The 72,089-nt window shown below is 38.1% G+C and overlaps 3 protein-coding genes across 16 annotated transcripts in view; all 3 read left to right on the forward strand.

The window, feature by feature from the left end:
• The window catches only part of LOC122361855 (gephyrin), a 76,251-nt gene extending 73,071 nt beyond the window's left edge, over positions 1-3,180 (forward strand). For 5 of the 14 annotated variants that reach the window (XM_043262919.1, XM_043262920.1, XM_043262924.1 and 2 more), the window contains 3 exons: positions 1,464-1,567; positions 2,575-2,671; positions 2,769-3,179. In XM_043262919.1, coding sequence (XP_043118854.1) covers positions 1,464-1,567; positions 2,575-2,671; positions 2,769-2,902 — 335 coding nt within the window. In that variant the 3' untranslated portion in view covers positions 2,903-3,179. Of the gene's footprint in view, positions 1,439-1,463; positions 1,568-2,574; positions 2,672-2,768 lie in introns of those variants that run through there. The other 9 variants (XM_043262929.1, XM_043262928.1, XM_043262925.1 and 6 more) reach the window with 4 other exon arrangements.
• A 1,799-nt stretch (positions 3,181-4,979) lies between these two features.
• On the forward strand, positions 4,980-27,288 carry pals1a (protein associated with LIN7 1, MAGUK family member a). Its single transcript, XM_043262935.1, has 15 exons — positions 4,980-5,119; positions 12,942-13,065; positions 15,819-16,344; positions 17,749-17,957; positions 20,703-20,780; positions 21,003-21,152; positions 21,249-21,410; positions 21,509-21,586; positions 21,682-21,865; positions 21,954-22,025; positions 22,107-22,178; positions 23,435-23,602; positions 23,683-23,885; positions 24,121-24,231; positions 25,203-27,288. Exons 3-15 carry the CDS (start codon positions 15,885-15,887, stop codon positions 25,377-25,379), a joined length of 2,124 nt encoding a protein of 707 aa, XP_043118870.1. The 5' UTR covers positions 4,980-5,119; positions 12,942-13,065; positions 15,819-15,884; the 3' UTR covers positions 25,380-27,288.
• A 1,471-nt stretch (positions 27,289-28,759) lies between these two features.
• Positions 28,760-31,935, forward strand: eif2s1a (eukaryotic translation initiation factor 2, subunit 1 alpha a). Its single transcript, XM_043262949.1, has 7 exons — positions 28,760-28,920; positions 29,072-29,352; positions 29,439-29,518; positions 30,039-30,190; positions 30,276-30,480; positions 31,236-31,379; positions 31,492-31,935. The coding sequence occupies exons 2-7, from the start codon at positions 29,112-29,114 to the stop codon at positions 31,615-31,617; spliced, it is 948 nt and encodes a 315-aa protein (XP_043118884.1). The 5' UTR covers positions 28,760-28,920; positions 29,072-29,111; the 3' UTR covers positions 31,618-31,935.
• The last annotated feature ends 40,154 nt before the right edge of the window (positions 31,936-72,089 follow it).

Here is a 72,089-nt window from a genome sequence, read left to right on the forward strand (position 1 = left end):
AAAACCTGAAAAGGCCTTATCTAATCTTCAGTAACAACCACAATGAAATGAAACATAGGAATAATATTTTTGTTCTGATTTTCCAATGTGACGCTTTCTGTTCTGTTTTCTGAGAGAAGCCTTGTGTTTTTGCTTTTTTGCGTCTGTGGCGCTCCTTGTAGCTATTAGTTCTGTTGCAACCCCCCGAAGCCCTTCCGTTTTGTGTACCGTGATGTGGCTTAGTGTCTTGAAACCGCTATTTGTCTGATGTAGTGCTGTCCTCCTTTTGCTTTCAATGCCCTTCTTCCCTTCCCGTTGATGTGGTGGAGGGCACCTCTGCATTTGAAACACTTTTCGTCCTTAGCTGGTTTCAGTAGTTGGTACACATCTGTCTTATCAGAGAGTATTGGGTTATTTTCACACTTGATTGATTTCGTTTGGTACGGACCAGAGTTCAATTCCATCCCTAGTATCATTGGGCTTCGAAATGTACATGGACACAGATGTACATTTGCACTCACGCCAACCAGACAAACTGAACTCTTGATGTCAAAAAGATTCCTTAAAGGGGCAGTTGACCCGGAAATAAACACTTTGACTTTATTGAATCACCCTTGTGTTGCTGCAAACCTCATGTGACTTTTCTTTTTCTGTAGAACGCAAAAGAAGAAGCTGAGCAAAATGTTAATGCTGCAGTTTTTAATTTAATGATAATAAGGTGTACAGAAGAAAAGTAATCGGTAGCTTAATTCAAGGACACATTACATGGCCATAGAGACATTTATAACGTTGCAGAAAATATCTATTTTGAACGTTCTATTCACCGAACAATAAATGAATCACGGTTTCTGCAAAATGCATTATATAGCACAACCATTGTCAGCACCGATAACAAGAAATGCTACTTGAATGTTACAGATCAGCATATTGGAGTTATTTCTGAAGGATCACGTGACACTGGATGCATTTTAGATTATAATAATTTTTCACACTATTACTATTTTTACTGTGTTTTTGATCAAATAAATGCAGCTTTTGTGAGCTTAAAAACAAACTTTTGAACAGTAATGTACAATAATAAGGTTTAAGATCTGTGAAAGATTTTCAACAAGTAATGGTTAAAATGGTTGTCAGCTGCTTGATTTCGAGTCTTGTGGTACTTTCATGGTGTTTCGTTGGTTTTTGTAGTTGGATGGCCATTGATCACTGTGTACTTGAATTGTATGTAAAAGAGCAGCGTAAACATTCTGCTAAATGTCTTCTTTTGTGTTCTCTGAAATAAGATCTGACAATTTTGGAACAACACAAGGGCGACAAATTACAGAATTCACATTTGGAAGTGAACTGTTGTGTTAGAGACATCAGGAAACAAACTGAGCTCCTATCTACTACAGATGATCCACAGTTCAGAGATTTTCTGCCCCAGACCCCAAACCATAAGACATAGTCTTCACCTCAACACTCGTCTCTTCTCTCTGTCTCAGGTAACCCAGTGTCAGCTGTTGTAACCTGTAACCTCTTTGTTATCCCTGCATTAAGAAAGATGCAGGGGATTTTGGACCCACGGCCCACCATCATCAAAGCCAGGGTGAGTTTGGCCAATAAAGCTCATGTTCTTGCAGTGGTAGATAATAACTAAGTATCTTTCACAGTTAAATCACAAATTAGATCTGTCTCGAGTGAACAACTCAGACTGAGTCTTCATGTCTAACTTAAAATCAGAGCTTGAGTGTCTTCACAGCTGATACCACATTTTATTATCCATGAGTGCAAAGCCTAATGTTAAAGCATATAATGATATTCTAGGGAATTGTGTGCTTCTTATTTTATAGCAACAGTTTGGATAGGACCCTTTTCTACTCTAACATGATAATGCCTCTTGGTATTTCACATACATATATATAATATAAACAAAAACTTATTTTGGATGCGATTAATCATTTGACAGCACTATATATATATATATATATATATATATATATATATATATATATATATATATATATATATATATATATATATATATATATATATATATATATATATATATATATATACATACATACATACATACATACATACATACATATATATATATATATATATATATATATATATATATATATATATATATATATATATATATATATATAATAACAAATTTTGCCTGTTTTTATGCATTTTCTTTTAACACTCTTACTTTTAACACTGTATGCATTTTATTTTCACTTACTTGCACATTTGAATTCGGTAACTAAAATGATGCATTGTTATATTCAGCGTTTGATGCTGCATGACGAGTTTTGTAAATGATATTTAAGATTTTTTTTTTCTTATAAATCAGTGCATACATCATATAGAGTGGAGCATATAAAAATACAAAATAAACATTTATCAATTAAGCAAATAAGTGCATTAAAAAACAAATACTTGTGCACTTTTACTTGAGGAAAATCAAAAATGAATATACTTTTACTGGAGTAATGTGTTGTTGTGGTTGTAGTGAGGTGTACTTCATCCACCACTGCTTTCTTGAGACTTTCATTGTATCTCTGCTGTGATGATGATGATAAGTATGTGTCCTTTTCTTGGCAGCTGTCCTGTGATGTAAAATTGGATCCACGTCCAGAATATCATCGCTGTATACTGACATGGCACCACCAGGAACCACTTCCCTGGGCACAAAGCACAGGTATACACGTTTAGATATGTATATGTATATATGTAGCTTGCCGATGACTAACTTATTTGTATGTAAATAGCAAGTAACACCCGTCTCTGCTTGACAGGAAACCAAATGAGTAGTCGGCTGATGAGCATGCGCAGTGCCAACGGCCTTCTGATGTTGCCTCCGAAAACAGAGCAATACGTGGAGTTGCACAAGGGTGAAGTCGTGGACGTCATGGTCATAGGACGGCTATGATGTCATCTTAAGGGGACAGACCAAGTACAGAGCGAGAAAGTGGTGCATGTCCACATATCATTACTATTCTGTAATATGCAACGGCACAGCTAGTTTTTATTGATTTGGGAGAAGTTGATCCAGTATAATCAACATTTCGAACAAAGATGAATATGTGAAATTTATGAAAATACGACTTCGAAGACATAGTATTTCAAAGACAGAAAATATTATACCTTTTAAAGTGAGAATATATATATATATATATATATATATATATATATATATATATATATATATATATATATATATATATATAAAATATATTGTATGAAATATAAGAGATTTATTCTGTAATATATTGTTATAATTATTATGATTATTAATATAATGATGAATATTATCATATTAAGCAACTCTGTTCTCTTTCATTGCAATTGCTTTGTGTGTTCAATGCTAGAACTTATAGATAGCCGTAGCATTTTAATAGACAGCTGTTGGCGCCTGTCACACATACATCAGAAAGCTTATTTTCTCATCGGTAGAAAATGTGTCACTGAGGAATGAAAAGCTCTTCAAAACGACAGGAGCTGGATCTTTTCATCTCTCCTTACAGTGCACCAAGGTGACCCAGCTATCTTTCCCTTTAGTATTATATGCTCCATAAAGACTTCATTATGCTTCATAAAGGGTTTACAAAACCGCTTTGCTTGTCGTTTATCTTGTGAGTCGTGTTTATGTGCGCAGTGCCAAAAGCCAGGGCTGTGGGGGAAGGTCTTGCGGCCGGGTGGCACAGACTTTGTGCGGTGGTGGGGGGGTCTGTGTAAATTCTGTGCTACTTCAGCGAGCCCCGAGGCATGTCCTGTGCTACAGGCTATACCTCAGTCTGGAACATATTTCATAGTAAACTGGCCCTCATAGCTCTGCCCTTATTACTCTCTATTTTACCCACTACCCTTACATTTAAACTCGCCCGGCCCGATCCTAGAGGCCGAGCACCCCGGAAACTTTTATTTGTTTAACTTCGAAGATGAAGACACAGCTTATTTAAGTGCTGACAGCCTTTTTAAACGAATTACATAAAATGTACAGTCAAAAAAACGCAAGAGTGATATTGTACAGACAAGTGACCAGCACTCCTGAGAAATATACTATGGTAATGAAAAGATATTGAAAAACTCTGTACTATAATATCATTTTCTGTAATACTGATCTAATGCGAGAATTAAAATTCTTGATCATTATGTAAAGACGTGGTTCAGTTTCATTTTTTTAAATAAACACTGAAAGCTGATTGACTTGAGTTCTCCAAATCTGGTTATTTCCATGCTGATATTATCAATGTTTATTTTTCTGACAATAATCAGTATCCACATTTTTATTAAATAAAAAATAATAATAATTACATAATAATTAAGTAATAATAAGAAACATTATATACACTTTTAAATTTGTCTCCAAAAACTATTTAAGATGCACAATGCCTGATCATTTATTTATTTTACGGTTTAATAGTTTTTGGAAGTGTAATTTCAGGGAACAGACAGTATTTGTTTATTTACTTTTTTTCTGCACCTGATCGGAAATTTAGGATCTTATGGACGTTCAAACCTTATTTATTTATTTATTGGTAAGAGATACCTTGAAATATAAGCTGTTTCTCGAAACGTTTCTAGTCTTGAAATATAAGCTGTTTCCTCTAGACATAATTAAAGCTATCTAATGTATAAATAAAAATGTCTGCATTGTTTGTGTAATTTAACATTCAGAAAGCAGTTTGTCAAATTAGTTTAATGTCTAAACGTATGTTATTCAAAGTTGAAAATTAGCTAACCCATACGGCCCGTGTTTTATTATTTATTTGTTTATTAATTTTTATTAATGTTTTACAATTGCAACGCTGAAAGTGGCTATCATTTTAAAACTGGACGATCCTCGAGAAGCCCAAGCCGAAACTGACCGGCTTGTCGTCCGCTCGGCATCCTCAAGGAAAACCGCACCTGATTGGAGGACGGAGTTTAATCGCGCTGGATCCGTCCAATCAGAAGCGTCGTCTCATGCGGTTGCCGGAGGCGCTGTTGAGCCGCTCTCCGTCAGTCAGTCCCGAGACTCCGGATCCGAGGAGACCCGTCACACAACATGACAACAACCTCATGCGCTATTCTGTGAACAAAGCCGCTTGTTTGGGAGTATTTACGCGCTAACGGGACTAAAGGGACGGCACTTCTGGCCGAAGAGGTAAGATAAGCGACTCTATAAAGTTGTTTGGCCGTTTAAACGCGGCGCGAGCGTTGTTTGCAACAGGTTGCCTGGGAAAGAAAGCAGCGCTGCACTTCGGGAAGTGGCCAGCTAGCAGCGTTAGCAATGCAAATATATTTAGCAAAACACAGGCAAACTCTCATTCCACTGAAATAAAGCCCTATAAACAGACGGTAAAGAGACGATTTGTAGTATTTATACCTTCTCTGTTTCGCTATTTTAGAGTTTTTAGGGCGTACCGACCAAGCTCGTGCAACGGTTGTCTCTCGAAACCCAATGAGCTGCCTATCTAACGTTAGGCAGCGTTTTTTTAGGCATCATAGACGCGTTCATTGCTCAAAAAGTGGCAGCTCGCTAGGTCGTGAGACAGTTACCCCCCTGCTTTAGTCTAAGTTACAGCGAATGTGAAGATACGGGCTGAAAAAGGCAGAACTGAGGCTCCTCAAAACAACCTGTTGAAACTGCGTGGAAGTTTCTTTGATCGATACACGGACTGGCATTGTTCATCTGCCTTCATTACAGCCATTAGGACACAAATGTAGCATTGTTCCCTTCGGGAGCGTTCAGAAATCCGATATCACACTAAATTTTGTCTTTGGAGTGATTACTGGGATGCTGTGGATCAAAGCTGATATGGAAAGGGCGTTATCGTCTCATGTATGAAATACCTCGGGGAAGTAGAGAACAGTGTGTATCTACCGTTTAAAAGTTGATCATTTTTGCAATTATTAGTCAATTTAAGAGAGTGTAATTCTTTAAACTGCTCTTGGGTTTCATACACACTAGCATGTGTTTACTAGGCATGTTAAAAGTGTTTATGTGCTTATAAAATTGAGTGTTAGTATTCTGGTTTATTTTATTAACCCCCTTTTTCAATATTTAAAGGACTTTGACAGTTTGATGTGCTTGTAAAAGAGAAGAAAATAATTATAATATATATATATATATATATATATATATATATATATATATATATATATATATATATATATATATATATATATATTCTTCTGTTACTGGTTCACACTACATATAGGTTTCCAGAACTTTAAGATGTTAATATTTTAAGTCATTTTATTTAAGAGTAAATTCTTGATTAAATACAGTCTAAGCGATGGACAGTATTATGCTGTTAATTATGCAGTAAATTTTGACGACAAAATATTCAGTCAGTTTCAGGCGTCCAGAGATATCCCTTTTTTTGACGTTGTTTAACATGAAATGTTTAATGTTTCTTTTAGTTATGCTCAATCTGAAGTATTTCTTTGCATAGAAAAATTCATATAATAATGCTATAAACAATAAATGACTGGAGAAGCCCTAGAAGATCCCGCGGGAGCCTGATGGTATTTAAAAAGCAAACAAATTAAAATGTTGACGGATATACCCTACGTGAAAATCTGTGAGAGCGCTGCAGTTGACCCATACACTTACGTTTTAAGTGCTTCGCTTATCGACATTTTTGTCTTGTTTTTGTTTGTCTTATGATGCTTCTTTTTACATGTCACCAAGTCACCAAAAAGTCCTTTCCCAGCAGGGTCTGGCTGTGATCCATGTCTTGGGTCTATTATTAGGAGCACAATTGACAATCTTATCATTTCCTCAGATCACAAGCTGCGAGTCAGCTGGCTGGTCTGTGTTGTTTAAAGATAAGTCTTCGCTGCATGCTGTGATATAATTCAGCTTCGGAGGTGGCCAAAGGTAACCTGTCACGGAGACGGCCTTCCCCGTTCTTTATGTTTCTGCCGAAGTCAAAGATAAGTCTTTAAAATGATTCGGCTTTTGATGGAGATTACGATGATGGTAATGGCTTATTTATGGCAGTTTTGTTTGTTTGCTGCAGGTGTGGAGTTACAGCGCAAATAAATGACGCTATAACGGATGATAGAGGCTTTTGGCTTTGAATCAGATGGGCTTTCTTTCAAGGAGACGTATCTGTTTTCAGAGTAGAGCGAGAGGTGTTAATGCCAGCACGTTCTCGAATCATATTACCACACTGCCACGTTCCTTCAGTTAGTCTGGCCTGTCACACCGATGAAATCTGATGGCCTGGTGGATATATTGTAGGATATAGCATACAGGGAGACTCCCTTCATCATCAGTGGATTGAAATAATAATAAATAATAATATTTTTTAGTAATAATAATATTTAATATTAGTAATTTTAGTGATTGTGTAATTAATGGAGTTGTTAATTTTTTGTGTGTGTGTTTAATTTTTTTGGTCGTATTTAGACTATGAAATAAAAAATGCTGAAAATTAGTGGTTTTTTTTCTATTATTATAGTTTAAACTAATTTTAATATATTTTAAAATGAAATTTATTATGTTATAATAGAGGTGAATTTTGTGATCACTGATCTATTAGGGAAAATTATTATATTTTTATGTTGTGCTTATGAAACATTCATTAAATAGCTTAGCATTTTTACGTATATAAAGTAAAAAAAAAATATCTATTTGAAAATGTATATTGTATATACATTGTAAATGATTAAACTGTCACATTATCAATTTAAAGCATCCTTGCTATTAAAAAACATAACTTCAAACATAACTGGTAGTTTATATTTAGCCACTTGTTCTTTAGATGTAGTTTTGTTACTTTGCATTAATTATTCAATTACCTTTATTTGTCAAGCGCTAATTCGTATTCACTACAGTGACAAACAACATTAAATGTTGGCACTAGTAAGTAGGATGATAGTCTCGAGTGTTCCATGCTCCTTTTTAGATGTGTGTGATGCATTAATGTGGGAAGAGGGTTATGAAGGTGCAGACAGGACTTTTTATCACATGGTTGGTGGTGCGAGAAGGGACCGGGACCAGTGCCAGCAATGTACAGAACCGCTGTGACCCGTCCGTGTCCCCTGAGGAATTCTCAATATGCACCGGCTCTGCTCTGTACAGCTAAGAATTAACAAGCCACAAACTCTCCTAGAGAGCCCATCCGAAATGCCAGGGGGCTACTATTCTGTCTAGACCTGGATTTTCCCACTAGTTTTTTTTTTTTAGGAGGCCCGCGTAGGACAATAACAACACGGCCCCTGAGCGTTCAAACTAAGGATAGCTCTTGAATCGCCGATTTGAAGAACGTTCTCATCCGTTGTATGAAATGTTTCTCATCGCCGTTTGTCTCTTGGCTAATACTAGCTGTGAGGAATCCTTATTAATCTCTTGATTCCATTTGGGATCTGTCGCATCTCTCAGTCGTCGCAGGCTGGTCCAGGTGCAGCAACCAGTCAGGAGTGGATGAGCCACAGATCACCAGTGCCGTTTCTAATTGGCTTCCCGTGCTACAAATTGCAACACATCAGCACACTTTAAAACATGCAGATATTTTTTGCGCTGCTTTTTTGTAACAATTACATATTCTTATCACCGTTGTTAAAATTAACAACATTTCAGTGCATGGTGGTAGTCTTATGTTTTAAAGTTGCAATGCCACGACCTTACAAAGTCTGAAAAACACTGTGGTTACTTCTTCCTCAGAAGTGCTCATTGTTTCATTTTGGGAACTTGGTTTTAAAAAACAAAAAGTCACATGCATCCAGCTTTAAAGGTATATTTACCCCCATAAAATAACTTTGAATCATTTTCTCATCCTATTGCTATTCCAAACCTGTATGACTTTAGTTCTTCTGCGGTACAAAACGAGGTGTTTTTTAAGAAAGTTAGTTAATAATGACACTGTTTTGGTTCTACTTGACATCTGTTGTATAGACAAAAAAAACAGTGGAAGGCAGGGGAAAATGAAACTTTGGTTATCAGCATTCTTGAAAATGTTGTTTCACAGAGGAAAGTAAGTCAAGCAGGTTTGTTTGGAATGGCATGGTGGGGAATAAATGATGACAGAATTACATTTTTTGGGGTGGACTATCCCTGTGAGACCCGTTCACAAGGTAAATTTTTGGGGTAAATTTTCATTTACATTTAAAAATTTGAATCTAATGAACACCTGTTAATTCATCTTTTCATAATGACGCAAACAGGTGATACAGAATATTTATTGGCACTTTTGGTCACATGCTCAGAGAAACCGCTTTTAATTAAAGCTATAGCTGTTATGAACATTTTGTTAGTATTTTGCTCAGCACCACCAATTCTATTTGAACAAAGTGGTCTGCGAATACATGTAATTGCTCTTTAGGGTTGATAGGTGGAGCCTCACAGTGTTGTCTCTAGGGTCATTTATTTTCCAAATATATTTGCATGCATATGATTTTCTGAATGTCTTCTGTGGAGGTTGTAAGTCGAGTAAAAGTGCTTACTTATTAATAGCTTTAAGGTCATGCGCTGGTTCTGCTCAGCAAAGGCCAAACGTGATTCATCTCTGCATGCTAGTGTTGTCTATACTATGCTCTTGCCACATGTTTTCCCTCCGTTTGTCTCTTTCCCTTTCTTTTCCGCTCTCTCTTCAGCACTGCTCTCCCTCCTGGTACTAAGTGGTACGTGCCCGATTCTTAGGAATCTGGAATCTGGAATTTTTTTGTGGTACGCAAACACTGGGTGTTGGAATGTTGAGCTGGAGCTTTGGGGAAGATAACGATCCTGGTCTGTTTCTGCTCTACGGTGACAGCCATGGAAGTGTCGGCCTGTCCAGGTTACCTCTATCCTTTCACGATGTCTTTCCAGACATTGCTTTTTTTCCTTTTTGTGTGCTTCCCAGTTCTCTGTTGAGAGAGATTTTTATCTGTGAGGTGTTGATGCTTAGTGTCTGTAAAGGCGTGGTAGACCCCAGAGCTTTGATATATTGTCGTATAGTTACAAAACCTATTGAAGTCTAATGATGGGAAAAGAGCTTCGTTCCCACCCTGTCGCAGCATTCAGGTACTGGTTTTCATACTAGCCACTCCTCAGGACGAGCCGTTTCATGTCTGTCAGCGTAACAGGTTCATCCTGTGCAGGGCTGACAGGCCAAGGAAGAAAACATCCTTCCTTTGAATAATGCGTGTTATTCAATGTGTTAAGTGGAGATCTTTGTCATTGTAAGGTAACAGGCCATAAAAGCTTTGGTATTGTTACGAATGTCGATTATTGGTTGACTGATTTATGTACGCGTGTTTATTTTTGCAACGTGGAATATGAATATGTTTGAACCCGATCAGTTTCACTCTCGATCCTGTTTATTTTCTCGTTTCATCTGCATTAGCGAAACTGCTCTTTTGCAAAAGCTTGCCAGGAATGTGACCAGAGAGTGTCCGCTCTGCGTGTTGCGTAGTGTGTGTTCAAGTATCTGTATCAGTATCTGTAAAGACCGTTTCCCAGGTGGAATGAAAAACAACAGGGTTGTTGACACAGAGCCCATTATTGCTCACGTCCTATTGGCTGGCGCGGAGAGGACACACCCACAGCCTCTGGCCCAGCCGTGCTGCACCTGCTCTAGCTAGAAACACCTGCATGTACTATGAACGTGCTCTTCTTTATCTACCTCGCCTCTTCTCTCCCTGGTCTAACAGACTGGGAAATATTAGCCTTCCCTTTGGCATTTATCAAAGATCAGCCTAATTATTTATCTAGTAAAGGCTAAGATTCGGATTTGATAGAGCTGATCCTACACCAGTGTAAAGAGACCATTCTATTAGTAATCACCCAGATGTCCCCATTCCTTGTGTAAGAGGCCAGAGGCTTAGTGTGCCGGGCCGAGCTGCAGTTGAGTTGTGGCCAGCCCGCCTCTGAAGGTTTGAAGTAGGCTACTTAAGCTCTTGAGCAGCAGATGGTTCGAGGCTCTATTTATGTTTTTCGATCTTGGGGCTCTACGCTGTGTGTTGTATCATCCGAGGGGGTGGGGGGGGGAATATCCTGAACACGGTCCATGTTGATGTGAACATGTTTGTGTTTGTACGCGTGCACGATCTGTGAAATGACATTAACTCAAGCCTCGCTGCACAGCAGCAGGGTATAGAATGACCTTATTGGCTCACCTGTAATTGCATGGAAAAAGTATAAAATTTTCATATCCTGAACTTAAACAGGTTTAGGGAAACAAACCATAAACTTGTTATGGTGTTTTAAACCTCTTTAAATAAAAATATTTCTAATATAATACTATTAAATTAATATGTGAGATGTGTGGTTTGGACCAGGGCTGGAATATGTGTGTTGTTGACTGGTGCTGATCCGCTTGTGATATTTGTTGTTATATGTTAATATAAATAATTGTATTTTTATGAGAGCTGTAATAGTAATATAGTCAGTTTATATGAGTGAATGTGTTCCTCTGACCTCATCCCAGTTTTTCTTCTTCTTCTTTATTTAAAATGTTAATTTATTTATTTTTTGTTAAAAGTAATTTTTGTGGTTTAGAATGTAATGTATATTTTAACTAGCTCATAGATGATGCAATTTGCACATTTTTGAAAGGGCAAATGAGCATTGGGTAGGATGTGGCTCGAATAACTTTTTTTTAATAAAATAGAATATAAAAAATGGCCTTTTTTTCTAATTAATCATTGATTTAAACAGCTTAAACTGAAGCATGAAGAGCTGTCTTTGTAAAGCCATCCCAAATAGGCTGTTTTCCCTGTTAAAAATATTTCCCTTTTTTTCCTGTCTAGATTCTAATGGAAATTCTTCTCATGTAAAACTTGTTGGGGGACAAATGTCAGATGTAGAACATCTCTGATATGACCAGACCTAATTTGCTCACGTCACTGATGCCAGATTAAATAGCAAAGGTCTTTATACGTGTTGCTGTTAAAAACCATGTTGCATTTTCTAAACAAAAATGATGTCCATCTTTCCAGTAACTGCAAACGTTTGCTTGCCGGAGACAATTTTGTTGAGTGTTAATTTTGGACTGTGGACCACTATAACTCAGTCATCCATCTGAGCTGCTCTCATGAAAGATATATAGCGGTTATGTAAATGCGAGGGGCTTTTTTGGCATTGTGAGTCACGGGATTGGTTGATTTAGCTCGGTATTGCATATTGTTTCTGTTGCGTTGTAGTGGGTGGCCATAAAATTGTCGTTATCTGCTGCCAACAGGGTGGAAACTACCTTAACAATGACATCAGCATGAGTACCTGAATAATGTAGGGAGTGTGTGGAGCTCACGTGGATGTTGGCTACGCTCAAGCTACATCTGTGTGTAGGTGTAAGGCTACAATCCTCTTACCTTTTTATAGGAAAGATTAATTGGATTTTGTCCTGTCGATATCAGCACAGCTGCATCCTAAGAAACAACAGTGGCTTAGAGGTCTTAATGAAATAAATCTCTGTTTACCGCAGGCCTGATTTTTTTTTTTCCAGCACTTGTTCTTTTGTCTTAATGTAACCTTGACTTTGATTACACTAGTAATCAGGTATTGAGGTTGCATGAGAAAGCGTACGCATGTAAGCGCTCACAATAGAGGCTTTATGTTGGCCTGGTCTGCTGAGGAATGTCGTTCCCAGGCTATTTTGCATTCCTGCCTTGTGCATTATGGGATTGTTGCTCTGTCACTGCACAATGATGACCTAAGAGACAGCTGTGTAATGTAGGAAAACGACTTTAGTATGTATACAGTTTACATAAAACTGCAAAAAAAAAAATTATTATAATATATATATATATATATATATATATATATATATATATATATATATATAATAGAGAGAGAGGAGAATACTATTATTTTATATATTATCCTTTAATTAGTTATTTATTGTGTATGGGACAAATCAGGACAAATTAGTGTTTACTCTAATGCAGTGTGTGTGTGTGTGTTCACCTGCATTTGGTGTCATCTGCTAGTGATCTGATGAGGTGTAATAAGGTCATGTCGTCACCTGCACTCACAATTTCTCTGTTTATTTCAGGAGGAGTCGAGGGAGAACTTTTTAGCATTTAGGGGAAGAGTGGAAGCAGGCGGGTCAGCACTGACGAGAGAGGAGATCCTGCTACAGCCTGGAGGGCTTATCCTGGGCTGACTGGCAATCTCGGGTGAGGACCCCCGTATAAGCTGTGTGTGTGTGTGTGTGTCTTTGTGTTTTCCCCCTCCTTTGGTTCTCAGGCATTGGGACCTCCCACCCACAGACAAAGCTGTTGTCACAGCAACGCGTTAGGCAGTCGTGCGGCACAGTAATCTCAGAGCAGTCTTAAGGGAGGAGGGGAAACTGATGGAGGGCATGACAGAAGTGAGGGGAGCAGTGCATTAGAGAGGAGTGAAGCTAGACTAAATGAGGGATAGTGTTAAAGATAAGAGAGGTTTTGTATCAGACAGAAGGCTCCGCTGAGGTCAGACGGAGAGGCAGAGAGAATCAAGAGTTTCCAGGAAACTGCAATGATTTTCATCTCACTCATCACTTGTGCTGCAACAACTTCTGTAATCAGCAGACTCCAACAATAATGAGAGCTTAGATGATGCATTTGGGCAGGCTGGGCTTTGAAAGGTTATTACATTTTCCCTTTAACCGCTTTTTTCAGGGTCATGTGAGGCGTGTGGGTCTTTAAGTGATAGTTACTATATGGTTTTGTTTAGGGAGTAGACAAGAATAAATATAGATTTATTTTATTTTCACACCAACAAGACAAATGCACTTTCAAAAATAATTTAAAAAGTAGCGTCTGAAATCATGTGATGGAAAAATTTATATTTAATTTTTTTTAATGGTATTTAATAATTTATTTTCAAAATATGTTAAAATGTTAAAAATGTGTATAAAAATTTTGATGCACATCCTGCATAATGGGAATTCATTATTCATTGAGTGGTATCCATATGGGTCATGTCAGATCTGAGATTTTCATATCCCCATAGACCTGTACATTACTTTTTTTATATTTATGGTCACAGCTTGGACAGGTTGTGCCCATAGTAGTAGTTAGAGAAGTGAAGAATAAGGAAAGTGGAATGGAGGAGGGGTAGATGGAGGGACAAGGGTTATCCATTATCCTCATTGTGTAGTCACATGTCTTTTCTTTATCCTATGGGATTGGTTTTCCTGGAAGGAGACACCCATTTGACGTGTCTAATGCATTATTCAGTGGTAGACCGTTGGCATCCCAAGTCAACAGCAAACACTTCTTCAATCTTAAATCCTTTTTCTCATTACAAGAGCTTCCTCCAGCAACTCCCTCAAATGCACGCTTCATCACCTGACTCACCAGTGTCAGAGCTGTGGCTCAGGGCTGTTTGTTACCAAAAACTGTCTGAGAAGATTTAAGGAGAGGCCTGTGAGGTCAAGGGTCAGGGCTGCTCACATCTGCAAGGTCTTTTTGGGGGGGGTGAGAAAGCGAGTTGGGTTTTTTAAAAGTGTCAGCTGTCAGAAATGGGGATGATAAAGGGGCAGATAACGGTGATCTGGCCTGTCTCTGACAGCTGACACAGCTCACGCTCACAGCCACAAGGCCGCTGCAGTGGAGAAGAGCACTGTGTGGCTGTTTGTTTGTCTCTCTGAGCCTTTAGCATGCCCATGGCTTGTTTGTTTTATCTTCATATTGGGCAGTTTTTGACACGGCTCTTTAAATAACTGTACACTCATACAAGAATGGATGCCATAAATAGCACTGTAATTAATCAGCAGTGCAGCCTGAGGGTAAAGTGGTAAAACAAGACAGCTTCCTGTTGTGGCCATATAAAGGTTTTTGTGTTTTTACGTATTCATTTTGTTTTAATGGATGACGTCAGGTATTCTGATCATCATGACAACGACAGCTGTTTTACTCCGGGGACTTAAATCTTGCCTCAATCTCATTTCTTCACTCTCTCACTCTTTCCCTCAATAGTCAAAGCTGCACTGCCCTATAAGAAGGATATAGAAACGTTGTCAAAACAACTGGATATGTGATGGATGGATGTGCTACCTAGAAAGTCAACTTCACCAATGAACTAGATTAAGAAAAAAAAAAAAACAAAACTGCATTTTTTCGAAATAAATAATTGGTGCTTACCTAGGATAAACCTGTTGCCACGATGCAACTGTGTTGTGAGTATTAAGCAGGGCATTTTTATGTGGTTTCTAAGTGCATTATAACATGATACTATGAGGTTTTTAAGTATGTTTTGGATGGGTACTGTCCCAAGTCTAAAGAATGTAACTAGGTCTGCATAAAAAGGGGGCAATGTTTCAGATTTTTCAGAAAAACTTTGATGGCAGGGTTTAAATGCTTTTTATTGCAAATCTGGCTATGCACGTTCTATTCTCAAATGCACCTACAAGCAACACAAACCCAGAGCAGATGCAGAAATTGGGTTTGTATAAAGCAGCATTTACTGTGAACTGTTTGTGACACACACTAGACATTTATTGTGATGATTGCATTCGAATTCGAACCGACAAATTTTGGTTTATTTAAATTAGCTCTATTTCTCTGTGCTCCTTCAAGTGTGTGGAATTCTTTGCCTGTTTCAATGCCAAAAGAAAGTCTGGTCCTTTAGTAAGTGTCCTCGAGTCACATGATTTGAGTTGTGATTCATGTCTGTGGCATAAGCAGTGGTAAAAAAAAAAAAAAAAGTATAAATCTAGAACTTGAGGCTGCAAAAGAAATCTAAATACTGAGAAAACTGTCCAGAAAATAAAGAAATAAGGTCTAAATTAAGTTCTTAGGAATGCATTTTACTAATAGGAAATTTACTCATCTAATCTATAATTTATATTTAATATCTATACTATATAACTAATATAATAATTTTTTGTCTAAAATAAAAATCGGTAATTTTGACTGATAAATTGTATTTTTGTCTGTTTTTCCAGGTGTGGCTCTCTGTCTGGAGCTGCTACTGACCTCAGCCCTGCTGTCATGGCCTCAGTCCTCACACCATGCAGAAAGCACCCCTCCTAACCCTCATACCTCACACATACTCACACCACATATCACCACACACACGCACAGCCATGATGACCACCTCCCACATGAACGGATATGTGACCGAGTCGGATGGTGGGGGAGGGAGTGTCGGAGGCACTGACTTTCTGGAGGAGGTGGTGCAGCGACACAGGGAGATGGCGGTGGATTGCCCCAGTGAACTGGGTGCCCGCACCCTGCCCGTCAGACGCAGCGCTCAGCTGGAAAGGATCCGCCAGCAGCAGGAGGACCGCAGGAGACGGGAGGAAGAAGGCCGCAACAGACAGGAACTCGATCTCAACTCGTCCATGCGCCTCAAAAAACTCTCACAGAATCCCAAAGTGGGCATCGATAACCCCACCTTTGAGCAAATGGAAGGTCCGGGAGGCTCCGTTGGTGGTCTGCAAATTCTCACTGCACCACCAACTCTACTAGGTGGGTGTCATAAACTGCTAATAGGTATTGTGTCTAAAGAGGGCTGCTATAAACCCGCCCCTGACATGTGCAGAGAGAGCGTCAGTATTGTGGGTGTCAAACCCATGGTGTTTAGTGTCTTGAAATACCAATGCGTGGTATGATGTTCAGACTTACAAAGTGACCAGATAGTGTCCAAAAACCACAAAAATTAACCATTATTTTCCTCAGTTTTATGACAAAATGACACAAACAGTTCTGAAATATAAGGCTGATTCGGAGGAACTAAAGGGCACTTGACTGCTAAAATCAGCATGCATGAGTGAAGTCATTCTTAGAGGAGGCAAAGAGCCGTGTTACTGATGACTAAGAGTGTTCAAGAGCCAAAGAGCCACTGGACTTGAAACTAAACGAGGACAAAAGTCCATTTATATGCCCCATTATTTTTATGTCTTTTAGCAGATTTTTTTAAAATCTGTTTTTCACCTTCGCCTTCCTCACACCACAACCACTTACTCTCTCTCTTTAGTTACTCTCAACAGGAAGCCTTTCACTAGAGTTTAATCCATTAGATTGGACAGACACACACATGCTCAGCTCCTCCAGTGAATTCTCGGTTTTGAATAGATCTCCATTAAGGGGAAATCCAGAATGCATGGCAAGGATGAACGAACTGAGTTACTGTGCAAATAAGAGGGGCTCTTGGAGTTGCTGCTGAAAGTCATGGCCGAGGGATGTGTGTGAGTGGAATTCCTCAGGGAGGGAGAAGAGGACCCTCAGAGAGGGAGGTTAATTAAAAAACCTTTTATGAAACATTCTGACCCAGACCACTCTTGCTGTACTGTTTTCATCGGTTTTCCTTTTTTGTTTGCGTTCCAGTTCAGCTCTGTACATTGTTTGTCACGCTCTCCCTATGCTGTTTTTTGACAGTCTAAAACTGTGTGTGTGTGTGTGTGTGTGTGTAAAATATATCCAGTCAAAAACAAAGCAATGGCCATATATTATATAAGCAAAGATTTGATTTGTCCACTAATACCTCTATTAGCCACCCACTTAGACATTACACGCCGCGCAAGGAAAACACACCCACATGTCTAACTCCTATTGTGTCTCGCCATTCTCTCATTGTGTAGTTAGACACTATAAAGGAGAATTACAACATTGCTCAGACTTGGAGTTAGTCAAGGACAACGCTAGAATAGCTAAATTACATTTGTGATTTAAACGTTTTGCAATGTGGACAACGAACAATAAAAATGCTCAGTGGGGGAGGCCGTGTCATCAGTTTTCCGGGTGAATGGTTCTGAGGTATGTACTGTTGTTCTTCTGTGAAGTTACTGTTTCTTCTGTTTTTACAAGGCCGGGTGTTTTGAAGATATACCGGTGATCTGCAATCATACTTATGGTTTGTGTTTGTGCTTTCAGAGCTGGAGGACCTGTTGATGTCCCTCAAGCAGGTGCAGCATAGTTTGAATGACTCTCAGAGTCAAGAAGACATGGAGCTGGTTCTACAGCTGGTCCAGAAGCCTGACTTCCAGAAAGCCTTCAACATTCACAACGCCGTGTCCCACTATATGAACCGGCCCAGCCCTCCCTACCCCCTGACGGATCATGCACAGAGCCTCGCACAAGAGGTGAGGGCACTTCTAACATATGTGCTTTGAGTAAAACATGAGCAGGAAACGTAGATATTCTTTGACGCATACGGTATCAAAATCAGTCTATTAATTGTAAAACGCAACCAGACATAGAACATTTGAGGGCTTTTTCAAGACCAAGAGGGATAGGTGTTTGTAAAAAAGAAATAAAATTAAGCAGTCATAGAATTGCGCATAATGTCAGCATATGTGCATAGAGTCACATGATTATGTATGGTTTTCAAAAGTAGTAATAACTGATTCTGGAGCACCAACTATCATGTGACTATCATGGCTGCTTATAATTTCAGCGTTGCCGTCACAGGGATAAATTACATGATTGAAAAGTGAATATTTTAATGTAACAATGTCTTAATATATTACTGTTTTTATTCTGTAGTTTTGATCATATCGAAGACTTGTTGAAAGACACTTAAACACAAAATAATTTGTGAGACGGGAGCTCTCTGTAGCTGTGAAGCACAACAACCTCAGACCTGATTTGATGTTTGTCGCTTACACTTTGTTAATGTTTTTTGAAACCCTGTTAGAGGTGAAGTGACACTTTTGCCAAATGTGTCTTATTGACTATTCATTTGTCGATACAGTTGTTGCATTGTGTGATTATGTGAACCCAGGTAATCATAGCCTGGAAATCAGCAGCATCAAAGAACAATTGAGGACAAGAGGATTCAGTGGTTAACAATAACAAAAGGACAATTAGCAGACTGGCTAATAGGGGAGCATCTGCGTTTGTGCTATTAATGGAACTAATAGCATTGGACAATTGAAACTGGATGAGTGTTTGCATAGGAATAGTTTTCTAATAATTTTCCTTTAAATGATTCTGTCAAGCACAGTCATTCGGTTCAATATTATATTTGACAGTCACAGGCTGTCAGTGCTTTTCCGCATGTAGGTGCTTGTCTGTTGTCTGTATCAACAAGTGATTGGTAAAGTTGACATTTACTAAAGTAATTCATTATTGTTAACACACCCCACCCAGCTCAAAAACTGGATATGAAAAAAAGTAAATTCTTATGGTCGATATGTAACATATCTATAACCAAGAGTACTAAAATTAAGAACAGGCACATTAACAACTTTGTTTTAGTCTGTGCGGCAAAATATAATCAAGTGTCGGTGCCATCACAGGAAAAAGATATCTTGACTTTGTTGGTTTGCTGAAGGCACCACACGTTTATAATCCTGAGTAAAGAAAGTTCAGAAGATCTGACATTTTATCGCTGTCCATAATGACTGTCTAAATGAGTATGTGCACAAATGAAGCTGATATTTGTTGAAAAGGCTCTTTAGTTGGAGTCAGTGTTGTGTGAAGTGCTAATGAGAGCCTGATAAACTCACGATTGTTGTTTTTGGATCTCTCAAATGGTGCAGGACAATAAAAGACAGAGTTGCTCTGTCCTCTGCTTTCATTAAGACCCAGATCCACTGACCTGTGCTGTGCTCTCACAGTAATACACTCTCTCATGGGACAGGCTACCAGAGCCAGGGTGGGCACATCCCATGTGGAGCTCTAAAATATTATCCCCTTCTTCAAAAATGTCCCTTTATACTGTATGTTCTTCATCTGTAACTGATTTGAACACGGTGGAATGTAATGTAGGATCATTTCCAAAACCTCTTCAAGTTCCCCATTGCTCTGACCCTTTAATACAAAGCTGTACTTTGTGTTTACAAAACCTAAAGGAATCTTGCTGAAATCCAGAGTCCTACTTTCTTTAACTGTGTTGTAACTTTACTGTGGTACAGTCTGAAAGTAAACAAAATCATTCTCTCTTAGTGTTGTGCAGAAGTCATATGGATCATTGGATTTCATTCCTTTGCCACAATGTGCCACAATTTTTGTATGAATATTATCATATAAGATTGTGTGCATGGTTTAATTTCCATAATGAGACCTTTCTAGATAAACCTGAATATTTATAGGGGAAGAATGTAAAACTGGACTTTCATCCATGGGGATTTCTTTAGATCTTAAAAGGAGGCTGTGATATTTTTGGTTAATTTTTTTCCACATTTGTCAGCAGAAAAAAAAAGGCATTTCAGAGGTAGAGAAAGTTGTTACATTTTGATGACACCGTGAATTTTTTTTCTTCAGAGTGTGCCCTGATGATTCATGCATAATAAGAGCAGGGACATTTTTAATTTCCTAATATATCTGTGAAATCACATGAACTACTGTTCAAAAGTTTGGAGTCAGCAATTTGGAAAGAATTAATACTTGTATCAATAATGGATAAATTCAATTAAATGGAAGTGTCAAGAAAGATTTACTATTTCAAGTAAATGCTGTTCTTTTGAAACTTTCTATCAGAAAAAATCCTGAAAAATATGTATTACAGTTTTCACTAAAGTATTAATATTATATGATAATAATAATAATAATAATATGATGATGATGATTATGCTTGTGCCCCAAATCAGCATGTCAGCATCATGTGACGCATGCAATTTATATATATTTTATGACTTTAGTACTTTGTTTAGTACTATATATTTATTTTAGTGTTTCACAATATTACAGTTTCACAATATTTTGGATCTTGTTTCAAAAACCTGAAAAAACATCCTAGTCCTAAACATTTAAGTGCTTGTGTATATCATTAAGTTCGAAATGCATTTCGTCAAGGTGTTCAAGTCATATCTAGCACTTTCGACTACTATACTTTAAGGCATGATACATGTATTGCTATAATGACCTGGATGTTGTCCTCACAGGTGGAGGTCATGATGCTCAACAGCTCGCAGAAAGAAGGCCTTGAGCTAAGCACCCTGCTCAGAACTCCTCACCTGCAGGTCTGTTTACATCACATGCACACGCATCTCCCAGTTCCCCCATGTCTCCTCTGTGTTGCTGTGCCGATACCCACAGCTGCGATCACAATCCCTGCCTCAGAGCCTGAGCTCTTTTGAACTCTATAACATGACATTGAGGTCAGACTCAATGTCTACTCTGTAGAACTCAGTGGCTTTCATCCAGAATATAACCCATCATCTTTGGCTCTCTATATCCTCTAGGCGCTTATGATGGCCCATGACAGTGTGGCTGAGCAGGAGATGCAGCTGGAGCCTCTTGTTCCTTCTGTCAATCAAAGTGAGACTCTCACCCAGTGGGGCGGGGAGACTGTCAAAATCGTGCGGATTGAGAAAGCTAAGGACATCCCATTGGTGAGGCAGTCCTTTCATTGCTTTCCCCAGAATATTATGCACTTCTTGACATTTGACCTGTATTTTAAATGAATGTTTACATGTTTATTTGCTCAGGGAGCGACTGTTAGAAACGATATGGATAGCGTGGTCATCAGCCGCATTGTGAAAGGAGGAGCAGCAGAACACAGTGGCCTTCTGCACGAAGGAGATGAGATCCTGGAGATCAACGGTGTAGAAATCCGTGGCAGAGATGTCAACGAGGTCTTCGACATCCTGGTAATTAATGTTAATGAAAAGATGAGAGGCGTTTGTATTTACTGAAGTATCCTAAATCATTATCAGGCCACTGATGCTGTCGTTTTTCACGTTCACAGGCGGACATGCACGGTGTACTGACTTTTGTTCTCATTCCCAGCGCTCAGATCAAACCACCTCCTATTAAAGAGACTGTGGTGAGACCTTCAGACAGAATTAAATTACTGCTCGAGTAAAAGTGCATGAATAAAAAATAATCAGTGATTAAACCCATATCCTTGCGTTCACCCAGATGCACGTGAAGGCGCATTTTGATTACGACCCCTCAGATGACCCCTACGTTCCGTGTCGAGAGCTCGGCCTGTGCTTTCAGAAGGGAGATATCCTCCACATAATCAGTCAAGACGACCCTAACTGGTGGCAGGCCTACAGAGATGGAGATGAAGACAACCAGCCACTTGCTGGCCTGGTCCCTGGTACTATATCCCACATTCTGTTCTGTGGATATATTTCTGCCTAAATTTTTGTAACTTCTACACTTACAGTTCGTGTCTCTTTGTCCAGGTAAAAGTTTCCAGCAGCAGAGAGAGGCAATGAAGCAAACCATAGAGGAGGATAAAGAGCCTGAGAAATCTGGTTAGGGTGGCAGAACTCATGCACACTTTTAAGTCTTAACTTTTAGTTTAATTCTCATTAACGCTCATCTTCTTTTGACAGGGAAACTTTGGTGTGCTAAAAAGAACAAGAAGAAGAGAAAGAAGATGCAATACAATGCTAATAAAAATGATGGTGAGTCTCTTCAGAAATACAATGGAATGAAAATGTACATTCTGAGGGGTCTTTACACACCTGTGAGGACTCCAATTAAACTTTTCAACTCGAATGCAAAAATAAGTGAGGCATATTATGTGCCTTAAGTATCATTTTGTCCATTTAGAAGGGGTGCACTTAATTTTTGGCCAACAAAAATACATGAAATGGGTGTACATGCAATGGGTGCTCAGCCGCAATGCAGTGTTCAGTGTTCTATAAATGTGCATTCTGCTCATTTACCGCCCATGCACCGGAAAAGCTACATCCACTTTACAGTAGCTCAACTGTGCTGTGACATATCCGTCGTCTCTGTAAGGCCTCGTTTACACTGTGACACTATATTATTATATTATCATGACTGCCCACAAAGCTGTTTTGGCTTTTCGCCCAAATAAATAGGAATATCCAGAATTCTGTTTATATGATAAATTGATATAGTTTATATATATATATATATATATATATATCGATTACTAAAACATCCCTAGTACAGAATTTGAGAGTAACAGCAATATTTTATACTGCAGATACTAAATTACTTCAGTTTTGACAAACAGAAAAAGCACATAGCCTTTCAAATTATATGCTATTTGATTGTGTGAGCACATGCCTTTGATACATGTACACTAGAAAGTTTCATCCTCACCCATTATCGTGATTTCTCTCCAGAACTTATGACAAATAAGTGTGCTTAAACTAATACTTCGCACTAAAACTACAATGGTGTCCTAACTACACGCAACACTGTGACATGCAACTCTGATTTTTATGGCATGTCACAGAGTGTTTGTCTCAACTAGCCACGATTTTTTTAATTTAAAAACTGTTTCTATTTCCATGACTTTGTGGTATACAAACTACATCATACAAACATAAATCATACAAACTAGTGACACAAACAATGAGTGTTTATTCCATAACTGCAATGTACTGCAATGCACTCAGTATGTACATTTAATGATGTTAAAAATCCTTCAATATTTATTTTACCCAAATTGCACATTGTGTGTAGTTAGGAGACGGCGCAAGCAAATGTTGACAAATGTGCAGCTACTCAAAGCATGTGTGATCTGAACGTACAGAGTACTGAGTAAAGTCTATGTGTATATAATACACAAGTCGTACTGTTGTTGAAATATATACATCACGTACACTTGACCACGTACCTTAGTATACTCATTTAAAAAACCAAAGTATACTTTCGACTTTAAGTGTTTCCTCTTGCTCTGCAGACTTTGATAACGAGGAGGTCCTTACATATGAAGAAATGGCACTTTATCACCAGCCAGCTAATCGCAAGCGGCCCATCGCTCTCATCGGTCCACCAAACTGTGGTCAAAACGAGCTCAGGCAAAGACTCCTCTCCAGTGAGCCGGACAGGTTTGCTGGCGCTGTTCCTCGTAAGTATCAGAAAACATAGGCTGTTTAATAGCCTTTGTTACTCAACAATGTCCTAAGTAACAAACTCTCTTTGCCACAGACACCACACGAAGCCGTCGCGATATCGAGGTGAATGGCCGTGATTATCACTTCGTGTCCCGTCAGGCTTTTGAGATGGACTCCGGTGCTGGGAAGTTCATAGAGTCTGGAGAATTTGAAAAGAACCTCTACGGCACCAGCACAGACTCAGTCCGACAAGTCATCAACACGGGCAAAATCTGCCTCCTCTGTGTACACACTCAGGTGAGTTGGACCCCTCTACTGCAGAGTTTAGCGTCAACACACCTGTCTGGAAGGTTCTAGTGATCTTTAAGTCCTTGATTATCTGGTTTAGATGTGTTTAATGAGGTTAAATCCCTCCCAGGAGCAGATTTGGACACCTCTGTCTTAGCATTTTAGCAGCTAATTTTGAAAATTGAAAAGAATCACATGCTTGTTGGATTATTACTATTCTTCACTGTTTCTTCTTCCTTTTTAGTCTTTGAAGGTATTGCGCAGCTCGGACCTCAAGCCCTACATTATCTTCATTGCTCCCCCATCCCAGGAGCGATTGAGAGCCCTCTTAGCTAAAGACAACAAAAATCCAAAGGTAAACATCGGCCCTGAAAGGTCAACTCTCACGAGTCATTCACAAAGAATATTTTCGCATTCCACTGTGCTAATATCCATTGGTTATTTTTATGTTTAAACATTAGGGCTATCTATTTGTGAATCAGTTGAGATCTTCCGAATGCATCGCAATTCTTTCTTTCTGAGTTTAGATTTTACCAGCAGGTGGCGCTTTGATTTGGTTTTTATCCACACGCTCAAACGTTTAATAAAGAAGAATGCTTGACTCCTCAGATTGCTTTTATAACTCAGGATTAACGTAAACAGCCCGCTGTGAACACCCTTGTTTTTCGCTTTAACCTTTTTCGTATTTTAAGAATAATTATTTTAGATTCAAGTGTGTGTAAAGATTTGGAAACATGCAGAGAAAGGCTGTTTCTGAAGCATGCAGTGCCATCTGCTGTTGAAAACTAAGCTCAGAAATTCGACGCGAGAAAGAATTGAGACGCATTCGGATAATCTCAGAATTGATGGCAAATAATTTTTACAAATTACGCTGCATGGATTTATTTTAACCGTCCTTGTAAACATGTACTTGGCAGACACCTTACACCTGCGTGTATGAGTTTCAAGACATGAAACTTTTAACATATTTGAATTCATTTGTAGTTTACAGTTAAAAAATGTTTAAGATGTTTAACAGTTTAAAATGTTGGATTCAGTGTGTTTGTAAACTTTTCTTTCGGTTGTGGTCGAAGGCCTTATTGATCTGAGCTTATGCACCTCAGTTTTTTTAATAAGAAAAGCGTCATTTGGGGCAATGTTCACTCGAAAACTGACTCATATTAATGAGTCCTATGAATAACCAGCAAGTTTCAGCCCACTGATGTCTTTTAGAACCCAACATGAGAACGCATCTCAAACCCTTTTCCATTCCCCTGCCCTTCTTTCTCTGTGTGAACCAGCCCTCTGTACTACTACTCACCCTTTGTTTTGTTTTACATTTTTTAGCCCGAGGAGCTGAGAGACATCATCGAGAAAGCCCGCGAGATGGAGCAGAACTACGGCCACCTGTTTGACGCCGCCATCGTGAACACCGACCTGGACAAGGCTTATCAAGAGCTGCTGCGTCTCATCAATAAACTAGACACTGAACCTCAGTGGGTCCCCTCGTCCTGGCTGCGCTGAGACAGCGACCCCTCCACAGACGGGTGTAAACCAAGAGCAGACTGTTCACGAATCGCATACTCTCTGCTTCCATAGAGCTGACCGAAAGCCGCCTTTTTTTACACTACAGGACTCAACACTAGATAAGGACCCTGCGCCCCCTCAGACCTTGCCGGACGTGTCTGTCTGCACTGCGCTGTCGGCAGGCTGAGGGAATTCTGAGTTTTGTCAGAATTCGTTCGATCACGGTGTGTTTTTGAGTCCAGTTACCCACATTCCAATGAGAGAGTTACCAGCACTTGGTGCAGCAGTAGAATTAGGGCTTCTATACTGCTTTTGATAACTATTTATGATTTGTAAATATTCTATATGTATTTTTAAAGACAAACGTGGAGGGTAAAGCGACCGTACTTGCAAGTCACTGTTTTAAAAGTCCAATGAGATACTCGGGCTCCAGACGAGTTTGGGCTCCCTGACATTATTAGTGGACAAAGACATTGACCGAGTTCACTCTGTTCTCTCCTCTTTCACCCTGAAAGTCTGATGTACAATGTTACGTGAACATCAAGCGGTGGGTCCGGTGCCCGTCTGAACAACTCTTTCAAGCTTACGAGACACTAAAAGGGATAAATGTCAAAGCGCCTGATGTCTTCTATCCCCGTGGCGCTGCCTCAGTGTTCCTATGGCAAGCAACACTGCGATTACGACAGAGGTTAATGGTACGCTTCAGGTTTTTTCGAGAGTTTTCAAAGCCACATCTGAGCACGGCTGCAAGATGGAAGTGGCTAAATGTAAGTCTATGCTCTCTGTCTCAGTATTCACACGCACTTCCAGCACTCAGAAGTGTAACCAGTATTGTAAACAGTATTTGACAGCAATACAGTGAGGTTCACCATCTGAGCGTCAGCACGGCCTAGTCTTAGTCGATGCTTCTGCACAATTTAAAATGTTCCTTTCTGTGATTTGTTTTAGATTGGATTTGAAGGATCTGTGTTGTTTTTACCCGTTTCAACACGAGCAAAGGGCTTGTGTTTTAACTTGCGGTAATGCTCTACATTATTAGGATCTCATGAAACCTGCCAAGAACATGTCCCGGTCTTATTAAAAAAAAAATCCCTTGCTGTTGTACAATGATAATGCATAGGTTGTAGTATTAGAATAAAGTCAAAATGCTGTTCAATCTAATCCGAAACACCTTTGAGAATAAAACCTAAAATACAATATTAAGAAAAATGCGCTCCACACACAGGCTTCGTTTTCTTAGTAAAACACACGTTTTTCTGTTTGACTTTGGCTTTAATATTACCTGGACATGTTTCATGAGACTCTCCCATTGGTTTGAAACATCGGCTCCACGTTGAGGTGAGATGTGTGTATGCTTAGAAATGCATGGTTTTGGGGAAATGTTTAGCCCATGAGTGCAAATGCTGGAAGTGAGGAACACTTCATATCGATGGACAGAAAGGTGTGTGTGTGTGTGTGTGTGTGTGCATGATTGGTAACGACTTTTAAAAGAAGGACCGTCAGTTTTGCAGACAAGTATTATCTCCATAGCTGATTCAAGCACACACTGGAAACGGCTTTACTGAGATTTGTTCTGCAGGACTGTTTTTACTGTTTGTTTTTGTTTTTTTTAAGATAATCAACGTGTATTTAGAATGCGACCTAAATATTTTTTTAATGTACAGAATATAGCTCAGCCAGTAGGAAACACGCCGTTGAGGTTTTTACTTTTGTGCACTACACTTTGGTTTGTGTTGTGAGTGTGGACGGAGCCAGTAACCTGCTGTGCAACACCTCAGTCTCATGTGATCTAGTTACAAGCCAGTCAACTGGAAGTAGAATTAATGAATGTAAAAGAAGAATCACCTTTCCTTCTCAGCTGTTTTTGTATGAATTATACAAGTGAATTAAAGCCCAGATTAATAGCGTTGGTCTCTCTTTTTGGTTTTTGTTTTTTAAAGAGGAGATGGTAATTTTACACACACTTATTTTATATTATAAAAACAAGCCGTTACAGTTATGAGGCTGCTGGGGATATTGAGCTTAATTACTGACATAAAAAAAAATTGCAATAAAATATAAAGATTTTTACATTTAAAATTAAAATTCAGTATCATAATAATAAATATTTGTTTAGCACCAGATCGGCAAATTTAAATTATTATTGAAGGACAATTTGAGACCGAAGAATGAAGTAAAGACTTCTGAAAATTCAGCTTTACCATCACAGGAATAAATTAAATATTAAAATAGATTTTTTTTAATGTATGTAATGCAGCCTTGGTGTTTACATTAAAGTAAATATTTATTGTGTGAATTTGACCCTGTATCCTCATATGAGAACATGATATCTGAATGAGTGAACACGCCACAGTAAGGAGCACATGCAGATGATTGCATGTTTCACCAGGACCACTCCCTCTTGGGCTTCAAAAAATAGCTCTTAGGAATATTTTGTAATTACCATTTAAATCTGTCCACATTTTTAATTGTGTGTCATAAATCAACATCTCAGGAAAATGTTATGGGGTTCCAAATCAAAAACATGACTGGTTACCAAACAGGACGTTGATGTGATCTACTCATAGGAGGACAACGGGACTAAAAGCATGTTTGCTACGTGTTTTAGGAGGCATAACAAATGAATAGGGAATAACATTTTATTTCAGTGTTCTTTAAAATATATCCCATTATTTGGTTTTTTTTTTCATCCCGATGCCTAAAAACACATTGATATAACTTATAACATAGTTGAGATTCATCTTTATACAAAGTTTATTTATAAAACATTATATATATATATATATATATATATATATATATATATATATATATATATATATATATATATATATATATATATACATATATATATATATATATATATATATATATATATATATATACATATATATATATATATATATATATATATATATATATATATACATATATATATGTATATATATATATATATATACATATATATATATATATATATATATATATATATATATATATATATATATATATATATATATATATATATATATATATATGTGTGTGTGTGTGTGTGTATATATGTATATGTATAATCTTGAAAACTAAAAATGTATCGTGGTTTAAAAAAATCAATTGCTTTGGCCTATGCATGTCTTATGTATTTTAGGAAATTAATTTTTTTTTTTAATGCTCTAAACAATATTAAGACGGTGCAGCAGTTTTTTTTTCCTCGTGTGTCAAGAGGTTAAGGTTCCTTAACAAAAGGAGGCCCGACCTCCGAGTCACTAGATGGCGGAACAGAGCATCTCAACAAGCCTAAACAATATTAAGAATGCAGCAGTTTTTTTTTTTCCTCGTGTGTCTCTTCAGGTCTCCTTAAACAACCACTGACGAACAACTTCCTCTTCCGCCTGATTTTCAACATGCTGATGAAATGAACACCAGAGAAACCGCCGCTTAGTTCACCTTAGTTCTCGTTTTATATACACTTCGCTGGGGTTCTCTTAATAATAAAGGACATTAAGTAAACTCCAGTGCGCATTTCTCCTACACATCGGTAAGTGCGAGAGAGTTGCCGCGGCGGAAAGCGCCGTGGTTTGTGTTCGACCGCATCCTATTTGTTACCAATTACAGCTTACAGCCTGCCTCCGTACGTTTTCTTTAAAAACCCTTACCCGACAAGCGTACTGTAACGTTATTGTCTCCAGACCCCGGCGAGCTTCCTGACTTCCTCGGACCAGAATCAAGATGCCGGGACTCAGCTGTAGGTTTTACCAGCACAGGTTTCCGGAGGTGGAGGACGTGGTGATGGTTAACGTCAGATCTATAGCGGAGATGGGCGCCTATGTGAGTCTGCTGGAGTACAACAACATCGAGGGGATGATCCTGCTCAGCGAGCTCTCCAGGAGACGCATCCGATCCATCAACAAGCTCATCCGGATCGGCCGCAACGAATGCGTGGTGGTGATCCGTGTGGATAAAGAGAAAGGCAGGGCCGGCTCGGAAAACCTACGTTCTTGCTTTTTTTCCCCCCAGTGGCTTTTTTTTTTACATCTGATATCCGTATTCCCGCAGGCTACATCGATTTATCCAAAAGAAGAGTGTCGCCCGAAGAGGCCGTTAAGTGCGAAGACAAGTTCACGAAATCTAAAACGGTATGTCTGTTTGGTGAAGTTTGAGCAGGCGATGATCACGGTCTCAAAATCCACGCGCTTCAGCTCGACTTCTGTTGGCAAACTTTAGGATGCGAGAGTAAGCAGCTAAACTTTTAATATTTGACGGCTGTTACAACAGAAGTGTTAAAGCTGATGCCTTAAGTTTATGAATGAATGAATTTAACAAACAGCTTCTTGATAATCTTTCAGCAAATTAAGTTTTCATGAGAGCTACTCTAGAACAAAGTAAAATGGATGTGAGCTACTATAAAGTAACATTGGACGGTTGCATTTTTTCTTAAATAATGCTGAGACAAATGAAAATATGATGTATTGCTTGTTTTTAGTTCATGCATTTGCTAATGGGAGCTTATTGAAAGGATGTCAGAGATGAAAATGAAATCTGACAGTGTTTTAAAGCTGCTGTTATCTTTGTAGGCGATCCCAGTTAAGCGAGCTCGATTCTTAAACCCTGTATATGGCTGTGGTATCATAGATTGGTGTGTGTGTATCGCTATAGGTTTACAGCATCTTGCGGCATGTAGCCGAAGTCCTAGAGTATACCAAAGATGAGCAGCTAGAGAGTCTGTACCAGCGAACCGCCTGGGTGTTCGATGAGAAGTACAAGCGGCCTGGATACGGGGCTTATGACATCTTCAAGCAGGTCGTGTCGTAAGTATGCATTCATCAGTCCAATACCGAATATGAAATGGCTTGGGACTAAAATGGTTTTATAATGCAATTGCGTTCTGGGCAGAGACCCATCTATTTTAGATGTTCTGGATTTGACGGAGGAGGAAAGAACCATTCTGATCGATAACATCAACAGACGACTCACTCCGCAGGCCGTTAAAATAAGAGCGGACATCGAAGTGGCCTGCTATGGCTATGAGGGCATCGATGCGGTCAAAGAAGCCCTGAGGGCTGGACTCAAGTGTTCAACAGAGTGTATGCCAATCAAGGTAAAAAACCCTTTTTTGTTCTGGTTATATAAATTTACTCAAAATTTAACATGTTTTTGTTATTATGATGTAGCTCGTAACTTTTCAAGTGTGTGATGAAGCTTTTACTCTTCATATACATCTTATTCATTAAAAAAATCAGTTTATATAAGGACATTGATAACTTGGCTTTTAAGTTACTGGAGCTATTGCACTTTACTAATACTATTTTGTTTCATTAGTTTATTTATTAGAATTTGAATAATATTGTGATGATTTTAGTCCTTAATAAAAAAAAATTCTTAGTCCTTAGAAAAAATAGTGCTTGTTTAGCAGTGTGTGCGCGTTTATTGAACATGTTTGTCAGTCATGTGGTCAAGATTGAAAAAATAATAATTAAAACAAATGAGCAAAAATAAATAGTCTTTTGAAATGCATGGTTAGTTCAAGTTGTAAAAATGTGACGTTTATAAATGAATTGTAGAAATGAAATAAAAAATGACATAATTAAAATGGTTGAAATTTAATGTTAGATTCATATTAAATATTAGAAAAACTGTTTAATTAAGAGTTTTAAAATTGTACAAAATAACCTTTTTTAAAATCAGGAATTGAACCTTAAAAGTATATTTAAAAACATTAAAATGTGTTTGTGTTTAAGATGTAACGAAGAAAGTGCTTTTTACTTGTTACACCACTCAGCATTTTTAGAAAAAGGTGAAAAAAAAAGTGTGAATATGGTCCTAGTGATCCAGATTTGCTCACTTTTGTTTCAGATCAACTTGATTGCCCCTCCGCGCTATGTTATGACCACAACCACGCTGGAGCGCACAGAGGGTCTTTCTGTGCTCAATCAGGCCATGGCTGTCATTAAAGAGAAAATCGAAGAAAAGAGAGGCGTCTTCAACATTCAGATGGAGGTGAGAGATGATCACGTTTGCCCATTTTTACTTTTATTAAACTTTAGTTCAGTATGCTGCTAAAAATGTCATTGTATTAAATAGCGTTGACCTTCTTTCAATATCCCTGCAGCCAAAAGTGGTAACGGACACAGATGAGACAGAGCTAGCTCGACAGTTAGAGCGGCTGGAGAGGGAGAATGCAGAGGTGGATGGAGACGATGATGCAGAGGAGATGGAGGCCAAGACTGATGACTAGTTTAAAGAAACACAATAAACCAGCATTGCCATGATAGTTCAGGAGACTTGGGAGTTAGTCAATTGTTCATCAAACCACACAGACTGAAAAGCAGTGCTTCTGTTATACCAAGCAGATTGTGGGCAGTGAAAGTGGAACGACACTAGAGCTTTGCTTGTGGAGTATTAATAATATAGATATCATTTAAGTGACCTTCGGTCCCCAGTCTCGTTCAAGAAAGTGGTGAAGAGACTTCTTTATCAGAGTTTACTTCTCTTTATCACAGTCCTGTTGTGGATGCAGAACTAATAAAAACAAGCATTTTTTTTTCAAAAACAAGAATTTGTCGTGTTTTTTTTTTGCTGCCTGTTTTGTGCATGGCATTTGATGTTAAATTGGATTGACTTCACTAAAATAGTATTTTAGCAGATATACCTACCATTCACAATTTTGAGGTCAATGATGTATCAATTTCATCAGAAGAGACAGCAATCACATTTATATTACAAAAGATTGCGGTTTCGATTAAATAACTTGATATTCTCTAATTATGATATTCTGTATGTATTAGTTCTTTAAATGTTCTTCAATCAATCATTTTAACAACACAGGTTGCATCAAAGCACTGAACAGTATAAAGCAGAAGAATATGATGACAGGGATGTATAATGACGAGAGTGAACAATTTGTTATTAAATGCAGAGACGGTCTCTGTAATCAATTCGACGATAATCACTAGAAGTTAAGTGTCCCCAACAAAGCAAGCCAGAGGCGATAGCGGCAAGGAACCAAAACCCCATCCATACAGAATGGAGAAAAAAAAAAAAACACTTTGGGAGAAACCAAACTCAGTTGGGGCCAGTTCTCCTCTGACCGGACGCCCAGCACTTAACTTCCAGTTCAATTTTAAACATAGCTGTGTCAGATAGTGTAGATGATTTAGTGTGTGTGTGTGTGCGCTCTGATGATCTGTCCACGGGGCGCATCTAGGTGTTGTGGTCTCTGATGAACGTAATCTCTGGGTGCTGATCCACCATCTAGTCTGGATACAAACTGTGAAACAGGTTAAGAAAGAAACAGGACTAATATTAGCGTAGGTGCCATTCTTTTTACGATGTCACAAGTACATCGTATTTTAGGAGTAGTGTACCCGGTTCCAGCTGATCTAAGTAATGCAGCCTAAAAATCCTTTCACTATTTGAATAATATTTTGAATAATAAAATTTGATTTGGATTTGAATAATAAAAGTGTGTTGGTGTGTTATTGTGTAGGCTAAGTTAAAAAGATGTGTCTTTAATCTAGATTTAAACTGGCAGAGTGTGTCTGCTTCCCGAATAGAGTTAGGGAGACTGTTCCAGAGTTTAGGTCCTAGATAGGAAAAGGATCTTCCACCCGCAGTTGATTTTGATATTCTAGGTATTATCAAATGACCAGAGTTTTGAGAACGCAGCGGACGTGCAGGACTATAATGTGATAAGAGCTCGCTCAAGTATTGAGGAGCTAAACCATTCAGGGCTTTATATGCAATTAATAAGATTTTAAAATCTATCCAATCTATGTTTGATAGGGAGCCAGTGCAGTGTTGACAGAACCGGGCTAATATGATCATACTTCCTAGTTCTAGTAAGGACTAGTTTTGGACTAGCTGAAGTTTGTTTATCAAGCGTGCAGAACAACCACCCAATAAAGCATTACAATTATCTAACCTTGAGGTTAAACGCATGAATTAATATTTCTGCATTAGAGGAAAGCATAGGTCGTAATTTAGATATATTTTTAAGATGGAAAACGCAGTTTTACAGATGCTGGAAACAGGGTTGTTGAAGTAAAGACTGCTGTCAAACAGCACACCTAGGTTCCTAACTGATGATGAAGAATTAACAGAGCAGCCATTGAGTGTTAGACAGTGTTCTAGATTATTATATGTAGGATTTTTAGGTCCAATTATTAGCACCTCCGTTTTTTTCAGAATTTAGCATTAAGAAGTTACTCACCATCCAGTTTTTTATATCGACTATGCATTCTGTTAGATTCTCAGTTTGGTGTGTATCACCAGGCTGCGCTGAAATATAGAGCTGAGTATCATCAGCATAGCAGTGAAAGCTAACACCATGTCTCCTGATAATGTCTCCCAGAGGTAACATGTACAGGTTGAAAAGTAACGGTCCTAGCACTGAGCCTTGAGGAACTCCATATTTCACTTGTGAGCGATATGATACCTGCTCATTTAGTGCTACAAACTGATAGCGCTCAGATAGATATGATTTAAACCATGCTAAGGCGCTTCCTCTAATGCCAACATAATTTTCTAGCCTATCCAAGAGAATGTTGTGATCGATAGTATCGAATGCTGCACTAAGATCTAATAGCACTAATAACAAGATAAAACCACGATCCGATGATAAAAGCAGGTCATTAGTAACTCTAATGAGAGCAGTCTCAGTACTATGGTACCTGATTGGTCTAAAACCTGATTGGAAATCCTTGCATATACCATTTTTTTCTAAAAAGGAATACAGTTGTGAGGATACTACCTTTTCTAGTATCTTTGACAGAAAGGGAGAGATTGGTCAGTAATGTAATAAGTCTTTGATCAAAACTTCAAATGAGTTATACTTAAATCCTGCCCTCTGAGAAGTACTAAGAATATTTTTATAAATTGTAGCAACCTTACCCTTATCTATTAAACGTGGGTCATTTTTATAGTTTTATATTTATAAGTTTGGGGGTAGATTCATTTAGAGTAATGTATTCATCTGGTTTTAGCCAGGTTTCTGTCAAACAGAGCAAATCTAGGTTCTGATCTTCGATCAAATCATATATATATAAAGTGCTTTTGTGGAAAGTGATCTAATATTCAGCGAGCCAAGTTTTATTGTTTGCTTATTTGTATTAGAGGCAGTTTTTATTTGTTGAACATTAATTAAATTACTGCTTTTAATTTGGGTTGGATGTTCTCTGCGTATTCTAATTCGGGGAACAGACACTGTCTCTATAGTGTGATATCTAGGTGAAAGAGTCTCTATGTGTTGAGAATTAACTGCCTCCTGTGATGTGAGCTAGCAGACGGACGGTCTGTCTGCTTCCTGACCTGGGCACTAGTTGGTCAAGTTGGAGCTCTGAGACTATATGCCATATTTCTAGATAGAAGAGCGGCACCACCCCAGGAGGAATGAAGACCATCTCTTTTCAACAGGTCAGGTCTGCCCCAGAAACTCCAATTGTCTATAAAGCCTATGTTGTTCTGCGGGCACCACTTAGACATCCAGCCATTGAGACCCAGCAGTCTGCTGTGAATCTCATCACCCCGGTAAGCAGGGAGGGGACCAGAGCATATTACATTGTCCAACATCTTACTTGCAAATTCACACACCTCTTTAACATTATTTTTTAGTGATCTCCGACTGGCGAAGTCGAACATCATCTGCTTCACGGGCTGTAAAGCCGAAACCGAACAATGCACGTGATTCACTGTACTAGTCTCATCCAAAGCAGTATCCACAGCCCTCGCACTCTTACTGTCCTCAATTAACGCTTGGATGCGTGTTTCTAAGTCTAAAACCTTCTCTGTCCGCCTAGCTATTTCCCTGCATCTATCACACGTGAATCCCTGGTGGCTGGCAGAGAAAGATAAGCTATACATGTGGCAAGCGGTGCAAGGAGAAGCCATTTACTCACCGTAAGTTATGGAAGATTCACTTACCACTGTTGTTTGACGAGCTCGTGAAAACGGAGCGAACGAGCACGAGGAACAAATGAAGAGGAGCGGGGGAAAGCCAATAATAGGCGCCTAAACGCGGGTGGGAACGAAAGTGATAAGCTGATCGGCTAACGAGTACTAACTCACCGCCGAGTTTTAGATTAAAGCGAGCGAACTAGTTAACAGCAGTCGAATTAGTTAGATTAGTTTGATAGATAGTATCAGCGATATGTAGACAATCAGATTATATTTGATCGCTGGAGAACAGAAGGGGATCAATCGAAGAGCGAAGCTACACGGAGCTACAAACAAACGAACCTCTCAGACAGGAGCAATCGAGCAGGCAGCCTTGTCCTCACAAGTATAGATTACATTTTAAAATATCATCATGACCAAATATTGAAGGTTATATCTGACATTTTTGTAAATCTCGAGTTATTCACATATTCTGCGAACACATGTTGGGATTTTTAAGGAAAAAAAAAACTATATAATGTAAAAAACTGATGATCAACATCTCAAAACAGCTCTGAATACAAATGGAACCGTATAATATAAAGTTAAGGATATAAATCATTATAAATGAAGCCTAGCATAAGAGACTGGTCGTAAACTTTATATTAATGCAAAATAATCTAATATACTAATTATAGCTGCTAAATGTTTATCCAAGCTTTTATCCAGGTTACTATGAGATTGCCACAACTAAAATAACACAGTTACTAAGCTCAAAAACAATTTGCCACAGTAATTATAGTTTTGTTTCTAAATACTTGTTTATTATTACTGGTATCTCACTTAAAAAGTTACAGAATATTTCAGATTCTTCTTAAGATATTGTATGGTGATACATCTGTGGCCCAGACTCCTAAAAATAATATTTCTTATGACCAGATCACACTCATATTTCTTCTTACCGTAGTTGTAGTTGTAGTTGTGTAGTACTACACAAAAAGGACTAGTTTGCATTAGCCATTTACCACCATACTGATTTAGTCACAGGTTATTGTTTCACTGCAAAAAAAAAAAAAAAAAAAAAAAAGCGGCATGTTTCAACAACAAAAATAAGTGGAAACAGATTTTTAATGTAGCGATGTCCTCCAAAACGAGGGGTTGAACGTGTAGTTCAGTCTCCCAAAAAAAGATGGCGCTGTTGTATCACAGTTTGGCCTTCAGGCTCAAAATAAACGCTCGTTTGTAAAATTCTACATAGTTTTATTAAGGTCTTCATCTTTTTGCCTGTGTTTTTGTTAGGATGTTGTCAGACAACATCAAGCAGGCTGCGCGTGTGAAAGATTGCACATGTATTTGATCACTTTTGAGACCCTTTTCCTGAGCATTTGTAGGCCATTATGTTTATGGATACATTATGGTTTAATGCTTTCGCAATAATTTTCACTCAGGAGACCTAATGTCCACACGTGCGTTGTATTATTGCAGGTGTGCGCAGGTTTGTCTGGCTAAATGAGACAGCGGACCCTGAGACGACCCTGTTTTGTGTCCACGTGAGAATTCGTATGGCAGGGAGCCTGGAAGCTGTACACCCAATCACTCCGCTGCTGTTCAGAGCTCTAAGACCATTCTTTAAGTGTAGCCACTCGTTCAGCTTGTCTTTGACCACACAGGTGTCTCGTAAATTTTCAAGTGCTTTAAAAGGATACTCTACCCCCATGTAGAGAGTACGCCGAACCCTTTGTTCATCTTTGGGACGCAATTTATGATATTTTAGATGAAAACCGAGAGACTTGTGACTCTCCAATTGACTGCCAAATAAAGGACACTGTCGTGGAGCAGAAAAGTATGAAAAACATCATTAGAATACTCCATCTGTCATCAGCGGTTCAATCTGAACGTTATGAAGAGACGTTATGAAGTTTTTTGTAAACAAAGAAACTAAAAATAACGACTTTTTTCAGTTATTTGTCTCCTCTGTGTCTCTCTGCGTCACTATTTTGGAGAACATTCATCCTTGTGGCGTGGTTGATCCAAAATGGTGCTGTGGTGGTGCTAGAGACACAGAGGAGATGAATTATTGAATAAAATCTTTTTTGCATACAAAAAGTATTCTTGTCGCTTCATGACTTTCAGATTTAACCACTGATGGAAGATGGAGTATTTTGACGATGTCTTTCGTACTATTCTGCTCCTTGAAAGTGTAATTTACTTGGAAGTCAGTCACAAGCCCCTAGTTTTTATCCAAAATATCTTTAATTATGTTCTAAAGATGAGCTTTTGTGGGTTTGGAAGGACATGAAGTAAGTGATTAATGACAAAAGTGTAATCTTGGGGTGGAGTAACCCTTTAATGTGTGCTTGTATTGGGTTTGGTTTGTATAGTAGCTTAAAGTTTTTAAAATAACAAAAACATTAATAACTGTATATTTTCATCAGACATTTTAGGGTAGTACATTAGGAAACTGACGTTAAAAGAATCAATGAAGACTGTTAATTGATAAGAGTTCTCCCACATTATCTCATATTTTCACGTGGCCCAATGACAGATTATATTATGGCATTGAGGGACTCCGAACTCTCATTTCTCTCATCTCTGGAAGTGGTATTATACGGCTGAAAAAGTCCAGGTGAGAAACCATGGGAGAACTTTGGCAGTAACTATATTATTTATTTATTTTTAATGAATGATATTTTTATTCAGAAAATATACATTAAATTAATTTAATAAGTTAAAGAAAAGAATCCTGGTTTACACAAAAATATTAAATATGAATTATTTCAACATCGATAATAATGAAATATTAATCAATGAATTCTAAAGGATAATATTACACTGAAGACTGGAGTAATAATGATATAATTCAGTTTATATGAATTAAATAAATTAATCCAAATAAAATAAATTTTAAAAAGCAAACATTTCCTTTAAATTGTAATAATATTTCACTGCTTTTACAGGTTTTTTTAACCAGTAAATAAATGCAGTCATCGTGAGGACACTGATATAATCCCGAACCCTTTAATGGTGGCGGTATATATTTCTATGAGTTTTATGAGAACCTTTCACCTTTATCTTATATTTTGCTGCTTTGCTTTGTGCTAAAATCTAAAAGCGAAACTTTACTTGAATGCTTTAATTAGAGTCAGACAGTCGCCGAAACCTTCGCATCTTATTTCTTCACGTTCTCATTTTTAGAAAATGTGGAGAGAATGAAAACGTGGCTGCCGAGTGAAGCCTGTTTGAAATAAACTTGAGAGATCGTTCCGAACTCCTAATTTTGAAACTTTACATGCGTCGCACCTGTTCATTTAATTGTAAGAAATCAATCTCTTGTTGCAAAATCGAGTTAGCTCCCCATCACTGCACACTCAGTCAGGTTAACATGATTAACTGCTAATGAGGGGTTATTTCTGTCACTGCTGCGTCAAAGGCTGCGTAAAGTGAGGGAGAGAGAGCACCTGTAATTAAGAGCCATTTGCTTATCGTCTTGGAAAAATAATCCCTTCATTATCAACTTTAATATTAATTAGCCATCCGTTTTCTTCCGTTTTATAAGATTACGCACTTCTCAGGATAAAACATTGTTTTGGCTAATCTTTTATTTTTAATGTGGGTTCTGCCTCATGTTGATTTATTACAGGGTCCATATTGATTTAGCTATTTTTTTATAGGAAGTATCTTCTTTTTTGAGATGGCTTTGAACGACATAATGCATAAATATGACCCAAAGCAATCTTACCGGTTAATGAGATGTTTACATTTCACGAGTCTACCAAGTGAGGGAACCAAAGTATCAGTAAACACGATCTTTCCTTCGCATATGTACGCTGTTCGAATTTTTATACAGATCTGCACTGCACAGATGAATGCACTTGCTGAGAAAATCGATGGTTTTTTTTACATGTCAGAATGCTTTAAGCAGTTTCAGAAGGTTTTTGGTTAACTAAGCTCTTGATATGAAGTTTGCCTTGTGTGTTTGACTATCATATGTATGAAGAACAAAAAACAATGCAAGGAACTTTTTGTTCTTCAGATGATTTGTAAGAAAAATATTAAATCTTGTTATATTTCCGATCTTTTAAAATAATGTTTTATAGTAGTAGTAGTCATTTTCTACATGAAATCATAATATTTGATGTTGTAAATAAAAACTATATTACACTTTATGGCATAGTAAATATTACATTTCTGCCAGATTGCTAAAACAAATGATTAATTTCCACTTGTTTGTCTTATATTAACCATGTATGTTTAATCTACTGTATAACATTGCCAAGTATCGTCTTTGATCTAATGTATAATTTTGTGATATGTCATGACTAGATGTATTAAACCGTGACTGTAGTTCAAAGAAGAACTTTGAAAAAAAACTACATTTGGTATATTGCGTTCTTTTTGTGTTCAGCCAAGTCTCTCTTTTTAAGATTATTTCTGAAGTGAAAAAAGTGAAAATGTTTGTAAAAAAAAATGTAAACTCAAAATAGTTGAATAGATGTTCATCATAAAAAGGATACTGTTTTTCAATTTTACATTAAATATATTTTCAAAACATATTTTACTTTAAAAAAACATTAAAAAAACAAAACATAAAATGTAATATCAATATTGATATTTCAAAAAGTGCTTTTTTTGTAAGATTCAGTTTGGGCGCAGTACCAAACATTTCCACTAGATAAAATTCATTTTATTAGATTCACATGTCGTAATATTTGTCAAGTGTGTGTTTTTTTTTAGGAGCATTTACTCTTTTAGTTATTCAGTGTTTTGTGTGTACTGGTTTTTGTGGTTTACGGGGACACAAATTAGTTCAATGACATGGGTATGACAGAGGAATTACAATTTGAAAGTCCCCAAAAATCAAAAGGCTTAAAAAACATACTAAATTGTGTTCATTTGCTTTCTTTTTTTGTTACCTGCAAGGGGTAGGGTTAAGTGCAGGGCAATAGCACATACAGTTTGTACAGTATAAAAACCATTACGCCTATGGAGAGTCCAAAAAGAGAGAAACGAATACTCTTGCAGATTCACATGCTACAAACATAGCCTTTGGCTGCTTCGCAGACCTCTTTTTTAAATGCACAGAACACAAAAGTCTCTTTGACACCTTCATACGAACCTCTGTGAAGCATAGATGGCTGTGGGTTTGTCTGTGATTGGATTGATTGGATGAGGGCATGTTGCAGCTGGGCTGTCTCCACAGGGGAGTAAGGTTAATTAGGAGAAGATGATGAGATTGATGATGGATGGAGGTCTGTAGTGCAGTGTAGATGCATTCAGACCTACAGATGACACAACACATTCTCCTGACCTGCCCCATCAGCCCTCAGCTTACGTAAGCAAACGCGCTGCCGGCGCCAGTGCTGTTGGCCCGATTCAGGGGCACTAAACCGCAATCCAGGTTTGAGTCGTTGTTCTCATGTTGCTTATAGTCGAGCTTTCCAAATGTAGCTTTTACTCACTTGTTTGTACAAAGCTGCCAACACATCAAGCCCTCTTGTATGTTATCTACAACAGCTGCAGCTAGATTATATTCATTATGAAGAGGAACTGTCACGTCCGTCAATAGTAAAGGTCCGCTTCCAGAACCCCAGTGCTCGTGCGCTGCTGATGCCTGGAGTGTTTCACCTGAGTTTATGAGCTTTCTCAGCTGCGTTCATGACATTTCTATTGGACTCGTAGGTGTTTCGGGTTAGAAATGTTTCAAGCGTATCCATATAAATCAATGGGCACACCCTGGGACTAGAGCGTAGGTGAGGAATGTATTGCACACGCTATAGTACTGGATCTTTTCTAAGAAGAAAAATCATCAGCGTGAGCTCATCTTTATCTTTGGGCCTTCGCACTTGTGAACTGAACCTCCGCTAAGCCCCGCCTTCACATCGTTCGGACCAATCCAACAGCTATTGGCTTTCTGCCATTTTCAAACTTTCCCTGTGGAAAAAACCCCCATCTAAACTAGCTGCTAGTTAGTCCGTTTATTGGTTTTCCATCACTTTGCCGAGCTGAACGACCAGCTAAGACCCAAGCTGGTTTAAACAGGTTCTATTAATGGAGGACTTTTTCTTTTTTCATAGTTTTGAACACAAATTTTCCCAAAAAATGTCACCATGTTGTTAGATCATTCAGAGATAATAAAAGTGTTTTTTCTTTTCATTTTCTCTTTAAAAAAGGCTTGAGAATTTCATGTTGTAAACTGCATTGTGCTGCCTTTCATTCCTAAATGAACATGTAGTACTCATACACTGAGATAATATTATCTCATCATCATACATACTATTTCACTTGAATGTACATCATTTACAATACAGAAAATGGCATCTATCATTGCTTCTGTTTTATTGCAGCTTCAACAATTGCATAAGCTTGCAATAAGCAACAGATAAAAATGCTTTGCAAAACCACAAATCAGTCATGTCAGCGTTGCCAAGTCTGTGTTTTTTTTTCTCTTATGCTGTTGCCACAGGTTGTTTTAAGTCCACGAGGTTAACACCATCCCACTGGAGCACAATTTTGTTGGGGACCCCCGACAGAGGAGAAAATCACGATAGACCTTTTTCACATTTCAGGGTTTTTCCAGTGAATGGGAAAGTACCACAGACTTATTTCCTCAAATAATTAAATGTATAAACATTTAAAAAAAAAATACAAATATGATTTTGATGCTGATGCTGATCTTGTGAAAAGGGCTGGTTTTGAATTGAGCTGGTTTAATTTGGCACACCTGGCAACCCTCACTCCAGCCCACAATATTTAATTAATTTGAATCAATTTCTAAGTCTGTTTTATCAGAGTCGTTAATGAAAACCTCCACTACCCATTCCTATGGGATGTTCTGTAAAGCCAGTCTACATTAACGACAGTAACCAGAGGCGACAGAGCTTAGCAAAGGGTTAATGGTTGCTGTTTGGCTTTATCAAAGACATCAAATAAAAGCGTCACTTGATTCGCGGCAGAAAGGCTGTTTCTCTTTAAAGCGATCAACATTTCTCTGGTGTAATATTTACTTTTTTGTATCATAGCTTTGATGAACTGCTTCATATCAAATAATGTACCGCTGCTGGATTTTTGCGAGGCGCAGCGAGCATCCCGAGCAATAAAACAGCGCGAGCTTTGGCGAAACATGTCAAACGGGCTCCCATAACCCTCAGCCGCGCACCTGTGTTGATGTTGTTTCATTTCTCTGATGATGTGTGGCAATAATCAGAGGAGATCCTGAACACAGATATGTTCTCTCTTGGCTATTGAGCCATCCACCGCTTCCAGCCATGCACCTGTACCCCTCCTCGCTCCTGCAGCAGCGTGCCGTGTTTTGCTTGGCATTTCTCATTAAAAACTTGCTCAGCTTGACACCGTGGTTTCCTAAGTGAGGCTTTCACAAAGAATCTGTCAGTACAAACACCCGACAGCTTGTTAATAACAGATTTTCACCACAACAATACGCCGCTGTTGTCGGCGCTAGGGTCAGACTCGATCTAAGAGAGTCGCGGCTCTCGGAAATCAACATTTATTCCGCACATTTGTGCCTAACTGGACATAAGGTGGATAAGGTCAGACTGACTTTGGAAAGAGACAGCGCGTGCCAGCACGATCTGGACCGGATCGGGCGAACATGACCTCGATGTTCAAAAACGCATTGAATTTATCACGTTTTTGGGACTTGATTTTCTAACGGCCTATTTTGGGGTGGCGTGACATACTGCTCTGAGCCATAAGTAGAGTCTATCCTCTTTAGCATAGGATTTAATGATGCTTGAATGTGCACTCTCTTACATGTGTGGCCCCTGCCACCAGAAAAGTTTTTGAGAGGCAAGTTAACAGACCGTGAAAAGGCGGCACAGATGGCAACATCCTAGGTGGTAATTATCCAGCACCTCCTCTAGAAAAAAGGCAAGAAAGTAGAAAGTAAAAACACAAGATGGGTGTTGCCATCAGGTCAGACTCTGACACCTCTTGCAAGTCAAATCAAATCAACGGGGTCCTGCGGGGACAGAGGCGGTACTGATGTCACAGGTCACATCGTCCAATAAGAGGATGATTTCTAGCTTCACTGCTTTGCATGCTTGAGAGGAATTGGAAGTTTTTTCCCTAGTTTTATGTATTCGATGAGCTGGGTGAGGCGACCATAATAGGAGCGTTTATGCAACATTAAAGCTGTTGTGAAGAGCTTAAACGTTTATTTTGGTGCAGATCTATTAAAATTAGGGGTGACGGTTCATTTGAATCCTGTTTGATTTTTGGTTGGGTGGGGGGGTTCGATGCACTACAAGGTGATGGCTGTTCCAATGTACAAGCTCCCATGCAAAAATATGTAAATGCTGCCCATATTAGAATCTTTGTCTGGTTGTCATTCTCACATGGGGCACATCAAAGCCATATGACCTGATTTTGCACCTGCTGTTTAATTAAATTTACAAGACAGACACACTCTCCACTCCTGGTGATATACAAATCAGTTTTTATTACCCCGGCCCTGTAATTTACAAGGCAATTGACTGCTGTGTGGAGATGGTGCCTGCCAAAGTGGTCCCTCAGAAAAGATATAGAAACTCTTGACACTGCTTCAGTTCTGCTTCTTAAGAGAAAGCTTGAGCGGTGTAGATAATGAACTGTAGGGATGTATCTGCCTTGATGGAGAGGGATATATCTGCCTTAATTTAGAGATATAGACTTCCAGTGTAATGATGCAATATTCTTGGCGCTAACAAAAATGAAGTAGTACATTTTCTTTTTCTGAAAATGTATGTGCGTTTTATCATAGTTGAACTGTTTTTGCTAGTTGCACTCACCAGACACTTTTTTGCTCACCAGACACTGTGGCTAGTGGTTTTCCAAATCTACTAGCCACTCAGCATTTTCACTGGCCACAATGAAAATTGGTTGGGAAATTACATTTTATATGACTTAATACTCTACACAAATGTTTTAGTCATTTGACTTGTTTAAAGGGGATTTTTCCCTTACCGTATTAAATGCATGATCTTTCAAAATTAATTCTTACATTTTTTAATTAATACATTTGATATAATAATTTTATATGAAATTATATGAAATCAGTGTCTACATAACTGATTTTTCCACTGCAGAAGAAACATACTGGAGCAGCATTCAGATGCATTTAGGACAGTTCAGTGTAGCTGAAATATAGCATGAATGCATTTACACTGCACAATGTGCACAATGTGTAAGCATGTTGAGCTTGGTGTTTATATATATATATATATTTTATTTATATAAAAAATATGGAATGTTGGAGAAAAAAGGTTACAATGAAACTAAATCGCCAGTAGGTAGCAGCATCTTCAATGGCTCATTTTAATTAATGAGTCATTGAAGTCTTCAAGAATGAAGCAAGTGCCTGTCCTTATGAATGGACCACTAATTCATTGACTCAAATTATTAAAAATTCAAAAACGCTAATCTTTCATTAACAAAAAGCTGCTGCTCTGTGTGTTACATATGCACTACTGTTCTACTGTTCTTCTGTATTGTATATAGGCAAATGATAAATTTGCAATCGTGGTTTTGAGGTAACTTCCTGGTTGTGTAATTTTGCTTAACTAGGCTGTATGTTATAAAAGTTAAAACAAACGTACATTTTTATTTATGTTCTGTGTGCAGTTGCGTTCATTTGTTTTGATTCCTCCAGGAGATTCTCTCACATAGACAAGCTGAGCCTCATTGGCATTACCTCTCAGTTTACATGCTGAATTCAGTGCAGTTAGATATTTTAATCAGATTAGTTGTCCGCTTTGGCAAGTAAAATTCTCTACTTTCACCTTCCCCTTCAACCGAGAGACACAGTCCCTCCAGCGTGTCCTAGGTCTTCACCGGGGCCTCTCCTGACTAACCGAGCTACTCATCCTATCTCTAAGGGGGTACGCAGCCACCCTGCAGAGGAAGCTAATTTCAGTACATCGACTGTGTTACTGCAGAAGCTGCACCATCCTTCCCTCACTTGTGAACAAGATCCCACGATACTTAAACTTCTCCACCTGAGGCAGGGACTTCCAACCAACCTGAAGGGGGCAAGTCATCCTTTTCTGACTGAGAACCTTGGCTTCAGACTTGGAGGTGCTGATTCTCATCCCAGCTGCTTCACACCCGGCTGCAAACTCGCTCCAGTCCCCGCTGAAGGTCCTGGTTTGATGGAGCCAACAAGACACCATCATCCGCAAAAAGCATAAATGGGATCCTGTAGTCTACATCTGCACCTAGACCATAAAGATAATGAACAGGACCAGTGACAGAGCATAGCTCTGCTGGAGTCCGACACGCACCAGAAACAAGACTGACTAACTGCCGGCAATGTGAAGCAAGCTTCTGCTCCAGTCATACAGGGACCGGACAGTCCTTATCAAAGGTCCCCAATTGTAGTCAGCAGATTTTCCACCCTCACTGTATACAATGTTGGCAGTGCACTGCTTCCCCCTCCCAAGGCGCCGGATGGTTGGCCAGAACCTCTTTGACACCGACAGTCCTCTTCACCCTCTGGTACCTATTAGCTGCCTCAGTCATCCCACGAGCCATCCAGGCTTGATAGGACTCCTTCTTTAGCTTGACGGCATCCCTTACTTCCAGCGTCTACCACCAGGTTCAGGGGTTGCCGTCACGACAGGCAGACTTTACGGCTTTACGTCGGGGTAAATCCCAGCTACCAGGCACTCGCTCCAGGGTAGGGCCCCGGCAGTGCCATACTGGGTGACATCACAGGTTCCTTTTCATGAAGGCGTTTTTGGACCGCTCTTTGTCTGGCCTTTCACCTAGGACCTGTTTGCCAGGTTGCTTGCCATTTAACCCCTGACAGCTTAGCTTCTAGGATCTTTCAGGCACTTAAACCCCTCTACCATGGTAAGGTGGTGGACCCAGGAGAGGTTTAAGTATATAGTATAGAGTATATTTGTATAGTGTGTGTGTATACAAATACATACATATATGTATATGTTTTAGGTTTTTGTTTTTTCTGAAAAGATATGTAATATGTGACTCAGAAAAAACTGTTTTCCTTGTAGGGAATTACATTTCTTGAAAATGAAATATAAATAAAAATATTCATATTTTTTAATTAAGGTAAAAGTACCTCTCCAAGAATGTTGCATATATTTTAAACTTTTTCCCTTCATATTTGTCATTGCATGAATAACCACAACTCTTTTGTAAATTACCAGTAGGCCTACTTAAGGGCATATTTCTGCCAGGATTATAAAACCAAAAATATGAAAAATGCTACATTGTGTACCATATAAATTCTGCTTTCAAAGGGCTCAGAGCACAAATATGTGGCCTGTTGTCAATTTGGATTTGCTCTGATGCTTTTTATTATACTTTATAGTTTAATAAATTGATCAGATTTATCCTCTACTTATCATTCTGAGCAAACAGGCAATAAATCTCTCAGTAAGTCAGTAAATCTGTGTTATATCTGATTTGAAATTGCAGGGGTATTTCAATACATGACATTTCAACCATCTAAATCCTCTAATTCTGTAGTAGCATGTTAAATTCCATAATTCCAGGCAGGCTCAAAGCACATCTCCGATATCTGTGCTCTTGGTGGGGATTTGCGATTGCATGTGATTCAGACATGCCCCCGGTCGCAGTGGAGTACGCTTCTCAGGCAATCCATAATAGATGATGAAATTTGGCAAGCGGTCGAGCCTTATGGTCCATTCTTCCTCCCGCAGCTGCTTGTTTTCCCACAACTCATCTGTGCTGACCAAGTTGTGTGCCGAAGTACGTGTCTGGGTCCGTATGTCACCGGCTCTGCCTACGAGCACTCCTCCTGCAACTTTCCATTATTCAACACGTCAGAGGAGAGGATAGACAGACAGACGTTTAGAGGGTTCCCTCTTTTAGCACACTTGAACAGAAAGTTTTAGAGCACACACAGATGGAAGAACCTGAACGGCACAACATAACTAAGTTGGTGACTTTGACTGTATCCCAGTTCACATACCACACTACAAATTAGCAAAGTTTTTTTTTTTCCATACATACTATTATGTATTTACGTTGTGATTGGGGTTGTGGGCCATATTAGCCCATTTAGCATGGAACCAGTCTACTAGCATGCTTGCTTCCACAAGAAAGAAAAGAAATCACTGGAAATATTATGCCAGATCTTTTGACATTATTTTTGACATACCATGATTTGAGATGCACTACAATATCATGTACTCTTTAATGTTCAGTGTTTTGATAAAGCATTGATAAAAAAACAAACAAAAAACTTGTTAATTATGCAACTAAACTAAAACTGAAAGAGAAAGATCTGGAAGAAAATCAATTATAAATATTACATGAACATAAATTCAAACTAAAAGTAGAAATGTTGCCTTGCCAATTAACTGAAATAAGTTAAAGTTACAGCACAAACATTTCTTAATAAATAATAACTAAAACAAATAAATAACCTAAATAGTAATATAAAAATAAGATTATGTAAGTAAAACAAATGATAAAAAAGCTATAAAAATACAAACAAAACTGAAAATATTAAATTAAAAGAAATGTTTGTGTGTGTGTGTGCTCATTAAATGGGGTACAAATTTGCAGTTGTTTCAATAATACAGTTGCAGTTATAAGAAAAAATATTGTAGTGAGATGTAGACTTGAAGTCATAACTGTCATACTTAAAGTTGCATTTATCTGTGAGACAGTAAAACTTTAATTTATTTATGGTGATGCCAAACACGTCAACACGAGAGAACTGTACATCACATGACTCCAAGGGCTCCTGAATATCAGTCATAAACTGAAACCAATCAAAACTGACGCGTGACTTGTGTGAAAGTATACCGAGCACCTATGCCAAAACAAATGAGGTATTGCTCATTGCTCACTTTCTCTCTCTCTTTCACCCAGGAGGTGTTGGCTGATTGATGGCCTGGGTTGAGCCAGTATGGTAAGATGGCTACGAGATGCTGATCAGCAGCTGTTTTCTCAGAGCGAGGGAAAGGGGGAAGAAGTTTTCCGCTTGCCCTTCAGGCGGACCAGGTGTCTCTAACTCCTCGCTGTGTCATCCCCCAATCTTGGCACACGCTCCCAAACAGGTCCACTTCATTGTTGCGCTTCCTCAGGGATAGGCCCAAATTAACACACGCACAGTACACAGATCAGAAGTAACTCCCCGAAAATGTCGCCCAGAGCCTGGGTGTAGGACAGAACGAGAGTTTTTGCTGAATAGAAATGAGAGATGGAGTCAGAGAAAGCCAGAGAGGCACACAGGAGAGCTCCATTTGTTAAGGTGCAGGTGCAAAATTTGAGTGAATGCCAGGTTGCGCTGCTCTTTTTGGTTCCATATTAACACTGTCAGCTTTTTTGTTCATATCTAAATCTTTTTTGACAATGCTGCCTGCTTTCAGCGCCTGCTGTGATTTGCTCATTTGCTGTGTCGTAAAAAGTTCATATTTGTCTAGAAACTAGAAAATTAGCCAGTCATTATGGAAGTCAACTATGAAAGCTTTTAGGAGGCCGGGGTTGGTGCTTGTGCTCAACCGTAAATGAGTGCATTGCTAAGTGCATTTAAAAGTTCGACTTCAGTCGGACTGAAGCAATAATTTATGCTGTTTTACTTGAGTCCAAATGAAATCGTACCAGTCCGGGCTGCATTTCCCAGAAGTATCATAAACCTAAGTTGCTCGTAGAGACCATCGGTGCCAACGGTTCTACCATCTACTTAGGCGTACAATGTTTGGCAAATGCAGCTCAGATCCAGACTAGACAGATTGCGATTGTGTCATCTACGAAACTTTGCAAGAACAATACTCAAAAACCGCCTTTGCAAGAATATTCAGGGTTTTTTTTCATAAAGTAGTGCATCTATCCATCTAATATAATGCGAGAACACAACAGAAGTTAACCGAGAGTCTCCAAAAAGTCTAATTGCTTTGGACTTTTGCAATTTTGATGATGACAGTTGGTATGGGAGGCGTATGGGCCGCAGTCAAAATTGAATAAAACACAAGGCGGGAGTTGGATGACAGCTTTAAACAGGGCAAGGCCACGAGTCTTCTCTTCTGTCTGCGGGAACAAATGCAGTCCTGCACCAAACATTGGCAGCCGCAGACCACAGCTTGGAGGCAACGGGAGAAAAATAACTTCTGTCAAAAGCAAGAACAAAGGAGAAAACACTCATGCCTGCACTTTACTCCTCATTATTTTGTGATTTCATAATCAAGACAACGGGATCTGATCTGCAAAACCATGGACAGCTGGTCCGTTTCCACCACCGAGCCTGTTGGGATTTGTAGTTCTTTCTCAAAGACATGTGCGAATCCCCACCGTCCCTCCCCTCGTTCTCCATAACGGCCGACTTTTTCAGGAAACAGAAGGGGTACTCTGTTGTGCTGGGCTCTTTATTTCCTTCCTCCGTCGGATAAATAAAACATTGGGCACACTTTGAAGGGCCGGGCAGGGGGAAGTAGGGGATTCAAAGGGATTGTTAAGAATCTGGGCTGTGCCCTTGCATCGATTCCCTGTTTAGTTTGCGCAGCTCCGCTGATGCTGCATTGTGGGTCGCAGATTGCGCTGTTTTTTCCATCCCTCAAGTGAGATGTAAAAGCAAGGCACCCATCTGCTGTGCAGACTCCTGCAGCCCCTGAAAGCTCTGGCGTGTGGAAAGATAAGGAGAAAGAAGAGAGGAAAACGGAGGGGAAGAACGCTGCTCTGAAAAGTCACCAGACCTCTGCGGTTAAGTACTGCCACGTCGGTAAAGGCCAACAACCGCATCAAGCAGCTTGTGAAAGTTAGGTAATATAAAGCTTCGTAAAAGCTGTGAAGACAATCTTGTGCAATCAAACTAGGCCCATCCGACAAGAAAAAAAACTATAATCCAAAAAAAAAAACCACCAAAAGAATAATAATTATTATTATTTCAAATGGTAGTATTCTGGACTATATATATATATATATATATATATATATATATATATATATATATATATATATATGCTATATATATAATGTTAAAGATAAAGACACCAAATTCCCACAAATAGTTACATTTACCAAAAACAATGAACAGTTATGTCAAGTATTGTTGTTTATTAGCACAACTGTATGTAATATTGTAAATAAAGTTATTTATATACTGCCATTTGCAACACACTTTGGAAAAAATAGTCATAATTGTGAAATATACATTGTTGTTATTAAATGTAGTCTTTACATTGTCTTAATGGTAAAGTAATAATTGTTGCACTAATTACAATCACTAGAAATAATGTAGCGATCGTTGGATGTAAAGTCCATCTCAATTGTGAGGCATAAAGCCCCATTTGTGAAATGGTTCAATTTAAAAAAAAAAGTTGCATTTGTAAAAAATAGTCACAATTATTAAATATAAAAGTCACATTTTGAGAAGTAAATCTGTGAAAGGTACAAAGTCACAATTATTGCATTTGTGAGACAAAGTTGTAGTTCAGAGAAACAGTAGAAACTTTAAGATAGAGTCACTATTATGAGAACAATAGTCAATTATTAGTCGCACTGTGAGCAACGAAGTTGTAATTGTTACATAGAAAGTCCCAATCGAATTAAAATCAAAAAAATACTTGCAAATTTTATCTCTGCCAATGAGAATAAAAATGTCAGAAAGGGAGGTTTCGCCAACGTTTTTGATCTCAGCAATAAATTGTGTTATCTTTGAAGCTTCTCCTATAAGTAGTCCTCACTTGAACCTGAAGTTGAGATAAAACTGGTACCTTGCCGATGAAACGGTCTCTCCCCCTGATACCCAGTTTGGGATGTGAGGGGGCGGGACTGCTGGGCGGAGAGCGGGTTGGGCGGTACTTCCTGTTCACACCTCCCACTCTGCTGTGGGCGAGCTCAGGAGTGTCAGCACCCCCTCCCCCCACTCACAGCTGTCTGACACACACACACACACACACACACACACACACACAGGTGCTCAACTCACACCTCACATATTCAATGACAGACAGAGACTGATATTTTTGCAAATGCTTTAACCTGTATTCTCAGCACAGACTGCAAGGTGACTACATAATATTTTCATGTAGATGTATGTGTGAAGAAGCTATGTAAGGAAGATAATAGGAGCAATATAATTCTGGAATATAGCAAATGTGTTAACATAATGAGGTGTATGGCCATTTAAAACAGTTCACACAAACCATCAACCAGGCCTACTGACTAGGCTGCATTATTATTACCTATATAGAGAGAAAAGAAAAATAATTTTTTTTTTTAATGTAATGTAATCATGATTACATATTTGGATTAGTATTATTATGTTTTGTGCTACTACATGTCATATTCGTTTTGTAGTCTACACATCTGAAACCATTCATTTATTGCTCTATCATAAATTAAGACAAAGACTAAAATGTGTTTATACAGTAAACAAATAAATGTAGTAGTAAGCATTCATAAATTTATAGAGTAAATGTCACTTGGATAAAAACATCCACTTAAAGCCTTCATGTAAAAAGGGTTTGGCTAATTATTGTTTTATTATTATTATTTTAATTTTGTGTTTCATTGATTCCATTTCATTTCTTTATTTATTTGCTACCACGAAATTCAGCTCATTTAGATACACATATGTTAGAAATAAAATAATAATGCACATGATAACAATCGTAGTTAAAAACTGAAGAAAGCAGTTTTACACCCATTTGTGCAGCTAAGATTTCAACACAGACAGACTTACGTTACACCACTTATAAGCATTTATAATTCTCCAAATTTCATCTTCCCATTGTTCCTCATTTAAATCAAGCAGTTTTTGGTCCATGTCCATATTAGTTACTGTCTTGTATCAGACTGAATACATTATAGCTTTCTAACATATTCATTCCAAACAATATCCTCAACAAATTAGCTTAATTAAATTTACAAATTTAGTGTCTATAAATGTGCAATCTCTATATCATACAAAATAATGGCTTGCTTTAGATTTTAAATAGTGCCCCCTAAAGAATTCATTGACAGAACGGACATTGAAGAACAAACCATTCCTCTACCAAGATCAAATCTTCCTTCGGGCAACGAGGACCTACTTTACAGCTAACTATAAAATCTTAAACTTGAGAATGTGGGATAAGAATTAAAAACTCTTTTCCGAAGGGAATTGTCTTCCATCCATTCTGAAACTGGGAACATCCCACAAGGTCAGATCCATAGACTGAAATGGATCTGAGATACAGAGACTGACTTTGACAAGAGGGCAAAAGAAATGGAGCGAAGAATCCATCTCAAATAACGAAGAACAGTAAGAAGTGCATATCATTGAGCCAAAAGAGACCTACTGCCGAATTAAAAAAAACACGTACGGCCCCTTCCAACTGGACATGTTTTGTTATGTGATACAGTAGACAAGCAATAAAAGGAAAAAAAAATTAAGAAAATCAGGAAATCAACAGAAGCATGACACCTCCAGGGACATCTTCCCAAATCCCTATAGGCTCAAACAGAGCTTCCAATATCTGAGACAAAAGCGGTCCAGAGATATTTCCCATTAACATAAAAGAAGACCTGTATGAGCCAACTGTAGTATTATAAAATATGCTAAAACAAATACTTTAATTCAGGCAACATTAATAAACTTCAACGGTACCCAATTGTTCCATACACATTGAGAAAAGAAAGTAAAGGAAAAGATAAAACAACGACTGAAAGACCTTCCCGATTAAAAAAAAAAAATTCACTCTAAATGATTGAAGTCTACATCTTATTAAATCTTCTCAGGCACCTTATCTTGTGATAATGCTATGAGGGTTATTATTTTTTTTTTTGGATGTATTCCCAATAAAGTACTCATGTAACTTGTGACACAATAATGATTGAAAGATCGTATTTAGGAGGTGAGCAAACATGAACGCCATCACAATGTCGTAATTATCAAATTTGATATTTTCTTTGAGTTGAGGGCATGCCAATTAAAAAATCATTTCAGAAGCCAATTGGCATAGACCGTAATTAAGTTTTAATTGTGAAAGTTAACTATACAGTTTAGTCTGTACTCTTTTTCTGAGTACTGTTAATGAAGAAAAGCTATTAAACTTGCCATAAAATTATTCTCATTTAGCAGATTTATGAGGCTACATGTTTGTGCGCCAAAACCATATTTCCCATCATCGTCTGAGAATGGAAGTCAGTCAAAAATACCTACACTACCTTTCAAAAGCTTTTTTACTTTTTTTTTTTTTTAATTGATCAAAAACAGTAAAGAGTGAAAACATTTATATTATTATACAAAAAAGGTTCTATTTGAAATAAATATGAAGAAATGCTTTTAAAACGTATTCTTTGATATATATATATATATATATATATATATATATATATATATATATATATATATATATATATATATATATATATATCTCAAAGGCAATAAGTTATATATATAAATAACTTATTGCCTTTTTGATATATATATATATATATATATATATATATATATATATATATATATATATATATATATATATATATATAAATAAAGACTGGTAAATATTCAACTTTCAAAATGATTGAATGTTTTTCTTAAACATTTTAAATAACAATGTTTCAAATAAGACTTAATTTGTAAAAATATGGCAGTATTTTTGATTAATAATTACAAAAGGTCTCTTATGTTAAAAAACATAAAAAAATAAAATTTAGTATAGCATCAGTCACACATAAAATGCATTTATTTGCTCCCCGTCTTTGCTTTATTTGCTTTGACAAAAAGCACAGAGAAAATTCTCGTTTTTGTCACTAATTGATAAAAAGGAATTTTTTGTTCTGATATATAATATAATGTAATATTGTACTAAATATGGTGATTGCAAAACGTTATAAACCTGATTTATCATATTGTATACATTTGCATAATTTTAAAGACTTTAAACACTTAAATAAGACTGTGTAGCCACAACATTTAGGTTCTAGCAAAGACTTTAACTTTATATCCAGTGCTTTGAAAAAAAAACCCAAACAAAATATAGTTCAGAAAGACAATGAAAAGTTGTCTGGTGAAATAACACTAGTGCTCACGGGAAAGAAGGAAAATGGAGGTTCTGTGAATATTACACTGCCTATCTGAGCTCAGCAGGATCCCAGACTGGGCCTGCGGGGAGCAAAAAAGAAACCTTGTAGTTATTGAAAAGTAATAATAAAAAGAAAAAAAATACAGTGTGGCTCAGAGCCGGTTCCCTTTATACGGGCATACAGGGAGGGCCAGGCCTCACTGTGAAGATAAATGTCATTTTCAGCACACACACACAGGCCTGCAGTGAGAGTGTGTCGTGTCTACTCTTATCACTGCTCACACACACACACACACACACAGAGCTTTCTCTTTCAGGAACAATTAGCTTTATTCTGGGACTGAGCTTCTGAAATGTTATTCAGTGAGGTGAACTGGTTATTATATCACAAAGACTGCAGCTGAGTCAATTATTCTATGTGAATAGAGGAGTGGGCAAAGAAAGAGAGAAGTAAGGTAGAAACAGAGAATGAGTGGTGTTTTTTGTTTTTTTTTAATTGATCAAAGTACTTTCAGAGGGATCTGTGTAGCTCAGGTTTTAAAAGAGAGAGCTTGAGATTAGTTTTAACAACATATTTTATCTTGCAGTGCTGCACTGGAGCTGCTGTGAGTAAAAATGAACCCAAAAGAAAGCAGTAAAACTGCATCCGGAGTATCTGATAATAGCAGCAGCATGGCTTTGTAAAGGAATCGCTTCACACAAAGGAAGGACATCAGCCTTATTTAGATTACACAGAGGGATGGAAAGTACAATTTATAATCCAATCTGATGATGCATGCCGGTTAAAAACAGTGCAGAAAGACAACATTTACAAACCAACTGGAAATGGATGGAAAGTGCAACCTATTAAATAGACTAACAAATCATCTATTGCTGGTAAATATGAGGCGGTTAAATGATATGTGCTATTTGTAAGTATGCACATGATTTGATGTTAGTTTGATGCATGCTCTGAATTATGGTTCAAAACAAATGATTGCAAAAGGTTTCAAAGCGTCGCCAAGCAGCGCATCGAAAGCGCCAAACAATACCGATTACATCAGTTCAGCATTTTTTTCAGCCGTATAAACCTGACTGCCGGAAAACACCTGAGCGCCAGCGAAAAGATCGCCAGGTGTCCAAAGTTGAGACATTTTGTAAAACAGAAACACCTATAAAGTAATCCGGATGCTTATTAAACCCGGACCACTTTTCTGTTCCAGACAGAAGAGCCAGATGGAGCTCTGTACACACTGTACAAATGCTACACCCTTTGGGACCACTGCCCAAACACATACACCTTTTTTGGGCAGGTGATGTAGGAGCTGCTGCCCCCGTACTCTGTCCTGCCGGGGGTCTCCACACCCCCTCCCCGCCGGGAGCCGGTCAAAATGCCAGCGCGGCCCCACCTGGGAGAAGCCAACCCTGTGGCACCTGATGGGCCAGCGTCAGTGTCACGCCAGGCCCGAGGCGCTCACCCCTGACGAGAACACAATGGCATGCAGCCTGCCGGCAGACGCGGGCAGGTACAGATAATATTGTTAATCGTGCAGAATGGCAAACAGGCCTCTCAGGACAAAGAGGGATGGCGGAGCAGCGATTGGAGAATATCCCCTCTTCTATTTTTTCCTCCTTTCTCGCCGTTTAAGCACAGAAAATTTCATTTCGCTATTTTCCACCTCACAGCGTCTATCAGCCAAGGTGTTTGGTTCTGATATACTGGAATTGAGAGTTTTGCCTTTTACAGAGGGGTATGAATCACGGAGAAATACGCACAGCCCCCTCCCTACCCCCGTCGGTTCTCATCCCCCTCTCATTTTTAATCTAACTCAGGCAACAATGAGTGCACATTGCTCCAAAATCTCGACATTGTTTCACTTCTGTTTCCATTCGTCTGGATACTAGGAGATATTCTACAGGAGTGCTTTGTAAAATGAGATAAGCACATTTCTTTCCCCTACAAGCATGTTTAATTTCTCATATATTTTAAAGAGGCTAAATGGCCCCATCTGGGTTTGCAGAGCATCATCTACTTATGTTTCATATTTTGTGTCGCATCCCATTAACATCGCATTAAAAAAAGAAAAGAAAGCTTCTTTTTCTAATCTTTTTATACACACAATAAATAGACGTCCGTATCCTCGGCTGTGATTCACAAAGAAATGTGGAAAAAAAAAAAAAAAAACCCAAAGGGATTATGGGTGAGATCAACTTCTGTAAACTGTGTTAAAATGGCTTTTCAAACTTTCGAGAGAGACATAAATTAGACGCTTAACTTCTTCCAGAATTGTTGTTGAAGGATGTTAGGAGGAAAAAGCATAGATGCTGCTTTCATAAGACTACAAATAATCAAGGTCATAAAAAGGTGACTGTGGAGTCAAATTATTATTACTTGCACAAAGGAAGATGCTTTTGAAATCTCTCTGTGCAAAAGTGAAAGAACTTGACTTCATGAATTGGATTTGATAGTATTTGAAAGTATTTGATAGACTATGCGTCTTGTGGCTGTTGGTATTGCAGCCCGTTTCCACCTACAGAAGAAAATGTTTAAAAATAACAAATAGTTATATTTTTCAAAGATGTTAGGCAGACAAAAACTGTAAATAGAGTTCTCATAAGATTTAATAATGAAGGTCATGATAAAGGGACTTATGCACATGTAGAGTGAAAATGTTATTACTTGTGCACAATGCAAAAGGGCATCTCAAAAATCAATAAAGTTCTTGAACAGGTTTTAGTTTTAGGCACATTTAGGAACGTGTCAATTTTAATGGGATAGCAGTTTAATACATTTAATATATGTCTCAATATATGTTTCCATTACAGATTTGTGCTAACTTTGGTGATATTTTATAAATGTTGATAAATAAAAGTATTGCGAAATTACTATGTTTCCGTTAGGCGTATTTTTTCATTCTCAATTTTAATTTGTGCATTTTAAAGTGTAATTGAAACGTGGCTACAATGACTGTTGGTATTGAAGTATATATGGTACTGTTGTATATCCACCTCAAACTAAAAAGTAGTGTTGTCAAATGATTAATCGCAACCGAAACATTTTGTTCACAGACACACACACACACACACACACACACACACAGTATATAGTTTGACAGTATTTACATGTATTTGCATTTAAATATTCTTATATTCAATAATTGTTATATTATATATAAATAAATTGAATATCTAAACAACATATGTTTTTTTTAAATATATATATATGCGTGTGTGTATTTATACATTTATATATGATAAATGCCCAGCACAGCACACACACACACACACACACACACACACACACACACACACACACACACATATTATATAAACAAAACCTTTTTGTTGGATGCAATAAATCATGATTAATGCAATTTATTGTGAAATGAAGTTTAAAACGAGAAAGTCACACTGGGAGAGGTACACTCATCAGAAACAAAATGATAACTAAAGTAAAAGGGTTTAAGATATAAAATTCAATTGTCTGATTGAACAAATTCACAATTATATAAAGTCATGGTTACAAGGGGGATAAAATAAAGTCCATTTAATCTTAATGGGAGATAGAAAGTCACATCGCAAGATATAAGGTCATAAATAAGAGTTATAAAGTTGGAATTGTGAGACATGAACAGGCTTATCTTATCTTAAGGCTTACCTTATTCATACGTACATTTACTATTGGGATTTCTTTCTTTTATTTCCTATCCACAAACATCAGATTTCGCCGATTACTTATATTGAATCCACACACACTGGATGCTTTTTCCATACTGAGTGAAGCTTAATTTTATCAACATTCCCCACTAATTCATTTAAAAGGGGACCCCTGTAGCTCTTGGAAACACAAACTGAGGACGGCTCTTTTGTGCCTTATTCTGTCAGAGCTGGGCAGTATGGATCGAGGTTCCTGCTGTTGGCAGACACCATGGGCCGCAGATTGAGTGACAGCAGCAGCAGTCCTGGTACATCTGGGGTGTGATTGGAGCAGGGAGCTGAGCAGAGGATGTGTCACAGACAGCACTGCATCACAGAGCCCCACTCTTTTACACCTGACAGCATCCATATTCATGCGCCCGGACTCCATCTTTTGCCAGACGTGGCGAGTGTAGCCTGCACTCCCCAATCAGAGATAAAGGCATGCTCGCTAAAAGGCTGGAATGCGTTCTGCAGATGGCTGCTTCGCTGTGATATTTTAGGTGTGAGGAGGAGAAACACTGACAAAAAAGGTTTTCTTTTCATGACAGACTCAGTGTTTTAAAGGTATTTTCCTCCACCGAGTTATGAATAGATGGTTGAGCTGCAAAGATATTGCATTTTAAAGCTGCTGTGTACAGTGTTTTTGATGGTAAAATTAATTCTCCCCTATCAGCTTAAAGGGATAGTTCGCCCAAAAGAGAAATTTCTGTCATTAATTACTCACCCTCATGTCATTCCAAACCCATAAAACCACTGTTTGTCTTTGCCGCACAAACTGAATAGACATCAAGGGAAATACCACTTTCAAGGCCCAGAAAGGTAGTAAAGACATCCATGTGACTTTAGTGGTTCTATTGTAATGCTATGAGACAGTTTTTTGTGCAAAAAAAATTCAACAATTTCTTCTCTTTCTTGTCAGTCTTTGCATGTTCACGAGAGTGCCACGACACATGCATGTGATGCTGCTAACGCAGAAGCCGGCATTCTGATGGGGACTGACAAAGAAGAACAGAAATCGTTGAAGAAATTATCACTTATGTCTTCTTTGTGCACAAAAAGTATTCTTGCAGCTTCACAACCAGCGATATCGCATGGACTATTTTAACAATGTTCTTACTGCTTTTCTGGTCCTTGAGGTGGTAATTGGTCTGCTATTAATGCAAAGTCATAAAGCTCTCAGAGTTCATGTAAAATATCTGCTCTTACAGGTTTGAAACAACATTGAGCAATTAATGACAGATTTTTAGTATTTGGATCACCTTAAGGCCCAAGTCTTTTTTTTGACATTTTGCTTTGTCTTGCACACAATCATGTCTGTGCATCTCTTAATGCATACACAACCGTGGATGATAGCGAACAAGTTGGACAAATAAGCAGTACCACATAATCGACTCTTTGCTTGATTGACTCTTTGATTGATTCTGTCCACATGAATATTACTTCAAATAGCCAGTATGTGTATCCAAAATATATTTTGGGATTTAATGCAGCAGTACAGTAAAAGTTTTCTAGAGAGTTATGCTCATTTCATATGCAAAGGCGATAGCCATCAAAGTAAGGGACATTTACATTAAAGTCTCCCAGAAAATCGAAAGACTAAATTCAGTGTAGAAGATGACTTTCTAAATGATGACTGTTTTTCATGACAACACAATACCAAGATAAATACAAGAGCACCTTAGGAAACATTCTAAAATGTTTAAAAAATGTATTTCATGGCCCCTATCAAAGGGATCATATGAATTCATTTCAATTAGTCCTTTGGAGTCTTACAAGCTATTAGTGCTTAGACAAGATCTCTAAAGTTGCAAAGACTAAAGTTTAAAAACCAAACAGATATTCTTTATAAAAGTTATGACCTATCCACATCCCCCTAAAATGACTTCTCTACATCACTGTGTGAGTTCATTTTCATAATGCGTCTAAATGTTCACACAAAGAATGAAGGCAGAGCTATTATTTTCACTGTGTTGTTGTTGGCACCATGTTCTGGAGACGTCGATATTACGTCTAGAAATCAGTGGTTAAGTTGTGTTTAAAACACTGTTCCAGATGAGATTAATCCAAATATTAGAGTGTGTTCAGCGCATTTATTGAGAACTGATTCTTAAACCTGCAGAGTAGCCTATGCTGACTGTGCACAGAAACTAAGTGAAGCAGTTCTAACTCTGCAAGGACAGTCTGGTGCTTCTGACTCATCACCTTTAAGTAAATTATGTTTTCTTATTATAAGAACCTGCTACTTACTATTAAAATGTGAGTTTTGAGAAGTAGAATAATGCTTGTTGTTTGTCGTTTCTCCAATCTGGAATGCAGACATAGTGTTATGTTTACACGGCGCCATGCAACACGACAAGACAGCACACGTCATGATAATCAGTAATCATGTCCCCACTAGATGCAACAAATTCCTTATTTGTAATGTGTTTTACTGTTTTGGTGTCATAGTGCCAGGACGTAGCATCGCGTTACGTTAGGGGGCATAACATTTCTGTCATAAGCTTGAGGTATTCAGTCAATCACAGTGCACTGGATAGCTGGCCAATCAGAGCACACTTCACTTTTTTAGAAGGATGAGCTCTGCACAGATCGACTCGTTTAAGGAAGGCGGGGCTCAGAGGAGAAACAATAATGTACATTATGTGGAAAATAATGAGTTATTTTAACCCTAAACTGCATAAACACATTGCATTACACCAAATACACAAATTAAAGTTTTGAGTTTGAGCTTTTTAGCAACATCATATGACCCCTTTGAAAAGAAGCGTCTGAATACTTGCTCAGGATTTCAAATGTGTAGGCATGACAACTGTTTCTGTGATTAAGAGCAATTAATGACAGACAGTGATGGGATGATGTGTTTGCATCTGCTAAAATAGACATCAGATGGCTCTTCTCGACTCTTCGGCATTGAAACGTTACCCGTCTTTGACAAATACACGAGGCTAACAAGCCTACCAAACAAAGCAAGATGAAGAGTAAGAACCGCCATAGCACGTCTGCATTGACCTTAAAATGAAGAGCTTGATGCAACATCTGGTTCATCAGCTGGATCCTATGCATCAGCGGGCAGAGGGACACACTGGGACAGGTTTGGCGGCTGCCTTTGACAGCAACAGTTAATTTCCAACATAATCAATTTATGTGGAGCTCCATAATAACCATCTGTGTGCTGCAGTGGAGACTGAATTTCCGAGGAACGACGCGTTTCTTTTCAAATGTCTCGGCCAGGAGAAAGACAAGTCCAGCTTCGCCATATGGAACTATACGCTCTCTGTGTGGGCTCTCTATATGCGAAACTATGCCTGTGTCACTGGCTTGTGTTTTCATACATGCAACAAATTTAACAGATGCAGCCAGAAATTTAAGTCCTCAAAATATTCCGCTTTTATAGTGCTACGCAATTCGAAGGCAAAAATAGAAACACCTCGCCAGTGTGGCTGTGGCCTCTAACAAGGTTACTCCTTATGGCAACTTGTGACACGCACCCTCTCCCTCACCTTTGATGTCAAAATGTAGCGAGGAACGTGCCACTCACACGATTATGGATTCACCTCCCTGAGCCAATTACACCAGGCCTGTCATGGCTGAATGCGAAGAGCAGCTCGCGTACAGACACGGACAGACCCGGCTGTGCAATACGGGGTATGAAAACTGAATCCCGCTCGCTGCCCTCTGACCCCAGCGCATGCTATTAAAATGGCAGGCGTAGCAGGGTAACGGCTAACATCCATGCATACTTCGACCTTTACCAGATATCCAAGGGTGAATAGGAAATTGGCTTGTGTGGACTTTGGGAAACGTAGCCACTAAAATGAGTTTATGCCATAAGAATGTAACCAGGATTTAATGCAATTTTTCCCACCACTTCCTGTGCATGAGTTACAGTGTAATGAAGTAAGAAAATAACATTTTATCCACATAAGGTAACAAACAGTGTGTTCAGTGTTGAGATTGTTTTACAAACATTCACATTCTTTCTACATTATACGTATTTTGTGGCTTGGTTTACTTAAGTTTGTACAGCCAGGTCAGCATCTATGTTTGTGAAAATTGATTATTTTTATAAAGAAATTGTCACTGAAGTTTAATATAAATGAAGGTCAGTGTCAAAGAACAAGTCGGATCTGAAGCCTGTGTTTTTTTTTTTTGTAATTGCTGTTTGATTTCTGGAACGAAGCAAACAGAACTTAAATAACCATCCACTCTAGATGACTAGTATCTGAATTACATCTGCCAAACACCTTTTTAACATAGTTAAAGGAATTTGTCAAAAGAAAGGAGGTTTCTGTGTGCCCAGATGTTCAATAAGGTTTAAAGCTTAACTGATAAAAGGGTAGATAGCTGTCACGTCTTTGGACTCTTTTTGTCTTGTGTCATGTGCTCTGTGCGCCCCACCTTCCCTTCCTGTTAATTGCGTCATTGTCTTCACCTGTTTCTTGTTAATTTAGTCAATTTCCTTGTGTATTTAAGTCCTGTGTGTTTGTATTCAGTTGGTCCGATTGTCGTGGTTTATGGTCTGCATGCCTGCCTGTTTGTATATTATTATTTTGGCCGTTTAAGAAGATTAAATCTGTTTAAGTTTATTTTACTTGTCGAGTGCTCCTTACGCTAAACCACACCGTGACAGTACGATCGGACCAACTGAATCCCGTCTGTCACGGTGTGGTTTAAACGGGCGAAATAATAATATACAAACAGGCAGGCAGGCAGAACATAAACCACACGTAAGCACCTCGACAATCGGACCAACTGAATACAAACACACAGGACTTAAATACACAAGGTAAGACAATGACGCAATTAACAGGAAGGGAAGGTGGGGCGCATAGAGCACATGACACACGACAACAAAAGAGTCCAAAGACGTGACAATAGCAAAAACGCTTCTCAACACAGTTATGTGATTTGTTATTTCTCCCAAGTGTGATTTTGTTACTCATAATTTACACTTTTTAGTGTTTTCCCCATAACCACAATTTTATATCTCATTAAATGAATTTCTCAAAGAAGTGATTCATTTGAATTGGTCAAATGAATACAGTTACATTGCTGCATGAACAGAATTCTGTAAGACACGTTAACTAACTGTCATTAGAGTATTAATAGACTGTCTGGTTAATATCTGCTGTGATAGTCTCCCGACAGACATTCTACTGACTATAAGTAACTCCTAGTAGATGTGAACTTGATGTTGTAACTCTAACCTTACTAGTCTATTAGCACTCTACTAAGACGCCAATGAGAGTTAGTAGATACGTAGGTGCAACATTACTTTTAGTTAGCGGAATGTGTTAGAGGGAGCATCAAAAAAAAGTTAAATCTAATTTTGTGTAGGGCTTGTATTTTAATTTCTTTAACTATTCAAAAAAGCTTGATTGACAGGCGATCAAACAATTCAGACAGAAAAAAAATTGTTTTTGGACATTCTTATGTTCAGTCATGTTAATTTTGTGCATTTACTAAAATATCTGGAAAGACTTGATCTGAGACAAAACACCGATCTGTCATTGCACATTAAAATGCCTCAAAATTACGTTTATTGTTTGAATTTCTTAAAAAATGAGACCACGTTTTATAGCAGAAGTAACACGCTCTAGTGTCTCATGTTGTCAGTTTTCTCTTTGCTCTGAGCTGTATTTTTCACTGTGTGACATCATAGAGCAGCAAGGCATGTCAGACATAGCAACAGGAATGAAGGTCAACTGAGACTAAGTTGTACAATGTACAGGCCTTTTAATATGACCTGTGATGAACTTAAAAGTGTTGTAGTTAAGGCTAACTGTTCTGCAACTTCCACCAGATCTGGCATCTGAATTTACCTTTTTTTCTTGCTTTCTATACTTTCTGAGTGCCATTTTGCAATACCTACGTTACTTCCGTAGTCAAAGTGGATGGCAATGGCGATTTTGTGCATTTTTGCCAAATGTGACACATGGAGTGCCGTGTGTCCTTGTGAAACCTGCAAACACACATTCCCTTTTTCCCTAATTGACATGCGAAGAATCCCAGCAGCTGGGAGGCTTTCTGTGAGCCCCGGCGCAACCCTGGCCACCTGGACATAATAGCCATCAGCTGCCACCATCACCAGAACGCTTTGTCGGCACCGCATTACAATATCCCCCCCCCCCCTTTTATTTATCTCACAAGGACTGCTGCCATTGTCTGTCCTCTTCTGGCTGGGATGAAAGAGAAGAGAGACAGACTTCCGATAAGCAAGATGCGGTTCTGAAAGTTTGATTACTTGTGTACCAGCTGAACGCATTTGAATGTGAGATTCTCCATATCAGATTCAACGTGCATCATACACTGTCGCTCATAAATCTAATATTACGTCCAGAGGAATTACGGTCTCTGTTTGTGTGAAAACATATTGATTTCCTCTTTCTCATCTGGCATTTAGAACCTGACACATTTCCTCCTCATCTTTAATTCAGGAATCACTTTCGCTCTCTGCTTTCCAATCGCAATCCTTTGATTCTTCTCCTACTTCTCAATTCTTTATGGAGCTCTGCATTTCAAAGAGTTTGCCTTCTTTTTCAGAGGCACAGCGCAGGCCAAGTCTTCGAATGAGACTGCCCATCTGAGGTTATCTGGTTTCAGCAGGGGTTTGCTCATCTCCAATTCAGGTCGTCCTCAACTGCACAAGGGGACATAAAAGCCAGCATGGGCGCATCTTGTGATCCCAGTAAGCCTGGCTGTTAAAAGGCTTGATCAGTCGGGCATCCACCTGGACTGCCTGACCCTGGCACGAGAGCCAGAGAGGCATATAAATGCCAAAGAAGAAAACATGAGGAGAAAACATGTGCACGAGTTCAGTGCTTAGTGTGGAGGGGAAAACGCAAGATCTGCTTCTGGAGCAGAGACGAGAGACTATATATATATATATATATATATATATATATATATATATATATATATATATATATATATATATATATATATAAAGACACGTGGTACTCCATATTTGTTGGTTTTGAAAAACCTGTATAGTTGTTTTCCAAAGTAATAAGTATGTATTTATTTATTTATTTTTAGATATTTTTTCAACCTTGACATGACATAAAAACAATCTCATATTTTTTTTTTTACCTTGATCCATGATGCACTCATGATGAGGGCGCACAGGAGTCATTTCTTATTTTTTATTTATTTGTTTGTTTGCTTGCTTGTTTCAGGATACTGGTTGCACCACATGACTTTTCAGACATTTATGTTTTAAGTAATAAAATGCCTTAAAAACATGTTAAATGTAATATCATAAAAAATTATATTTTATTATATTTTTTAACCTTTTGTTTGCAAGTTGCATCACATGACTTGCCAGATATTTTGCTTATTTATTAAGCAGCATTAAAATTAGAAAATAATTTAGAAAAAATAAATTCACTCATAATTATTATTATTAACTAATAATTTATATATATATATATATATATATATATATATATATATATATATATATATATATATATATATATATGCATATTTTTATATATAATTGTATTTATTTTTTTATATGTAAAATTTGTATATGTAAAATATGTAAAAAAACAGGCAAAAAAAATCATAACGTCATTGACTGTTTTACGCAGTGCATCTTCTTAAAGACTTCTTGAAAGAAGCTTCAAGATCCCTGCACTTGACGCACTTCACTGTTATGGATGATTTTCATCTTTCTATTGCATATGATGTTTTTTTCTGTATACCTTTAACATGTGTTGACCTAGAGGCCATGGTGTGCAGTGCACATCTGGCTGGAGCAGTGCCTGAATGGGATTTGCCTGGGGTGGGAGACCAGCTGGGGGTGCACATATGAAGCCGGGCTGTGGAAATGCTTTGTGTATTATGAATAAGGACTTTAATGGAGACACTGACAGCTGTACTTCTCCTGCGCACAAGGCCATGCACTTTTCTACCTTTGGAACAGCTGAGCATACACATCAGATGGATGAAAAGGGGGAAGTGATGTTTGCTCTCGAAATTTCGAGCACAAGCATAGTGAAAAGCGCAGAGCACGCTTGAAAAAGCTAGTCCTACTGGTAAAGCATAAGATAATGGGATAAAAACATGTACCATATGCAGATATGTCTTTGAGTGAGGTAATCAAAAGACGCTTTATAATAGATAGTCTATTGCAGGGGGTATAAAACTTCTAAAAGCCACATTTGCTATTGAGTAGACTTGACAGTTAAAGTATGTTGTTTTACCTTGTTTTCTTATATTGATTCAATGTACAATCTGGCACATGTTATAGAACAGGGATTTTCAAATTATTTCATTCCAATGACACATAATTACATGTGGAAGTTATATATTTTCAAGGAAACCCATTCATACTATGTTGAATATTGAGTGTATATATATATATATATATATATATATATATATATATATATATATATATATATATATATATATATATAAAATAAGTAATTAAATAAATTAGTGCTGTTAATGATTAATCACGATTAAAGGAATAGTTCACCCAAAAATGTAAATTCTGTCATCATTTGCTCAGTCTCGAGTAGCTCCAAATCTGTACGATTTTCTTTGTTCTGCCAAACACAAAGCAAGATATTTTAAAGAAAGTTTGTAATCATTGTCACCATTGACTTCCATAATAGGAAAATTATTATGGAAGTCATTGGTGGCCCAAAACAGCCTGGTTTTCATACAGAAATTCATACAGATCATAAAATATAATAATATAAATGTAGAAATGCATATGCATGTAAATATTTTCTAAATGTATACTGCATGTGTGTTTATTTATATATACATAATAAATAAACACAGTGCACATCTAATTATTATGTAAACAAAAACTTTTTTTTTTATGCAATTAATCGCGATTAATTGTTTGACAGCACTAAAGTAAATGTTTCCAAAATTAAATAGTGTCAGTGTACTAAAGCAAATTAAACTATTATCTACAAAATAATTTTGAAAGCATAAATCATAATCTTATAATTTTTGACCCGTCTTTAGAAAGCAGAATAAAATATGACCAAATTAGTACATTATCGAATTTAATTGAAATGCTTCACTACTAATTTTCTATGCATGTGGTAACTTAGAAAGATTTAAAAAAGACATAGTTTTAATAAAAAATTAAATAAATAAATAAATGAACTCACTAGCACCCCCTTGCGGCCCTCTAGAATTTCTCAACCCTAGTTTGCAAACTCTTGCTCATTGGAAAAGAACACAACCTTAAATTCATCTTTGGCACTTAAGCATTAAAAGCCAAAGCTGAATAATACATATACGAATTTCTTATATAGTTATGATCTGTACAGAAATGCTTTGTGCTCTCAACATAATCATTTGTATAAGAAGATGCTTAAAACACAGATGTAACAATGTAATAATGAATCAAGATATTCAACATTCATATGACAGTGATGCTAAAGGCCACATCATTTAGATAAGAAACGCACTCACAGTTATCACCACAAGCTATAAAAATAGCAAGAGCAAATAATGAACTAAATATTAATTAGCGAGATCAATGAACAAGAAAAATAAATCAATGGCATGTCGAAGAAGGTTGCTCTCTGGTTTCCAGGGGAAGATTTCCTAATCTTAACCAAAAGCACTCACAAGAAGATCTGCAGTAATCTATGCATAGTGAACGCATGGCAACACGAGGCGCGCTACTCGCCGCAAATAAGAGCCCACAGACACGAAGAGGCAGCCGGCATTTGCTGTGTTTGAGGAATTTGGGGATTTGATAATTTCCTGTTCTCTGAAAGGGATGGCAGCACCTGGTCGGCACAGCTGTACTTCATTTGGAGAGCAATTTGAACAGCGGAGAGGGAGGCAAGAGGAGCGCCTGCCTTGTCATTAAGGGCTGTAGAATGGCCTCTGTTTGTTAGACACATGGCACAGAGTTAATGCTTTTGAATGGGGAGACGGCCGCTGTTGATGCTGCCGTGAATTTCTCCTAAGTGCTGGCAACATCTAAAAAGCCACTCCAACAAAAAGAGAAAAGTCACATTTCCAATTTTTTCTCGTAAGCAAATGTTTTAGACGTTAATTATGAAATAATGTTACACGTGGAAATAGTTTTTCAGCGGTAGTTTTTTTAACGTTTTGTCTCTTTCTCTCTCCACTTTGACGTGCAAAAAAAAGCTCGCCATTGATCAGAAGCAAAACCTGCCTTTTCTCACAATGACAAAAACGAGAGGAAACGATTTCAAAGCTACACCAGGACAGAAATCCTGTCAATTTGGTGGTTAGCTTCCTGTCTCTGGGTATATGATGTAACTGACTTTGACGTGCACATGTGCGTGGCGGTGGGGGGAGGCAAAGTACGATCAAAGGGGAGCGCTTTATCGCCACATCAGAGCTCCCCGCTGCATTTTGTATTCTACCAATCTGTCCAAACAGTCTGACAAATTCCTGTGATAGAGAGTTAAGTTATTTCCTCCTCTTTTATTCAGCCACAGATGGGACCAGAAGTACTAAAGTGCAGCATGAAAACACAGACCCACAAAGGTGAAAAGAGCTCCTGCAATATTGAGAGATTTCGGAGGGAAGTAACAGACTGAGAAAGAGACAGAATTAAAAAAAAAAAAAGATGGTGTAACTTTAGAAAAAGTTTGATATTAAAAATATGTGATAAGAGAGATTTCTGAAAAAGAGAGACGTGCTTTTGAAAACTGGCATGCATGAATCGTGTCTATAGAGAAATATGCGGAGCGTATGTTGTTTTGATGTTTGGTGTAGAATTTTCATTGGACTGCAAAAAAGTCCTTCTTTTTCTTCCAGAATTTTTGTCCTGCCATTCCTTGTTTTTTTGAGAATCATATAAAATAAAACATTTAACAAAAAAAAAAAAAAAAAAAATATATATATATATATATATATATATATTATACATTACATTTATAGATTTAAAAATTTTACGCTTTTTAAAAAGATATATATTTTTGCATTATGAATATCTTAATTATTAAAAAAGTAATGACTCGAAGCTAAACTTTGTTATAACCAACAGGAATAACATACAGTAGAAAAGTTTTACAATATGATTAAAGTGAGAAGAACATTTTTTGTGTGTGTGAAATAGGGTTCCCCAACAATCCCTCTGTCTACCATTGATTCTCAAACACACAACCCCGCCCCCAAACTTACACCATTGGTTATGCTGCATTTGGGTGATCAAAGAAGCAGAGCAAAGTTTTGATGGTACCAAAACAGAACTTAACACCCAAATAACTCTCTGCAATCAATTGCATTTTAACACTGAAAACCTTTAAATACGGTGTTATGCAAATTCCAACAAATAATACAAAAAAGCTGGGTTTTACGCACAAATGCAGCTGTCTTTATAGATAATAGCATTGGGACATCATGGATCCTCATCATGGGTTTGTGGCCCCCTGAGGAAGCCGGTACAGCATGCTCATTGTTAATGGGGATGTTAGTGTGTCTGCAGGCAGTGTGGGGAGAGCGATCAGAGTCGGACAGAGAGGGGGGAGTTTGCACCTGCCAGGTGGAGAAGTGTTGTGAAGCTCCATCACCAGCATCCATGAGCCTCACAATACTGTGCTTCACAGATGAATTAGATGACTTACATCTGCATAGTATTATTAGGGAGCATAAATGCATCGTCAAATTCATCTCTACTATTTTGCTTATTCATAACCATTCTATGTAGGTATCAGACTATAAATGGATAGTTTAGTTTAAAAAAAAAATTGTATTGTCATGTATTTCTCTTTTTGTGGATTAAAACATTCTTTTTTTGAACACAAAGCAATAACCAGACTTTTTTATCCATACAATGAAAGTGAACATGAACTGTGGTGGAAACTGGAATGCAAAAAAAAGTAGTCTATGTCAGCGTTTCCCAACACCTGAAAAGGATGGGTCAGACAACAAAAATATCCAAAACATACAATGCCTGTTCCTCCAGAAACAGATATGACCAGTCTTCTAACGAATGTTGACCCATGACCTTTGCTTATGTGTGTTTATGGAGTCCAGAAGAACACACATGTAATTGTCATTTTAGGGTGTTCACAAGTGACCTGGTTGCAGCCACTGTGTGCCCTTTGGCTGAGCCTGACTAACTGATCCAACTCGCATCACTCAAACCAGCTAATTGTGCTAACAAGGATGCTAATGACCACAACCATTTAACATCAATTGCCAGTGTCCCCGTAAGGCCAGGTTAGTGAGGTTTACCTGCAAAAAACCCTTACTAGCTGACTAGTACATTAATCCCCCAAAACCTCCCTCCCATCTGGGTCATGGCACCATTTTGACTAGACACCTCTCTGTGTTTAATTCAAACCAGATAATCTTGCTAGCAAAGCCTCGAACGGCCATAACCTGAAGCTTCAGTGCCTAGAACACCCTGTAAGGCCAGGGTTGTGAGGTTTATTGGCAAAACACTTCTTAATTTCTATTAGTTCAAACAGTATGACGTAACACTAGCAAATCCAATGTCATGGGTGTGATTTATAACATATGCCTTAAATGGAATGAGAGTTGTTTTGAAAAAACTTCTTGGTATGCGTACAGCTGATAGTGTGCTCTGAACAAGATTAGAGAGCCGTTTTGATTTTTGGATGAACTAGTTTTACCGAAGCGCTCACTAACCAAACAAACAATACTATCTCACAACCGTGCGGTAACTTCCCTCGGTAGACGTCGAGAGGTGCAAAGGAGATGGAGTTTTGGGTCACAGAGGGCGTTTGGCTGCTCTCTTCCTCCCGTCAGATGCTCGCACCCAGACCGTGTATGTATGTGAGTGCGTGTGTGTGTGTGTGTGTGTGTGTGTGTGGCATGGCTGCAGCCCGTCTGCAGCAGATGCGAGGCCCTCATGTCAGAATCAGGCAATGGCACGGCGGCGCGGCGGAGCCCGATCATACCTCATTGAGCCGTTTCCCCCTTAGCAGATGGCGCGCTGCTGCGGGCGCTCCTCTTCCCGATAATTACCAGCCTTCGCCACAGATGGAAACGTCAGTCAGCCCTCACAGGTCCCGGTTCCTGCCATTGCCTCCGTCCACCACCCTCTCTACCTAGGCAAGGCACTGCCAACCCTCACCATGTGTTTTGTGACTGCTGACTAGGCAGGCAACAAAAGGAAGAGGGCGCCTCATGAATATGCATGCGGAGATTGTAGGTACGCTCAGAGGCCTCTGCGCGCTTGAGCCATTCTGGACACCGGCTTACTTTTTCGGTTTCTTTGGCTCTTCGGGTAACGGGAAACAGGACGAAACGGCGAAAAAAGAAAGCAATACTTGTGCATCGCTGATGTGCAAAGGGGCATATTTAAGAGATTAGGATAACTGTGTTTGCAAAATGGATTAATTCTAACAGATGCTGGGACAAACCCCCACTTATCTGTGATAAGGTGAGCAGATGTCCCAACTTGGCACAGGCACGCTAGGAGTTTTATTACTCTGCATCCAAAGTATCCCAGGAGACGCTCCACACAGCAGCCGCACATAATCTACCTTAGCTGAGAACAAGACTTCAGGGTTTGCGTAGTTATTTGTCTTGCCAGTGTAAGTATTTGTGTGAAAATGTTTATGGTGTTTGAAAGTTCAAGTAGATAAGCCTAACTAATGCTGGAGCGCTGAATTGATATCGAAACGCAGTCTTTAGGCAGGAGCGACAGTTGCTACAGAGAAGCTACTGCTTAGACAGCGTCTTCTAGGATTTTTTTATTTATTTATTTTATATATCTCAGCATAAATGGTAGCTAAGTTGTTACTTACTAATAACTGACTGACTCATCCATTGTAAATAAATAAATAAGACTGTAGTTAAAATATACAGTAAAAAATGTATTGGTCAACAGTATGCTCCGTTAATAACTGTACTAATTTATCAGAACACATAATGTAGTTTTACAGGGAAGTGCTGACAAAAATTGACATTCCTAGAATTTCCTGTACAAATCTTTTTTATTTCTTTTCAGTCAATTGTTATTTCAATATACATTATGGTTACATGACTATTTATTTAATTATTTTATGGTTACCATGCTGGTGTTTTGTATTTGTGTCTATGACTTTGAGGAAAATCTGCTTGAGATTAATTTTTATTCTCTCTGTGACTTTCTCCATACCTTACAAAGACTTTGTTTGTTTATTACAGTTTATTATTACCCCAAGAGAAATATTTTTATATATTTTTT

This window comes from Puntigrus tetrazona, chromosome 17, assembly GCF_018831695.1.
Source record: "Puntigrus tetrazona isolate hp1 chromosome 17, ASM1883169v1, whole genome shotgun sequence".
NCBI lineage: Eukaryota > Metazoa > Chordata > Actinopteri > Cypriniformes > Cyprinidae > Puntigrus > Puntigrus tetrazona.

Bases quoted from the DNA above. Each gene is read 5' to 3' on its own strand.
- pals1a (XM_043262935.1), top strand. From the start codon at position 15,885: ATGCAGAAAGCACCCCTCCTAACCCTCATACCTCACACATACTCACAC. The intron at 20,781-21,002 runs GTCTGTTTACAT...TATATCCTCTAG, and splicing joins TCAGAACTCCTCACCTGCAG to GCGCTTATGATGGCCCATGA. The intron at 21,153-21,248 runs GTGAGGCAGTCC...TTATTTGCTCAG, and splicing joins AAGCTAAGGACATCCCATTG to GGAGCGACTGTTAGAAACGA.
- eif2s1a (XM_043262949.1), top strand. From the start codon at position 29,112: ATGCCGGGACTCAGCTGTAGGTTTTACCAGCACAGGTTTCCGGAGGTG. The intron at 29,353-29,438 runs GCAGGGCCGGCT...GTATTCCCGCAG, and splicing joins CCGTGTGGATAAAGAGAAAG to GCTACATCGATTTATCCAAA. The intron at 31,380-31,491 runs GTGAGAGATGAT...ATATCCCTGCAG, and splicing joins TCTTCAACATTCAGATGGAG to CCAAAAGTGGTAACGGACAC.